At 43.7% G+C, this 72,089-nt stretch overlaps 1 protein-coding gene across 1 annotated transcript; it reads right to left on the bottom strand.

Annotated features, from left to right (window-relative positions):
* Positions 1-36,405: 36,405 nt before the first annotated feature.
* LOC122925717 (olfactory receptor 2G3-like) lies at positions 36,406-42,115 on the bottom strand. Its single transcript, XM_044277063.1, has 3 exons — positions 41,228-42,115; positions 38,450-38,456; positions 36,406-36,479 (listed from the first exon to the last, which is right to left on the bottom strand). Exons 1-3 carry the CDS (start codon positions 42,113-42,115, stop codon positions 36,406-36,408), a joined length of 969 nt encoding a protein of 322 aa, XP_044132998.1.
* Positions 42,116-72,089: the final 29,974 nt, after the last annotated feature.

The raw sequence follows: 72,089 nt of genomic DNA on the forward strand, positions 1-72,089 counted from the left end.
GGATATTACAAGGGGGTATTTTGTGCACTGTCTATTATAAGGAGAATTATTTCTACAGGGGGGGGGGGCATTATGGTGGGCTTTATTACTCCCCCATGGTATGACCCCCTAGTAGCAGCACCAGCCTCTCCCTGCTCTCCCTCTCTACTCTGCCCCTTCTCCAAATCCTTATTATAAAATCTTTCTCATTAGGATAAAACACAACATCAGCTCCGCCGAGCCCCCGGCCAAAGTGTGGAAGTGGCGTCCGAGACCCCCAAGGGCCAAGCCAAGTAACTGTAAGTGTTCATATGAAATATGTTTATGTTATACTCATATAGCATACACTGTGCCCCACAATATACAGTATACCTCTACACTGTGCCCCACAATATACAGTATACCTCTACACTGTGCCCCACAATATACAGTATACTGCTACACTGTGCCACACAATATACAGTATGCCTCTACACTGTGCCTCACAATATACAGTATACCGCTACACTGTGCTATACAATATACAGTATACCTCTACACTGTGCCTCACAATATACCTCTACACTGTGCCCCACAATATACAGTATACCTCTACACCGTGCCTCACAATATACCTCTACACTGTGCCCCACAATATACAGTATACCTCTACACTGTGCCCCACAATATACAGTATACCTCTACACTGTGCCACACAATATAAAGTGTACCTCTACACTGTGCCACACAATATAAAGTGTACCTCTACACTGTGCCCACAATATACAGTATCCCGCTACACTGTGCCACACAATATACAGTATACCTCTACACTGTGCCACACAATATACAGTATACCGCTACACTGTGCCCCACAATATACAGTATACCGCTACACTGTGCCAAAGGAGTGGGGTTTACACAGGAGGAGGGAGGTGCGAAGCGCGCTGAGGGGGGCCGTTACAAATATTTGCTGTGGGGCCCAGTTACTTCTAGTTACGCCCCTGAGGGGGTATAAGGGGTTACTGCCTTCCTTCTGAGTGCTGAGTGGGCTTTTCTTCCCCCAGTGCAGCACTGCCTTCGCTTTCTCAATGGGGGGATCTTCTCTGCCTTGGGGCAGGTCGGGTCCTTCTCTCTTCCTAGCGCAGCGTTGCCGGGTTATTTAAACCCAGCCGCGCTCGCTCCCGACCTCCCCACATGGGCTGGCGCGGTGATATGACGTCACTGCACCAGCCCGCGCATCCTGGCATTCGCATCTCAGGCTCACGCTTACAGGTGGGGGGGGGGAAATGCTTTGATCCTCCTATCTGTAATAATAGCACCAGAGCTATGTGAGATACAGGGGCGGGGGGAGCTTTTTTGTTCCCCTGTTGTGCAAAACGTCTACAGCCCTGCTGGAGATGTTTTAACAAAAGGCAGTGGATCTTTATTGATTCTCTGTCTTTTAATGTGGCGGCACCTGGACATAATTGTCCAGCCATCTAAATGGGGGGGGGGGGGGGCACCCGTGACTGGGGGGCTTTACTGACCACATTTTAGAATAATAAGTATATATATATATATATATATATATATATATGTAATAACAGGGGCATACATACATCAATATATACACTCACCTGAAGAATTATTAGGAACACCTGTTCTATTTCTCATTAATGCGATTATCTAGTCAACCAATCACATGGCAGCTGCTTCAATGCATGTAGGGTTGTGGTCCTGGTCAAGACAATCTCCTGAACTCCAAATTGAATGTCAGAATGGGAAAGAAAGGTGATTTAAGCAATTTTGAGCGTGGCATGGTTGTTGGTGCCAGACGGGCTGGTCTGAGTATTTCACAATCTGCTCAGTTACTGGGATTTTCACGCACAACCATTTCTAGGGTTTACAAAGAATGGTGTGAAAAGGGAAAAACATCCAGTATGCGGCAGTCCTGTGGGCAAAAATGCCTTGTTGATGCTAGAGGTCAGAGGAGAATGGGCCGACTGATTCAAGCTGATAGAAGAGCAACGTTGACTGAAATAACCACTCGTTACAACCAAGGTATGTAGCAAAGCATTTGTGAAGCCACAACACACACAACCTTGAGGTGGATGGACTACAACAGCAGAAGACCCCCCCCGGGTACCACTCATCTCCACTACAAATAGGAAAAAGAGGCTACAATTTGCACGAGCTCACCAAAATTGGACTGTTAAAGACTGGAAAAATGTTGCCTGGTCTGATGAGTCTCGATTTCTGTTGAGACATTCAAATGGTAGAGTCCGAATTTGGCGTAAACAGAATGAGAACGTGTATCCATCATGCCTTGTTACCACTGTGCAGGCTGGTGGTGGTGGTGTAATGGTGTGGGGGATGTTTTCTGGGCACACTTTAGGCCCCTTAGTGCCAATTGGCCAACGTTTAAATGCCACAGGCTACCTGAGCAGTTCTGAAGGCAAAAGGGGGTCCAACACCATATTAGTATGGTGTTCCTAATAATTCTTTAGGTGAGTGTATATACATCCAAATATACACACATATATATATAGATGTGTGCAATATAAGGGGCATACGCATAGCTTTCTTTCTCTCTCTCTCTCTGTATATATATATATATATATATATATATATACAGTACAGACCAAACGTTTGGACACACCTTCTCATTCAGAGAGTTTTCTTTATTTTCATGACTATGAAAATTGTAGATTCACACTGAAGGCATCAAAACTATGAATTAACACATAATATACATAACAAAAAAGTGTGAAACAATTGAAAATATGTCATATTCTAGGTTCTTCAAAGTAGCCACCTTTTGCTTTGATTACTGCTTTGCACACTCTTGGCATTCTCTTGATGAGCTTCAAGAGGTAGTCACCTGAAATGGTCTTCCAACAGTCTTGAAGGAGTTCCCAGAGATGCTTAGCACTTGTTGGCCCTTTTGCCTTCACTCTGCGGTCCAGCTCACCCCAAACCATCTCGATTGGGTTCAGGTCCGGTGACTGTGGAGGCCAGGTCATCTGACGCAGCACCCCTTCACTCTCCTTTATGGTCAAATAGCCCTTACAGAGCCTTGAGGTGTGTTTGGGGTCATTGTCCTGTTGAAAAATAAATCATGGTCCAACTAAACGCAAACCGGATGGAATAGCATGCCGCTGCAAGATGCTGTGGTAGCCATGCTGGTTCAGTATGCCTTCAATTTTGAATAAATCCCCAACAGTGTCACCAGCAAAGCACCCCCACACCATCACACCTCCTCCTCCATGCTTCACGGTGGGAACCAGGCATGTAGAGTCCATCCGTTCACCTTTTCTGCGTCGCACAAAGACACGGTGGTTGGAACCAAAGATCTCAAATTTGGACTCATCAGACCAAAGCACAGATTTCCACTGGTCTAATGTCCATTCCTTGTGTTCTTTAGCCCAAACAAGTCTCTTCTGCTTGTTGCCTGTCCTTAGCAGTGGTTTCCTAGCAGATATTCTACCATAAAGGCCTGATTCACACAGTCTCCTCTTAACAGTTGTTCTAGAGATGTGTCTGCTGCTAGAACTCTGTATGGCATTGACCTGGTCTTTAATCTGAACTGCTGTTACCCTGTGATTTCTGAGGCTGGTGACTCGGATGAATTTATCCTCAGCAGCAGAGGTGACTCTTGGTCTTCCTTTCCTGGGGCAGTCCGCATGTGAGCCAGTTTCTTTGTGGCGCTTGATGGTTTTTGTGACTTCACTTGGGGACACTTTCAAAGTTTTCCCAATTTTTCGGACTGACTGACCTTCATTTCTTAAAGTAATGATGGCCACTCGTTTTTCTTTACTTAGCTGCTTTTTTCTTGCCATAATACAAATTCTAACAGTCTATTCAGTAGGACTATCAGCTGTGTATCCACCTGACTTCTCCACTATGCAACTGATGGTCCCAACCCTATTTATAAGGCAAGAAATCCCACTTATTAAACCTGAAACGTCACACCTGTGAAGTGAAAACCATTTCAGGTGACTACCTCTTGAAGCTCATCAAGAGAATGCCAAGAGTGTGCAAAGCAGTAATTGAAGCAAAAGGTGGCTACTTTGAAGAACCTAGAATATGACATATTTTCAGTTGTTTCACACTTTTTTGTTATGTATATAATTCCACATGTGTTAATTCATAGTTTTGATGCCTTCAGTGTGAATCTACAATTTTCATAGTCATGAAAATAAAGAAAACTCTTTGAATGAGAAGGTGTGTCAAAAACTTTTGGTCTGTACTGTGTGTATATATATATATATATATAGACGAAAACGGACAGCAACTCCAGGTAGTACAAAAAATGTATAATTTATTGGGCCACAGTGGCACAGAGGCGACGTTTCGGCTCAAAATCCAGAGCCTTTCTCAAGCATCACAATACAAAGGTGAGTGCACATATAAATAGGTGTACACAATTATAGCATCACAATCAATTAGAATTCATAATTAATATCAAAAATAACAAATACATCAACAAATAGTGTTAAAAAATATAATGACATACAGAGATAAATCTGATAATATATAGTAGTGGATGTGATCCATAATAGATACATGGAAAAAATATAATTCATAGTGTAAACATAAGTGGCTCCAATGTATATCATCTGTTTCACATCTTCTTTAATGAACTATAATTAAAAACAAGGAGGTGCCAGAGAGATAAGGGTGACGTACCACAGAGTTCGCTTGTATCCACATCCTGATAATGGCCACACTTGGCGTCTAGCTGAATGAAGTGCGCAGGCGCCAGTATCCGTCCCTACAATATCGCGTCATGTTACGTCCTGCTACGGCGCGCCCGCATCACACCTTACGTCATCAACTGCACGTCACTAGCTCAACATCAGTGCGCATGCTCAAGGCGTTCTATGTCGCGCCATATTTGATTCTGGACGAGTTGCCCATAGTTCCTAAATCTATACTTGAGATGGCTAATGGGAGGCGAGAATAGGGAAACCATAACCTTCTGTCAGGGGATCATGGTAATCCCATGTAGGGCATGCATTATGGTCCCGACCGGTACCCCAGTATCGGTCGTGTACCAAGTGCCGCCTCTATCTCGTCATTCATAACCACTCATAAGGGTTCTCCTTGATGTTGCATATTCCTAAAGGAAACAGGTATATATAATATGTCGGAACATGATCCGACACCAACACGCAATCCAATCCAGATCAGCCCAACAATGTGGATATCATCGGACGTGGAATACAGCACACTTCTATGTGGAAAAACGACACCCAAAACTTCATGGCTCCTTTCTTTCTATGTTCATTGATCATCTGTAATATAATGACAATGACAATTAATAATATTCAATTGAGAAAGAACAAAGAAAGTTAAATCTCATAATAACCTTTGTATAGGATCACCACCTACAATCAGATGAAAGACATGTAACAAATAACACAAGATCTGCCAGGGGCAAACCACCTCTTCAAGTACATACCCCTAAATTAAAATCTACATTAAGACCATTTGGTCTTAAGGTATTTAACCTATGTATCCATAATAATTCTCTCCTTTTTAATAATAAATTCCTATTGCCCCCCCGTCTGGGCATGGGAATGTGATCAATAATCCAACATTTAAGTTGGTATTCCGTATGATCCATCTCAACAAAATGTTTAGGGATGGGTAAATCCCGACTTTTTTTTTTTTATAGTGGAGCGGTGATTGTTTAGTCTGGTTTTCAGATCAGTGGAAGTCTCACCTATATATAATAAATTGCAAGGGCAACTCAAAATGTAAATCACATAGTTGGAACTACAGGTGAGGTAAAAAGGAATAGGGTATTTCACATTGGTCACCGGGTGTATGAAGGTTTTTCCTTTGCAGATATATTTACAATTCACACAGCAGAGACATGGGAAACATCCCGTGCTTTGCTGTGTCAATGTTCTCTGTGTTAGACCAGGTCCTGCACCTATATCCGCATGTACCAATTGGTCACGTAAATTTTTAGATCTTTTGTAAGAAAACAATGGGGGGGATTTAAATTCAGGTATTTGACTGAGGCATCCCCCCAAGATGCCCCAGTGTTTGACAATAATACGGTTGATAATACTACTATGTTCTGTGTATTTTGTGATAAAAGGGATTCTATTGTGAGGACCCTTTCTTATCTTCCTCAGGTTTACACATGACTACTTTGGGTAAATATTATAAGGCTCAAAGAATCCCGAGAGGTATGAGATCCAATTTACGTCCTAACCTATTTTTTCATAATCAGAATTATTGCAAAAGATTTGAAGCACTCTCGAATAGATACTCCTTGGACTTTATTCTTTTAAACATTCAGTTCATTCAAGAGGAATTAACAACTACAGCTGTGGAGATTGGGGATATTGAGCGGACTTTACAGGCCTCTCTCACTGTGGAAGATTTCACGATATTTTCTGATAATGTGACGTCACACACAACTAAACTTAAAAGTGAATTGGAAGAAGGCAAACGCTCCAAATGGATCCGAGACTTGGAAGACTACAAAAGGGGATTCATCTATACATGGCAGTTTGACAATAATCAGTCCAACCAGAAAGATAGAAAGAAAAAGAGAAATGGACAACCATTGGTATCAGAGGATTCTACATCTTTTTTAGGATACAGAGGCAGTCACCAGCACAAAAAAGAAGCCGCACCAGACGCGGTGGTCGTAGACATCGACGAACCGCCAAAACTACGAAACAACAAAATCCGTGTACAAGGCAACAAAATACAGACACAGAAGAAGAAATGACTGTTATTAACTTGTCATCTAAAATACTTACTCCCATGCAAGTAAGTGTCCTGAATAAGGGTCTTACTTTTTGTCCGTCGACAAAATTGAATATGTTTGATTTAGATGTTGATCTGGCTGCTTTTTTTCGCAGGATCAAACTTAAAGCATGGTTTAGTGAGAGGATGCAGACCAACGCTGCCCAGCATAGTGAGCTTGCGCTGGGTAACTTTGATCTGCACCTCAAGAGTAATTTTACCCCTGTGATTGGCGAGTCTGCCGTTGATGCATACATAACAGCTGTAAAATCTGAAATACTACAATATAAACAATCATGTAATGTGAATGTGTTCAAGAACCCCAATCTCACTCGCTTGGAGATTGAGGCAATTGAACAATTGAGGGATGACCCCCTCCTCACAGTAAAACCTGCAGATAAGGGGGGTGGTATAGTCGTCTTAGATACCGCTAAATACATTGCGGAGATCAGACGACAACTGAGCGATACTGAAGTGTATCTAGCACTTCAATCTGATCCTAAGTTTGATATTGCCAGGATCATCCAAAAGTGTTTAAATAATGCTGTTATGGCTGGCATCATTGACAGTGATCTTGCTGACTTCTGCACTGTGAGTCATCCGGTAACACCGGTACTTTACGTACTGCCTAAAGTACACAAATCTTTGGTCGACCCTCCTGGTCGTCCAATAGTGTCAGGCTCAGATTCCATATTCAGCAACATTTCCATCTTTCTAGACAAACTTTTGAATAGCTATGCCTGTGGAGCAAAATCCTATATCCAGGATACCACAGATTTTCTGTGTAAACTGCGAGAGGTGGAATGTGAGGGATATGACAATCTGATATTGGCGTCGTTTGATGTGACATCGCTTTACACTTCAATTAATCATGACCTAGGGATTAGAGCAGTTAGACACATGTTGGAGAAGTCATCTCTCACTATAGAGGCATGTGAATTCGTGATTGATCTTTTGAATGTTATCCTGAGACAGAACTATTTTCTGTTTCAGGACACATTCTATAAACAAATCAGAGGCGTAGCGATGGGGTCCCATGTGGCCCCCACATACGCAAATATTTTTATGAGGTGTTTTGAGGAAGATGTCGTCCATGTGTCCCACCACAGCAACAAAATCTTGAGGTGGTGGAGATACATCGACGACATCTTCCTCATATGGACTGGTGACTGCCTGGAACTGTTGGAGTTTCAGGAGTATCTGAACAGTGTTAATAATGAACTACAATTTACCCTTGTGTACTCTAGTACTGAAATCCAATTTTTGGACACCACTGTTATGTTTGATGAAGGAGGTCTAGCAACTAGGTTATTCACCAAACCTACGGATAAGAATACCCTTTTACACTACCAGAGTAGCCATCCACGTAATATGGTGAAATTTCTTCCTTATTCGCAGTTCCTCAGGGCCAAGAGGATTACCTCTGACCCTGATGTACTGGAGAAAACATTGGATACTATGGTAGACAAATTTAAACATAGGGGTTATCCGACTGAACTATTAGTATCCCAGATAGACCGGGTCCATGACTTAAATAGAGATGACACCTTGGTGAGGAAGATAAGAAAGGGTCCTCACAATAGAATCCCTTTTATCACAAAATACACAGAACATAGTAGTATTATCAACCGTATTATTGTCAAACACTGGGGCATCTTGGGGGGATGCCTCAGTCAAATACCTGAATTTAAATCCCCCCCATTGTTTTCTTACAAAAGATCTAAAAATTTACGTGACCAATTGGTACATGCGGATATAGGTGCAGGACCTGGTCTAACACAGAGAACATTGACACAGCAGAGCACGGGATGTTTCCCATGTCTCTGCTGTGTGAATTGTAAATATATCTGCAAAGGAAAAACCTTCATACACCCGGTGACCAATGTGAAATACCCTATTCCTTTTTACCTCACCTGTAGTTCCAACTATGTGATTTACATTTTGAGTTGCCCTTGCAATTTATTATATATAGGTGAGACTTCCACTGATCTGAAAACCAGACTAAACAATCACCGCTCCACTATAAGAAAAAAACGTCGGGATTTACCCATCCCTAAACATTTTGTTGAGATGGATCATACGGAATACCAACTTAAATGTTGGATTATTGATCACATTCCCATGCCCAGACGGGGGGGCAATAGGAATTTATTATTAAAAAGGAGAGAATTATTATGGATACATAGGTTAAATACCTTAAGACCAAATGGTCTTAATGTAGATTTTAATTTAGGGGTATGTACTTGAAGAGGTGGTTTGCCCCTGGCAGATCTTGTGTTATTTGTTACATGTCTTTCATCTGATTGTAGGTGGTGATCCTATACAAAGGTTATTATGAGATTTAACTTTCTTTGTTCTTTCTCAATTGAATATTATTAATTGTCATTGTCATTATATTACAGATGATCAATGAACATAGAAAGAAAGGAGCCATGAAGTTTTGGGTGTCGTTTTTCCACATAGAAGTGTGCTGTATTCCACGTCCGATGATATCCACATTGTTGGGCTGATCTGGATTGGATTGCGTGTTGGTGTCGGATCATGTTCCGACATATTATATATACCTGTTTCCTTTAGGAATATGCAACATCAAGGAGAACCCTTATGAGTGGTTATGAATGACGAGATAGAGGCGGCACTTGGTACACGACCGATACTGGGGTACCGGTCGGGACCATAATGCATGCCCTACATGGGATTACCATGATCCCCTGACAGAGGGTTATGGTTTCCCTATTCTCGCCTCCCATTAGCCATCTCAAGTATAGATTTAGGAACTATGGGCAACTCGTCCACAATCAAATATGGCGCGACATAGAACGCCTTGAGCATGCGCACTGATGTTGAGCTAGTGACGTGCAGTTGATGACGTAAGGTGTGATGCGGGCGCGCCGTAGCAGGACGTAACATGACGCGATATTGTAGGGACGGATACTGGCGCCTGCGCACTTCATTCAGCTAGACGCCAAGTGTGGCCATTATCAGGATGTGGATACAAGCGAACTCTGTGGTACGTCACCCTTATCTCTCTGGCACCTCCTTGTGTTTAATTATAGTTCATTAAAGAAGATGTGAAACAGATGATATACATTGGAGCCACTTATGTTTACACTATGAATTATATTTTTTCCATGTATCTATTATGGATCACATCCACTACTATATATTATCAGATTTATCTCTGTATGTCATTATATTTTTTAACACTATTTGTTGATGTATTTGTTATTTTTGATATTAATTATGAATTCTAATTGATTGTGATGCTATAATTGTGTACACCTATTTATATGTGCACTCACCTTTGTATTGTGATGCTTGAGAAAGGCTCTGGATTTTGAGCCGAAACGTCGCCTCTGTGCCACTGTGGCCCAATAAATTATACATTTTTTGTACTACCTGGAGTTGCTGTCCGTTTTCGTCTAAATACAAGGGTAAGCAGTGAATTCCCTGGACCTAGCACCCTATCTTTTCTTTGGTACAGATTGGTGCTGCCATACATTTTTCTTTTATTTATATATATATATATATATATATATATATATATATATATACGCAGACCTGGGCCCATACTGGCCATACAGGGCCAATTTATATACACTGAACAAAAATATAAACACAACACTTTCGGTTTTGCTCCCGTTTTGCATGAGCTGAACTCAAAGATCTGAAACATTTTCTACATACACAAAAGACCCATTACTCTCACTGAGCGCTGTGTATGCAGAGCAGGAAGCGCTATGCGCAATATTAAATCCTAAATAATCCATCTCTACGGGTACATCCCCATGTCTAATGACCGGGGGCCCATGGGATTCTCGTAGAAGGATTTAGAGAACATTTGAATTTGGTGAGGAGTGGACGGAACATGTGCGCACAGCCCATGGAGGTAACATTAAGTATTTAAGTTTTGCGGGCATTGAGGTTGTTCCTCCTTTAGCGCAGAAAGGAGATAGGCACCGCCTTTTGCTTCAAAAAGAAGCAAGGTGGATAATCCGCTCAGACGCGATTGGTGCGCTGGGCCTAAATGAGAGGAATGACCTCAGTGCCTTCATCTAATAGCTTAGCATTGCTGTCAGATATTTTAGTCAGGTTGTAACTGTTTTTAATTGGTGTTTAAAGGTCACAGGTGCTTCTGTTAATTGCAGGTTGTGACGCTTAAAAAGGGCGCTGATACTGCACCGTATTGTCAGTAGCCGGAAGAAGCGATTTGTGCGTGAAACGGCCGTCGCTACTTTACTTTTCGGGAGATGTTAGTCCGCCCCAGCCTCATCTTTGTATGACAAGTTTGTCAAAGAATAAAGAAGTTTGAGTCATCCAGTGGTGAGTGCCGCCAGTTTTTTCTGTTTTCTATAATCAAGTTAGAAAGTAGTTAATATGTCCACGATTCTTATATTTTGTAATTAATGATTCATTAAATAAATTAGATGACTGCAAGAAAACATGCATTTATGATATGGTCTATGGTGTCACATATGCTTTGCTGACAACATACAGTACAGATATGGATCACACATGTTAATGCAGATAAACAACAACAAAAAGAAACAACATATTTGGAAAGGAGAAAATTGTTTTTTATAAATGTATTATTTATTACCTGTCTATTTTATATGCTAAGAAATAGAGATTTTACTGAACCTACAGCTTTAGGAGTTGGCAAGGTTTCATAGATAGCCAGACGGAAATCGATTGCCTTGAGTTTTTGACTAATATGGAGCTGATAGGAGATTCCACCACTGTACAGGAATACAATAGATTTAGTGGGGGTATCAAGTCAATGTATTTCCTCCCTATGCCTGCCAGTAGCAGCATTGATATATTTTACAAGAGGGTGTTGAGGGAGGTCAAAGCTTTGATCTATCCCACGGCACCCTGTAATATCAGTCCTGGTGAAAAGACTGCACTTCAGTAACTGCGTGAACATAATGATATTATTGTTAAACCGGGGGCAATGTGGTCCTTATGACTCACCTCAGCGACACCAACAACTTCCTCCATGCGCTGAAAGATTTCAGATGGCAGGAGTGATGGAGTCTGGCCTCGCTCGATGTAGAGAGTTTATACACTCGTATACCTCATGATATGGTGGTGGAGGCGGTCATGGATGTTGTGAGCAACACCAACAAAGGGGACATGTATTGCCAGTTTGTGAAGGAAGCATTGCACTTCGTACTTGCCAACAACACATTTAGGTTTGGTCAGCAATTGTTTAAGCAGTTGCAAGGTACAGCAATGGGGACCCGGTATCATGTACCTATTCAAATATTTTCCTCAGTAGGTTTGAGGACAGATTTATATTTGCGGTCAATAACCCCTTCCTAACATGTATTCAGCTTTTTGTACGCTATATGGATGACATTTTCGTGGTGTGGTCTGGAACGCAGACACGATGTGAGGAATTTGTCTCATTTTTGAATCACACCAATAATATGAACATGAAATTCACTTTGAACTTTGGGGGACAGTCCTTAGAATTCTTGGATGTTTTAGTCAGCATTCACAATGGTGAGATAATCACCAAAGGTTTTCGTAAACCCACTGCGACAAATTCCATTCTGCACCACGACAGTTTTCAGTGCCTTAGGGGCAATTTATTAGACTTAGAAGAATTAATAATACAGATGAGGGATTTCTGACACAGGCAGGAGATTTGAGGGAGAGATTGATTAGAAGAGGATACTTAGCCAGTGAGCTTGATAGAGCGATGCAAAGGGCGTACGTACATACACAGCAACACAGAGAATAGGTTCTTGTTCACATTCAAGCTCAGTCCAGTATCTGACTTGATTAGTCAGGTGATTTGTAACAACTGGGATATATTAGAAAATGAGCCAAGTCTGAAAGACGTAGTGATTAAAAGACCTTTGGTAGCGTTTAAAAGGTGTCACACTCTAAAAGATACATTAGTTAGGAGCCTATTCACAGAGAATAGACCACTAACTGGTTAACCAGCAGAAAACCGGTGGGAAACTATAGGTGCGGGGATTGTTCTTTCTGCAGCTATAACCACCAACAAAAATATCTCCTGTTTGGCGGGGTGAACCACAAAGTAACGCAATTCACCTGTAAGACAGCGTATGTGGTCTATATGGTTATGTGTCGATGTGGGGCTTTTTATGTAGGAAAAAATATAAGACCGATGTTTGAAAGATTCAGAGAACATTTGAATTCGGTGAGGACGGGAAAAGGGTGTCCCCGCCTCATCGAAAACATGTGCGCACAGCCCACGGAGGTAACATTAAATATTTAAGTTTTGCGGGCATTGATAATCCGCTCAGACGCGATTGGCGCACTGGGCCTAAATGAGAGGAATGACCTCGGTGCCTTCATCTAATAGCTTAGCATTGCTGTCAGATATTTTAGTCAGGTTGTAACGGTTTTTAATTGGTGCTGAAAGGTCACAGGTGCTTCGGTTAATTGCAGGTTGTGACGCTTAAAAAGGGCGCTGATACTGCACCCTATTGTCAGTAGCCGGTAAAAGCGCTTTGTACGCGAAACGGCCGTCGCTACTTTACTTTTCGGGAGATGTTAGTCCGCCCCAGCCCCATCTTTGTATGACAAGTTTGTCAAAGAATAAAGAAGTTTGAATCGTCCAGTGGTGAGTGGCGCCTGTTTTTTCTGTTTTCTACAATCAAGTAATGTTTTTCTACGGGCTGAGCACCACGTACACTGCATGATACAAGGGTCGTCAGATTGATTTGGGTTGGAATACGTACCGAGCGGTGCCGCCAGCGATCTCTTTTCTGTCTCTCTTTTTGCCATTTAACTACTTTCTGCCATTTTTGAGAGAATATTTACAGACACAAAAGCAGCATAGCATTATGGAGAAACCCTTTCTGGATTATTTGCGGGTTTTGATGTATATTGTACAGGCAGGAGGGTCAGGCTGTTTATGTACTGAGCACTGCCATTGTTTACATGCAGGGGGGCTTAGTTTTGTGGGTGCCACAGTCAGTTTTTTTTTAATGGGGTATTCTCTGGACCTGAGAACCGCACCAGGTGAACTTGGCCACCTCTTCATTAAGTCTTGCTCTCCTCACAAATTGGGATGGGAAATCAGGGGACCTTCAATTCTTTACATAGGTGTAACCCACATCTATCAGACATTCATGACATATCCACAGAAATGTTTGCATTGGGAATACCCCTTTAAGTAAGTTTGTTTAAAATTATTCAAAAATGTAAAGTATTCAACTATTCTTCAAGAAGACTAACAAAATCAAAAGCAATGTTACAAGACAGCATCATTATTGCAATGTACAATGCATGTAATTGGGTTTGGAATTACATAGGTTGTTCACAGGTTATGCACAATATACTTTTTCCTACCTGTGACTGTAGTAACCATTCAGATTAATAAAACAGATACATATTTTGTCAAATCATATTGTTGATATGTAAATGGACAATAAATGTATTACCCAAAACCTGTCTGTGTTTTCATGAGTTGGATCGGTATACCAGCTACTTCAGTATTAAAGCGTTGTCCAGTTCCTTTACCAGCCATACTGATCTGAAAACAAGCAGAACACGGCATCATAATGTATACCGCCTGGTAATCCCTGCAGACTTTATATGCTCATTTGTTTTAGTTAAGGGAATATGCATGAAACTTTAAATCACATGTGAAAACTTAATTGTAAATTTTATTTTTACAGCTATAATAACCTTAAAGCCTATCTCTTACTTCTTATAATACAATACATATAGCCCCATGTGACCTACATTTCAATTGACCCTTTTCTCACCCAGCACCATGTTTATCACGTCTGATATGGCAGGTAACAGATGTGCAGCGCAGAGGGGAGGGAAGGAGAGTACCCTCTCACTAGGAAGAGGGAGGAGTGGTGACCCCTAACTTACCTAGCACTGGCACCTGACTTACCTAGCACTGGCACCTGCCTGCCCTGATGACCCTAGACAGGCTGCTCACCTGTACGGCGATCATGTGTCTCTTTCCTGGCTTACCCTGAAATAAGCACTAGGTAGTGAATAGAGATGAGCGAATCGAAGTTGACAACGTGGAATTCGATCTGAATTTCAGGAAAAATTTGATTCACACCGAATCCGAATTTCCTCAATCTTTGTGGCAACTAATAGCAATTTTTCCTAAAATGGCTGCTGCACATGTGAGGACATGGACCAAGGAATTCTAGGATCACCCATAATGCCATGCATGCAGCCAATCAGCAGCCAGCCAGCCCTGTGATGTCACAGCCCTATAAATAGCCTCAGCCATCATAGATTCTGCCATTTTCTAGGGTAGTTAGTGCAAGGAGAGACGTCAGCAGGCGCTAGGGACAGTGCTAGGAAAAACTTGTGCTAAAAAAATTGTGCTAAAAAACTATTTGCAAGTGCAGGGAAAGATTATTCAAGGTGTAGGGAAAGGATAGGGAGGAATCATTCCACAACATTTATGTTGAACAGGGTTCAGTAGGGGAGGTTACAGCCTGGGTAATAGGAACAATTCTAGTACACCTTGCTGCACTGACTGGGGACCCAAATTGCCATTATACAGCTCTGTGATTCCAGCAAACTGTTCTTGTTATCGGGGTGCAAGTGCTGTTTGATACAGCCATTAACAGGGTTTATTACAAAGAAATATTTCTATGTCTTATTTTCCCTTGTGCGTTGCAGTTATATGTTCTAAAGCATTTTTGGCTTGTATTAGTGGAAAAAAGGGGCTCATTAGCCGTTGTGTGGTGAAGTGCGAACATTACAGCCCTTTTGTTGTGTATTATTAGCAAAAGAAAAATATATTTGCCATTCAGCGGTGCAGTTATATGTTCTAAAGCCCTTTTTGTCGTGTATTAGTGGCAAAAGAAAAATATATTTGCCGTTCAGCGGTGCAGCTATATGTTCTAAACCCTTTGTCGTGTATTAGTGGAAAAAGTAAAATATATTTGCGGTTCAGTGGTGCAGTTATATGTTCTAAAGACCTTTTTGTCATGTAATAGTGGCAAAATAAAAACATATTTGCTGTTTAGCGGTGCAGTTATATGTTCTAAAGCCCTTTTTGTCGTGTATTAGTGGCAAAACAAAAATATATATTGCTGTTCAGTGGTGCAGTTATGTTCTAAAGCCCTTTTTTGTTGTGTATTGGTGGCAAAAGTAAAATATATTTGCCGTTCAGCAGTGCAGCTATATGTTCTAAAGACCTTTATGTCGTGTAATATTGGCAAAATAAAATATATTTGCCGTTTAGTGGTGCAATTATATGTTCTAAAGCCCTTTTCTGTGTGTATTAGTGTGGGGGGGGGGCTTATTAGCCGTTGAGTGGTGAAGTGACAAGTGCCAGGCCCTACACAGTGGAGTGGCAGAGTCCTAAATGTGTCCGGCACATGCACAGCTGACAGCAGAGTAAGGGGGTATGGCAGCAGGAATCGCAGCGAGAGGTCTGTCATCTAGAGGTCATGTCAGGACCAGCAACCCAGCAGTTCTTGAATGGTTGACTTGTTCATCCACTTCGTTCCAAGTGACATCAGACACCCCCAGCCAAGAGTCAGTGGGTTCATCAGACACAAACCTTAGTTGGCATGGCCTGGGAGCAGGCCCTGTATCCTCTTTTGTCCTTAACCTGCCTCTGTACTTTTCTGTTTACTAAGCCAGAGAAGTATTGTATGCTGTGGGCTCAGCTCCACTATACAGTGAGGACGAGCTACTAGAAGAAAGTCAGCAGCTATTGGCAAGCCAAGATGTGGAGGAGACATCCGCCGCTTCCTCCACTAGGCGGGCAAGTAGTGATGAGGAGAGTGGCAAGGGAGCTGGTGTTGCAAGTGGTTAGACTCCTGATCCAGAGGTGGTTGAGGAGGCTATCAGTGACGTGTAGACAGTACTCAATGATGATGATGATGTAGCTGATCACACTTGGGAGCAGGGTGACGAAGGGGCTTCATCATCAGGAGAAGAGGGTGGCAGCTTGCCCATGAGGCAGCGGCAGAGCCAGAAAGTCGCTAGCATGGCCGGGAGTCAGAAGGGTGGCAGCAGTGCAAGGTCGGTAGCCAAATGTGCCCATGGTAGACCATTCGCTTTGCAGGAGCCTACCTGCCCAGGAAGTAGCGGTGCACGGGTTCACCAAGGCAGAGGCGGTAGCAGTTAGTCAGTTCGTAGTGTTGGGGGTAAAATCACCTACTCGGCGGTGTGGCAGTTTTTTGTTAAGCCGCCGGAGGAGGTGAACATGGCCATATGTAGAATCTGTGGGCAGAAGGTGAAGCGTGGCCAGAGTGACAATGTTGGCACCGCGGCCCTGCGTCAACACATGCAGCGTCACCATAAAGTCGACTGGGAGAACCGTGGCTTTGATGTGGTGGTCCAGCCTGCCGCAGCAACCGCTGCATCACCCAGTGTCATGCACCCAATTTCAGGCAGTCAAGGATCCACCACCTCAGCCGAAGGGAGCTGTCTATCCTTCCCATCATCTGCTGGTCCAGTTGCTCCTCCTCCTCCTACTCCTCATCAGTCATTCCGTCAACAATCGATCACCGAAGCGATTGCCAAGAGACAACAGTATGCGTGCACTCATCCAACGGTGCAGAGGCTGTCCAGGTTGCTGGTGCTGCAGTCCCTCCCTTTCCAAGTGGTGGACTCTGCACCTTTCAGAGAACTGATGGCTTGTGCTGAGCTGAGGTGGAGAGTCCCAAATCGTCATTTCTTTGCCAAAAAGGCAGTACAAGCCCTGCACACGTATGTAGAACAGAAGGTGGGCCAATCCCTGAGCCTGTCAGTGTCTGCAAAAGTGCATGGCAGCGCCGATGTGTGGAGCTGTAACTATGGTCAGGGACAATACATATCCTTTACAGCCCACTGGGTGAATGTGGTTTCTGCACAGCCACACCAGCAACTTAGCCAGGGGACGCCGCTTCCACCTCCACGTTGTCACGCCGTTGGTCATGCGACAAAGTCCGCCTCTGCCTCCTCATTCTCCACTGAGTACTCAGCCTCCACTGCAGGGACAATTTACAGTGTCCCTCCAGAATACCACATGTGCAGGGCACGGCAGATTCACACTGTTCTGCATCTAGTTTGCCTGGGTGAACAGAGTCACACAGGGGAGGAACTGCTCTGTGTCCTTCATCAAGAAATCGAATCCTGGCTTTCTCCGCGACAACTCAAAATTGGAACCATGGTAACCGACAACAGGAAAAATATGGTGTCGGCACTGCATCAAAGAGGGCTAAGCCATGTGCTCTGCATGGCACACATGTTCAATATGGTTGTCAAGCAGTTCCTGAAGTCCTCCACCCATCTGCAAGACATCCTAAAAATGGCCAGGAAACTTTGCATGCATGCACTTCAGCCACTCGTACACCATACAACATAGGCTGGAGCAGGACCTGAACCAGCAGGTGATCGCATACTTGAAGTGCACCTTGCCAGCCGTTATTGAAGATCCGCTGGACTACTAGGCAGCCAAACTGGATTTGTGGCCACAGCTAGCAGAGTTTGCACTGGTAAATCTGTCCTGCCCGTCCAGTAGTGTGGCCTCAGAGCGGGTGTTTAGTGCGGCGGAGGCCGTAGTTACCCCAAGAAGAACTCGCCTGTGCACCCAAAATGTGGAGAGACTGACCTTTGTCAAGAAGATGAATCAGACTAGATCATCCATGGTGCCACACCAGCACTTTGACAAAAGAGACCGGTTTCTTCTGGCTACCTGCCTCAGCTACTATTTTGATGCTGCCACCCGCCTGATGCCACACATCTGATGCCAAGTGCTCCTTCTTTCACCCACCATCTTCAGCTGGTACTCATATTGCCACTTACCTCCCCACTCTGTCACCTGGTTACTCTGTGGTCTCCTAATTCTGCTGCTACCTCCTCACTATGTGAGCTTGCCACTCTGTGGTCTCCTGATGCTGCTGCCACATCCCCACTCTGTCACTGGGTCACTCTGTGGTCTCCTGATGCTGCTGCCACCTCCACCCTATGTCACTGTCACACCTGTGACAGGTGTTAGAAGGTCTGAAAGACTGACTGCACATGAGTGATCTGACAGCCTCTTTTGGTTTAACTTTGTCTGCGTTTTGCTGGTATGTCCACACTTCCTGTTCAGGTGTGGATCATGTGACCTTTACCTCTCCCTATTTAATCTGACTTTACCCATCACTCCTTGCTCTGGATAGCTTCATTTGGTTTTGGAAGAGCTGGAGTGTGGTTCTTGTTGAAGTCCTGTTTATCCATCATCCTCAGAAGTTAAGTGTTCCGCTTACTGTGTTTTGTATTCCCCCCAAGTTGTTTACTAGGCTTGAGCGAGACGCTGGTTTCTTCACCAAAGAAGGAACGAATTGTCTCTGCCCTGTCATTACCTTTAGGGCATCCGAGGGTTACCAGGGTTTTTAAGGTTCCTGTGTATGGGGGGCATCTCTACCATCAAGAGGTGCCCATACATATAGGAGCTAGGGCCAGGACGGTTTTATAGGTGGTGACCCTTTTCCTTCCCTAGCGGTAAGGCCTAGTGTCTTTCCTCTTTATTCTTGTTGTCTTTTGGTGTTCTCCCCTACTACATTCGTAACATCCAGCGCCAATACCGCCATTTTTTGTTCTGATCTGTGCAGCTATGGATACTATGTCTGCAGAATCTGATTTTGGAGGTAGCAGACCTCCACGCAACGAGCTTGCATATTTAGAGTCCACAGGCTGCTGTTTCCGATGGTGCGTCCAAGGCCTGCCCTGAACCGAAGGTGGCTTTTCTGGACAGGTTTTCCGGGGGTAGTGACAATTTTATCTGGTTCAGGGAGTTATGTAAATTATACTTTAGGCTTCGTCCATACTCTTCTGGGGATGAGTGTCAACATGTGGGTATGATTATTTCTTTGCTTCAAGAGGACGCCCAATCTTGGGCTTTTTCTCTGCTGACCGAATCACCGTCCCTCCGGTCGGTAGATGAATTATTTAGATCCTTGGGTCTTATCTATGATGACCCGGATAGGATCTCTCAGGCCGAGGCCAAGTTACGGGGTTTGCGGCAGGGAGAACTTTCCGCGGAGACCTATTGCTCTGAATTTAGGAGATGGGCTACCGATACAGAGTGGAACGATCCTGCTCTCCGTAGCCAATTCTGTCAGGGTCTCTGAGTGACTGCAGGACGCGTTGGCTTTTCATGAAAATCCTGAGTTATTGGAAGCAGCTATGTCCCTTGCTGTGCGTCTTGATAGATGCCCGAGGGAGAGATCTAGAGGTCCTCACCTTTAGGACGTACTGTCCAACAAGGGTACTGCTTCCTTTGACACTTATGGTGGAGATACACTGGTGGTTGCGCCTTGTGATGAGCCTATGCAGTTAGAATATGTCTGTGAAGGTTCTCATTTGTCCAGGTCATGGTATATCTGTAAAGAATAAATCAAGGCAACTGGACTTACTGTAGATTTCTTGAAAACGTTTCCCTCGTTCTTCCAACGAGCTTTCTCAATTCTGAGTGACTGTACAAGAAATCTCTGGGAATAAATATGTAACTGAATCAACATCTGGTAATTATACCCAGCATGGGGTCAGAATAATTATACTCAGCATGGGGTCAAAGGTGTTGATTCCATTATCATAATTGGATAGGTGATAATGACCTCCCAGAAAAAGGTGTCAAGACTGCATTGTATGTGGCAGACAAAAGATGTCTAACCCCCTGCCTCTATTCAAGCTTGGCTTCTCCATTTATACGTAGATGGCCTCCTTCACACCATGTTTCTACCAATCGGCCTCCTTATCCAAAACACATACTTGACTGTCTTAAAAGGTGTGACCTGTTTCTTTTAGATGTAAGTACAGGGCTGAATCTTGACCAGAGGTTTTGGCTCTTCTATGCTGAGCCATACGCTGATGTAGTTGTTGTTTTGTTTCGCCAATATACAGTTCTGAGTATTCCTCATTGCACTGGACTGCATACACAATGTTGTCCATCTTGTGTTTAGGCATTGGGTATTTTGGGTGAACCAGTTGTTGCCTCAGTGTGTTGCTGGGTTTAAAGCAGACAGGGATGTGATGTTTTTAAAAAAAAATCCTTTTGAGTTTCTCAGACACCCCAGCTAGATATGGGATAACCATATTCTTGCGTCTGTCATGCTTCTCGCCCTCACTGGTAGTCTTGGTGCTCTTTCTTCTCCTTCCTTCTGTTTTGACAAAGGCCCAATCTGGATACCCACAAGTTTTAGGTGTCCCTCTGAGGTGTTTGAATTCCTTCGCCTGGGCCTCTGTGCTGGTGGGGATTTTCTCTGCCCGGTGGTGTAGAGTCTGGATGACTCCCAGTTTGTGCTCTAGAGGATGGTGGGAATCAAATAGCAGGTACTGGTCTATGTGTGTTGGTTTTCTATAGACCTCTATTCCCAGCTTCCTTCCCTCTTCCACTGTTATAAGACAGTCCAGAAACGCCAGTTTGTTCTGCATATTTTCCCGCGTGAAATTCATGTTATGATCCACTGAGTTGATGTAGTCGGTGAAAGCCTGTAACTCTGGTTTATGAATTTTAGGCCAAGTGTCATCCACATATCTGAACCAATGACTCGGTGTAATTCCCATGAAAGTGGTCAGAGCTTTCTTTTTTACTTCCTCCATGTACAAGTTTGCTACAATAGGTGAGACTGGCAATCCCATAGCACAGCCATGTTTTTCCTTGTAGAACTTGTCCGTATACTTGAGGTAGGTGGTACTCAGACAAAGGTCCAGTAAGGCACAAACTTGGCCTGGGCTAAGTTCTGTTCTGCAGCCTAAGGTGTTGTCTAGTAGCAACTGTTTCCTGACAGTTTCAATTGCCTCTGTAGTGGGTATGCAGGTGAAGAGGGATGTGACATCATAGATCATAGGAGACCAATGTTTCTTCTGTGCCCAATCCCAATTCTGGATTTTGGTGGTGAAATCCTGAGAGTTCTGTATGTGATGTTGTGTGTTTCCAACCAAGGGTACTAGGATTCTGGCTAAGTATTTTGCCACATTGTAGGTCACAGAGTTGATGCTGCTGACAATTGGCCTGAGAGGGGTCCCATCCTTAGGTATCTTAGGAAGTCCATAAATACATGGAGGGGCTTCCCCAGGGTAGAGGCGATGATACATGGCCCGATCAATGATTTTGTCCTTTTCTAGTTGTTGTAGTAGTTCTATAACCTTCTTCTTGTAGCCACTGGTTGGGTCTCGTCTTAGGGCCTCATATGCATTGTTATGTAGCTGGGGTGTCTGAGAAACTCAAAAGGATTTTTAATAAACATCACATCCCTTTCTGCTTTAAACCCAGCAACACACTGAGGCAACAACTGGTTCACCCAAAAGACCCAACGCCTAAACACAAGATGGACAACATTGTGTACGCAATCCAGTGCAATGAGGAATGCTCAGAACTGTATATCGACGAAACAAAACAACACCAAGCCAAAACCTCTGGTCAAGATTCAGGGGGGTTAGACATCTATTGTCTGCCACATACAATGCTTGACACCTTTTTCTGGAAAGGTCATTATCACCTACTGACTCCAATTAGGATAATGGAATCAATACCTTTGACCCCATGCTGGGTATAATGACCTCTGACCCCATGCTGGGTATAATTACCAGATGTTGATTCAGTTACATATTTATTCCCAGAGATTTCTTGTACAGTCACTCAGAATTGAGAAATACCACCTATCATTATCCCCTTTAATTCCCAGACACATATGTTCAGGAAAATAGAAGGTAGACTTTGGGACGTACTGAGGGAAGACAAATAGATTGGGGATTGATACTAGAAGCGCCGACTTTTGTATACAGGAAAGCAGCTAACATTGGAAATATAATTGCACCAACAAAAAAATGTGCAGCAATAATTAATAATAAATCACTAAAGAACCCATTGACAGGTTTTTACCCTTGCAAAAAATGTGCTGGATGCAGGCAAACACAAAACAAAAAAAGGACAGATATAGAAAGTAAAAATGGCACATATAAATTCCATATAAAGGATCACATATCCTGCAATACAAAAGGGGTTATCTATGCCATAGAATGTCCATGCCAGAAGATCTACATAGGGCGCACTAAAAGGTTATTGAAAAAGAGGTAGATTTGAAGGTTCATCCTTTTATGGGGTCGAAATAGTAAAGGTGGACATACGTGGAGGAGACCATATTAAATATATGTCAAAGAAAGAGACTCAGTGGATCTTTAACATGGATTCAATGGAACCAAGGGGGTTAAATAGAGAAATTGAGTTGTTTGGATTTGACTAAATATATTACAGCAGCTTAAGGGTTAAACATACAAGGATCGCAGCTGATAAAAGACAGACAAAGATGGCACCCAGAAGAATACCTGACGAAGAGCACCGCAGTGCTAGAAACGCGTTGGATGAACTCCCCTTCTTGGTGTCTGAGAGGAACCGTAGCTCTGGTGACGTCACCTGCTCCACATTGTGAGCAAGAGCGAGATTCAAAAAGTAAAGGCTGCGCCACCGGCCGGGGCGAGCTTTTGAATAAGACTGTTAAAAGAACTTTGTCTGCCTTCAGTGGAGACCGTTGGAGCCCCTTGAATAAGAGAGAAATAAGGAAATCAACAAAACCTGAACCAAACCCTCAGCGGATTTAGCAATCATGGCGAGGAGGATCTGCAAAGAAAATAAGGTAAAAGAGCCCATTAGGCTTGACCCCTAAACAGTACCCCCATATCATAACACATAGTAGATAAATTAGAGGTGCGCGGCATCGCCATATTCTATTTTGAAGTTGTTTTCTGAATTGAGAAAGCTTGTTGGAAGAACGAGTGAAACATTTTCAAGAAATCTAAAGTAAGTCCAGTTGCCTTGATTTATTCTTTACAGATATACAGTTAGAAGAAGCTACTCCTGGAACTACTGGCAAAAGCTTGGGTCATGTGAAAGGAGTCTGCTTTTGTTATGGCAAGAAGGGACATTTTGTGAATATTTGTCCGTACTTGCAGCATCAAGGTGTAAACAAAAAGAAAAATATGTTTAATCCCCAAATTACTTGGTGGTGTGGGTGGGGAGCAAGAAACCCTACTTTTGTCTTTTACTGGTAGTACCCGTTTTCTCCTGTCTGCCGAGGTGACGCTAGAGTCCAAAACTGTGAAAATCGAAGCATTTATTGAAAGTGGGACAGGAGTTAACTTGATTGATGGACAGTTTGTTCGCATTCACAGGTTGACTACTAATGCATTAGAGAAAAGTATTTCTGTCTTTGCAATTGACTCAGCACCTCTCACCCAAAAATAGCAGTCGCAGGTAGTGAATGACATTCATTTAAGAGTGGGTGATTTTCATCAGGAATCTATCTCCTGTTATGTGTTGGAGGGTCTGCACAACTGTCTTAATGCATAGTTATCTATGGTTACTACTAAAACTGTTCCCTCGTTCATTTCTGAATTTTCTGATGTGTTCTCTGAGAGTGGTAATCAGGAGTTGCCTCCGCACCGGGAGTATGACTGTCCCGCCAATCTTATTCCTGGAGCTAAATTGCCCAAATCTCGGTTGTATAGTCTTTTGGAACCCGAAAGAAAGGTCATGAGAGAGTATATCACCGAGAGCTTGGCAAAGGGACATATTAGACCATCTAGGTCCCCAGTGGCTGCTGGATTTTTCCTTGTAAAGAAAAAGGATGGTACCCTGAGGCCATGTCTAGACTTCCGTGAGCTCAATCGTATTACCATCCGTGATCCTTACCCCCTTCCTTTGATTCCGAATTTGCTTAGTCAGATTGTCGGTGCCAAGGTGTTTTCTAAATGGGATCTGAGGGGCGCATATAATTTGGTAAGGATCAAGGAGGGGGATGAGTAGAAGACTGCATTTAATACCCCTGAGGGTCATTTTGAAAACCTGGTGCCCTTTGGGTTAACCAATGCTCCTGCGGTTTTTCTACACTTTGTCAATGACATCTTTAATCCTCTGGTGGGGAGGTTTGTAGTTGTATACACTGATGACATACTAATTTATTCGCCTAATATGGAGACTTATCAGGATCATATGAGAATGGTGTTACAGATCCTAAGAGAGAATAAGTTGTATGCTAAGATGGAAAAGTGTGTATTTGCTGTACAGGAAGTGCAATTTCTGGGTTACCTGCTCTCATCCTCAGGTTTTTGTATGGATCCCGAGAAGCTTTGTGCTGTGTTGGACTGGGATCGACTCCAAAATCTGAAGGTGCTTATGTGTTTTTTATGGTTTACCAACTACTACCATAAATTTATCTTGAACTATTTAATGGTGGTTAAACCTTCAACAGACATGACTAGGAAGGGTGCTGATATTTATATCTGGTCTGATGCGGCATTACAGGCCTTTTCTGCTGTGACAGAATCTTTCGCTTCAGCCCCTATTCTGGTGCAACCGGATGTGTCTCAGCCATTTATTGTTGAGGTTGACGTGTTCGAGGTAGGGGTAGATGCAATCTTGTCACAGGGTCCTTCACCCAGTAAATGGCGCCCATGTGCATTTTTCTCTAAAAAAACCTCTCGATTGCTGAAAGGAATTCTGATGTGGGGAATAGGGAATTGCTGGCCATTAAGTTGGCGTTCGAGGAATGGCGGCATTGGTTAGAAGTAGTAATTCATCCTATTGCGGTAATTATGATCACAAGAATCTGGCCTACCTGGAGTCGCTATGCGACTGAACCAAAGGCAGGCCCAATGGTCATTGTTTTTCACCGGATTTAACGTCATCGCCATTTACCGCCCTGGGGTTAAGAACGTCAAGGCGGATGCTTTGTCGCGTAGCTTTCCTGGGAGGGGGGTGAGTCTAATGACCCTAGTCTCATTTTATCCGAAGGGGTAGTCATATTCGCTCTTTATCCTGATCTCGAGGCCAAGGTGTTGGAGGCACAGGAGGATGCTCCCGACTCTTGTCCTTCAGGAAATTGTTTGTTCCCTCCGAATTATGTCATAAGCTGTTCGAGGAACATTACTGTACGGTGCTTGCTGGGCACCTGGGAGCAAATCGACTGTCAATCTCATCTCTCGCAGATTCTGCTGGCCAGGGTTGCGTAAGTGTGTTGAGGACTATGTGTCAGCCTGCGGTACCTGTGCACCTGTGCTTCTGGATCTCTGCTTCCATTACCCATCGCATCCAGACCTTGGACCCATTCGTCCATGGATTTTATCACAGATTTACCGACTTCTTCAGGAAAAAAACGTGATTCTGGTGGTTGTTGATCGTTTTAGTAAAATGGCACACTTTATTGCATTACCTAGTTTACCCAATGCTAGAACTCTTGCACAGGTGTTTGTTGACAATATTGTGAAACTACATGGCATTCCCTCTGATGTGGTGTCCAATAGAGGGACTCAGTTTGTTTCCAGATTCTGGAAAGCGTTCTGTACTCATCTGGGTGTACAATTGTCCTTCTCTTCGGCTTTTTATCCTCAGTCGAACGGACAGACGGAGCGCACTAATCAGAATCTGGAGACTTACTTGAGACGTTTTGTTTCAGAGAATAAGGAAGAGGGGTCTTCATTTTTGTCGTTAGCTGAGTTTGCGATAAATAACTTTCTTCTTCTTTGTCTTCTATTTGGTGGAAAATCCAAAATAACCTGAAAAAGATGGGCAACAGGTATAAGCGTGTGGCTGACAGGAGACGTATGAGTGGTCCGGACCTGAGAGTGGGTTATTCTGTGTGGTTGTCTACAAGAAACATTAAACTTAAGGTACCTTCTTGGAAGTTGGGCCCAAGATTAATTGGTCTATATAGGATCACCTTGTAGCCTTCCGTCTTGAACTTCCTCAGGCTTTGAAAATCCATAACGTATTTAATAAATCGTTGTTAAAGAAATGTGTCGAACTTGTTGAGCCGTCCTCCTTACCTCCCACTCCTGTCATGGTGGACGGCAATTTAGAATTTCAGATCAGTAGGATTGTAGACTCAGTCCCTAGTTCTCCGGAGATCCCTCCAGTATCTCGTTCATTGGAGAGGGTACAGACCAGAGGAGAGGATGTGGGCTCCAGCGTCTGGTGAGAGCATTCCACAGAACTTATCCTGATAAGGTCGGTCCTGGTTGCCCGGAGGTCACCCATAGAAGGGGGGGTACTGTCACACCTGTGACAGGTGCTAGAAGGTCTAAAAGTCGACTGCACATGAGTGATCTGACAGCCTCTTTTCACTTTTTCTGTGTGTTGCTGGTATGTCCACACCTCCTGTTCAGGTATGGATCATGTGACCTTTACCTCTCTCTATTTAGTCTGACTTTACCCATCACTCCTTGCTCTGGATAGCTTCATTTGGTTTTGGAAGAGTTGGAGTGTGGTTCTTGTTGAAGTCCTGTTCATCCATCACCATCAGAAGTTAAGTGTTCCGATTGTTGTGTTTTTTATCCCCCCCGGTCGTTTACTAGGCCTCAGCGAGACGCTGGTTCCTTCACAAGAGAAGGACCGGGTTGTCTCTGCCCTGTCATTGCCTTTAGAGCATCCAATGGTTACCAGGGTTTTCCAGGTTCCTGTGTATGGGCATCTCTACCATTGAGAGGTGCCCATACAGATTGGCGTTAGGGCCAGGAGCAGGGTTTTAAAGGTGGTAACCCTTTTCCTTCCCTAGTGGTGAGGTATAGTGTCTTTTCTCTTCCTTCTTGTTGTCTTTTGGTGTTCTCCCCTACTACATCCGTGACAGTCACCTTGCCACTCTGTAGTCTCCTGATGCTGCTGTCCAGTGGTGTATCTTGGTTTTGTGCTGCCCTAGGCGAGACTAAACGCGGGCACCCCCCTAATATAAATTTGACCCACCCCTTCCTTGTTAAAAACAATGTGCAGCTAGAGTTAGTACAGTATTAATCCCTCCCTAATTCTCCCCCCTCTAACCACCCAACGGGTCCCAACCCCCTTACCCCAAAAAACAACTAAGTAATAGATTTCTTGTGAATTACTGTAATTTAAGTACTTACAGTTTTTGAAGACAGCAGGCTCAGGGATCAGTGCATTGGTGGCCGGGGCCTGGCCTCAGTGTTCACGGTGACAGTGTGCAGGATCCGCTCTGCACTTGGAGGAGATAAGGCTCACCCTAGCGTTGCCGGCCCGTGACTCCACCTCCGTGTGACGTCACAACGGCAATGTGAGGACGCAAAAGGCAGGTGAGGTCAGGAGGAAGTCAGGAGGGGGAGGAAGTAAGTTTTTCAACTCCTTCACTATGCGGCGCCGGCAATGCCGCTCGCATAATGAAGGATCGGACAAGGGGCAAAAAATATATTTAGCATATTGTGTAACTATCACTAAGCAAACAAGGCATTTTGCCGCCCCCTTTTTCAAGTGCCGCCCTAGGCAAATGCCTTGTTTGCCTTGTGATAGATACACCCCTGGTGTTAGGTAGTGTCATTGCTGTGCTCTGTACTTTCCACACTACATTAGGTAGATAGTTATATAGCTTATATATATATTATACAGATAGTGGGAGATAGTCAGTGTAGGTTATATCCTGATATAGTGTAGCTGGTAGGTTCCAGTGCAGGGTGTTAGGTAGTGTCATTGCTGTGCTCTGTACTTTACACATTACATTAGATAGATAGTTATATAGCTTATATATATAATACAGATAGATAGTGGGAGATAGTCAGTGTAGGTTACATCCTGATATAGTGTAGCTGGTAGGTTCCAGTACAGGGTGTTAGGTAGTGTCATTGCTGCAATGCCGCTCGCATAATGAAGGATCGGACAAGGGGCAAAAAATATATTTAGCATATTGTGTAACTATCACTAAGCAAACAAGGCATTTTGCCGCCCCCTTTTTCAAGTGCCGCCCTAGGCAAATGCCTTGTTTGCCTTGTGATAGATACACCCCTGCTGCTGTCACCTCCACACTATGTTACCTTGCCACCCTGTGGTCTCCTGATGCTGCTGCTGCCACCTCCACACTGTCATTGTGCCACTCTGTGGCCTCCTCTTGATTCTGCTGCTGCTGCCACCTCCACACTCTGTCACTGTGCCACTTTGTGGCCTCCTGATGCTGCCAACACCTCCACACTCTGTCATTGTGCCATTCTGGGGCCTCCTGATGCTGCCACCATCTCCACACTCTGTCATTGTGCCACTCTGTGGCCTCCTAATGCTGCCGCCACCTCCACACTGTCATTGTGCCACTCTGTGGCCTCCTCCTGATGCTGCTGCCACCTCATCACTATGTCATAGGGCCACTATGTGGACTTATCATGCTGTTCCCACTCTCCCCACTTCATGACTTGGCCTCTATTTTGCCTTTTGGCCTGGCTGACATCATCATTTATTTGACCATTCTTCTAATCTGTCCGAAGGAAGGAAAAATGAGACGCACAACGGATCCTGTCTGTGTTGCAGCTGTAAAGCTTATATGGTCCCATCAGAATTGGCTTGTGATTTGGTAGCCAAAAGCAGGAGTGGGTACAAAACACAGAAGACATGCAAATATTCCATTCACGTGTCATCTCTGTTTTGGATCCACTCCTGTTTTTTTGGGCATTAGCAATACTGATGGATTACTGACCAAATGCTGACCGAGTGAAGGCGGATGCTCCACAGGCAGGATCCTTTTTTTGGGAGTTATTGTTCTGACGGATCAGAGGAAGGGCAAAAAAATTAGTGACGTCAACGCAAACTTACTGCTGACACTTTCTCCACTCTGTTGGGGGGCTCTACTTGTATAAGCGTTTAATAAAACAGGTTCTGTAGACATCTATGTGCAGTCAGCTGATGACGGTGTAAAAGGAGTGAGCTTCTCCTTGATGCTAACATTGACCTGTAAGGCTGAGTTTATACTTGAGTTATTTGGTCAGTTTTGGCCCTGTGACTGCCCCAAAAAGTGAAGTGTGCAGTGATTCTAAGAGCGACGCCTTTCATCTGCATGTCACTATAAAGTCTCTGCAGTCAGGAAATAACCATTTTTTTGCGCGATTTGCCTCAAATATTTTCGGCTCAAACCACATTTTTTTTTTTAATTGCCCGCTAACTGGCCAATCTAATTTTTTTAAAATTTGCTCATCTCTAGTAGTGAATACTGCTGTGGGAGCACTAGTCCTCACCACTGACACCTAAGACACCTAGGGTAACAACAGGGAAAGGACAAACAACACAAACACCATAAACAATCCTCGAAGTGAGACAACAAACAGGAGACAACAACATGAGACATCCGGAGATCTGACAGCACCAGTTCCAACATCTCCACAGCAACTCCAACTCCACCACAGGTCAGAACACAAGATCTGGGAAGAAGGTTTATATCTGGCAACAAGGGAAGCAGAAAGGGAGAATATATAGTAGCTGGGAGTGGCTGCCAGAGAACAGCTGAAACAAAAAGCTACACATTCCTAAATGGCACAAAAAGGATCCCAAACCTAAGCAGGAAAACCTGGACGGGAATCCATTCCCACCACTAGGTCATGGAGCGATCTCTTGAAACCGAGTAAGTAGCCACGACCTTCTGACCCCAGGTACAACAGGGTCAGCGTTAGGTCATGACACCCTCGTGACAATGTTCTAAACTTTACATTGTGATTTGTATCATAGATGGTCCCTTCTCTGCACAGAATAAAGTGTTCATACACATTAGATTAGTTGCTAGAATTTGGCAACAACATGGCTGGACTATCTCCTGGGAGTGCCCTGTTAGTAGTAGTGCCCTCAATATTCTGCCCAATAATAATAATAATGCCTCCACAGTACTGCCAGTAATAATAATGCCCCATAGTGCTCTCAGTAGTAATAGGGCCCACTAAAGCCCCCCAGTAGTAATAAGCCCCCTGTGACACCGTGAGGGGGTTTTGTCTGGGAAGGCAGGTATTTTCCTCCCAACATGTGCGGCTGGGCTGGTTTTTATCCAGGTGAGGTCAAATACCGGATCGGAGTTTAAGTGCCAGTCTGGGTTTTGGCAGCACCTGGATGTCCTTAAATAGTCAGCTGGACTCAGCAGCTGAGTCTCTGTGTTGGGATCTGAGGTTTTGTGCTGGACTGCAGTGTACAGGGGAACAGGCCCTCCAAAGCCTGCTGTGGACTACTGGAGGCAGAACTGCCAACAAGGTGACTTGTGCAATATGAACTTTCCATTGTGTGTGAATTAACACCAAAGACTGCAAAGTGACATGTTGTTCTGTGCAAATTGAACTTTCTATTTGAGTGTGAATTAACACCAAAGACTGCAAAGTGACGTGTTTTGTGCAACTGCCGCAAGTGTGAATAAACACTGAAGTATGAGTTAAGAACTTGTATTTTGCCTCTGTACTGCCTCCGCTTACCCTATCTACCAAAGCGAAACCCCACACCCCCTAAAGTGCACTCAGTAGTAGGACGACCCTCTTAAAGTGCCTGCAGTAGTTATAATGTTCTTGCATTGCTTCAGTACTTATGTACCCCTGTAGTACTCCTATTAGTTAAAGTGTCACCCTCTAGTGTCCCCAGTGGTTATACTGCCACCTTGTATTGCCTGAAAGGTGACTGCAGAAAAAAAACAACACCGTCTCCAGTTTCCTCTGCAGATCAGAGGCCTCTTCTGCCTGCGACCAGTGTTGCCTGCATCCTTGTGCAGGTGTTTGTTATGGCACCATCACTTTCCAAAAGACTGTGCTGCCTCATAGGCTTTAGGCAGGGACGGCATTGGTTCCCGTGCCTGGTGACAATATTCAACTGTATCAATGTTCTGAGGACTGTGATACAGTTGAATCTGTGGCAGGCACCACTTTTGTGGCCCTGGGCAAGACATCTGGTCCTCAAGCTCTGATGTTTTGGCCTTGGGTGGTCCACTCCAGCACTGGCTCCTTGCCAGATGGGCAGTCTGGACATGGGTGACAATCAAATTAATATGGAAGCATACACAGATCTACCAGAGCCCCACAGCCAAACTTTGTATGCTCCTTACCCAGTGAGATTTCTACTGAATTTAAGATTTTTTTTATTAAAAGGAAAAATGAATGCTTCGTGTCACCCATTTTACCCAACTTGTGTGTTAAAAAAGTAGAACAGGTGCTTTATTAACCGCTTGCCGCCACGCTAACGCCGAAAGGCGTCATCGCGGCGGCTCTCCCAGGTCACACTAACGCCAATAGGCGTCATCTCGCGAGACGCGAGATTTCCTGTGAACGCGCGCACACAGGCGCGCGCGCTCACACGAACGGAAGGTAAGCGAGTGGATCTCCAGCCTGCCAGCGGCGATCGTTCGCTGGCAGGCTGGAGATCCGAATTTTTTAACCCCTAACAGGTATATTAGACGCTGTTTTCATAACAGCGTCTAATATACCTCCTACCTGGTCCTCTGGTGGTCCCTTTTGTTAGGATCGACCACCAGAGGACTCAGGTAGGTCAGTACAGTCGCACCAAACACCACACTACACTACACCCCCCCCCCGTCACTTATTAACCCCTTATAAACCCCTGATCACCCATGATCACCCCATATAAACTCCCTGATCACCCCCCTGTCATTGATCACCGCCCTGTCATTGATCACCCCCCTGTCAGGCTCCGTTCAGACGTCCGTATGATTTTTACGGATACATGGATCGGATCCGCAAAAAGCATACGGACGTCTGAATGGAGCCTTACAGGGGGGTGATCAATGACAGGCGGGTGATCACCCATATACACTCCCTGATCACCCCCTGTCATTGATCACCCCCCTGTCATTGATCACTTCCCTGTAAGGCTCCATTCAGACGTCCGCATGATTTTTACGGATCCATGGATACATGGATCGGATCCGCAAAACACATGCGGACGTCTGAATGGAGCCTTACAGGGGGTGATCAATGACAGGCGGGTGATCACCCATATACACTCCCTGATCACCCCCTGTCATTGATAACCCCCCTGTAAGGCTCCATTCAGACGTCCGCATGCGTTTTGTGGATCCGATCCATGGATCCGTAAAAAATCATGCGGATGTCTGAATGGAGCCTTACAGGGGGGGTGATCAGTGACAGGGGGGTAATCACCCTGATTACCCTGATCACCCCCTGTCATTGATAACCCCCCTGTAAGGCTCCATTCAGACGTCCGCATGCGTTTTGTGGATCCGATCCATGTATCCATGGATCCGTAAAAAATCATGCGGATGTCTGAATGGAGCCTTACAGGGGGGGTGATCAGTGACAGGGGGGTGATCACCCTGATTACCCTGATCACCCCCTGTCATTGATAACCCCCCTGTAAGGCTCCATTCAGACGTCCGCATGCGTTTTGTGGATCCGATCCATGTATCCATGATCCGTAAAAAATCATGCGGATGTCTGAATGGAGCCTTACAGGGGGGGTGATCAGTGACAGGGGGGTGAATACCCTGATCACCCCCTGTCATTGACAACCCCCCTGTAAGGCTCCATTCAGACGTCCGCATGCGTTTTGTGGATCCGATACATGTATCCATGGATCCGTAAAAAATCATGCGGATGTCTGAATGGAGCCTTACAGGGGGGGTGATCAGTGACAGGGGGGTGATCACCCTGATTACCCTGATCACCCCCTGTCATTGATAACCCCCCTGTAAGGCTCCATTCAGACGTCCGCATGCGTTTTGTGGATCCGATCCATGTATCCATGATCCGTAAAAAATCATGCGGATGTCTGAATGGAGCCTTACAGGGGGGGTGATCAGTGACAGGGGGGTGATTACCCTGATCACCCCCTGTCATTGATAACCCCCCTGTAAGGCTCCATTCAGACGTCCGCATGCGTTTTGTGGATCCGATACATGTATCCATGGATCCGTAAAAAATCATGCGGATGTCTGAATGGAGCCTTACAGGGGGGGTGATCAGTGACAGGGGGGTGATCACCCTGATTACCCTGATCACCCCCTGTCATTGATAACCCCCCTGTAAGGCTCCATTCAGACGTCCGCATGCGTTTTGTGGATCCGATACATGTATCCATGGATCCGTAAAAAATCATGCGGATGTCTGAATGGAGCCTTACAGGGGGGGTGATCAGTGACAGGGGGGTGATCACCCTGATTACCCTGATCACCCCCTGTCATTGATAACCCCCCTGTAAGGCTCCATTCAGACGTCCGCATGCGTTTTGTGGATCCGATACATGTATCCATGGATCCGTAAAAAATCATGCGGATGTCTGAATGGAGCCTTACAGGGGGGGTGATCAGTGACAGGGGGGTGATCACCCTGATTACCCTGATCACCCCCTGTCATTGATAACCCCCCTGTAAGGCTCCATTCAGACGTCCGCATGCGTTCTGTGGATCCGATACATGTATCCATGGATCCGTAAAAAATCATGCGGATGTCTGAATGGAGCCTTACAGGGGGGGTGATCAATGACAGGTAAGGCTCCATTCAGACATTTTTTTTGGCACAAGTTAGCGGAAATTTTTTGTTTGTTTTTGTTTTTGTTTTTTCTTACTAAGTCTCATATTCCACTAACTTGTGTCAAAAAATAAAATCTCACATGGACGCACCATACCCCTCACGGAATCCAAATGCGTAAACATTTTTAGACATTTATATTCCAGACTTCTTCTCACGCTTTAGGGCCCCTAAAAAGCCAGGGCAGTATAAATACCCCACATGTGACCCCATTTCGGAAAGAAGACACCCCAAGGTATTCCGTGAGGGGCATATTGAGTCCATGAAAGATTGAAATTTTTGTCCTAAGTTAGCGGAAAGTGAGACTTTGTGAGAAAAAAAAAAAAAAAATCAATATCCGCTAACTTATGCAAAAAATAAATAAATTTGAGGAACTCGCCATGCCCCTCATTGAATACCTTGGGGTGTCTTCTTTCCAAAGTGGGGTCACATGTGGGGTATTTATACTGCCCTGGCTTTTTAGGGGCCCGAAAGTGTGAGAAGAAGTCTGGGATCCAAATGTCTAAAAATGCCCTCCTAAAAGGAATTTGGGCCCCTTTGCGCATCTAGGCTGCAAAAAAGTGTCACACATGTGGTATCGCCGTACTCAGGAGAAGTTGGGGAATGTGTTTTGGGGTGTCATTTTACATATACCCATGCTGGGTGAGAAAAATATCTTGGTCAAATGCCAACTTTGTATAAAAAAATGGGAAAAGTTGTCTTTTGCCAAGATATTTCTCTCACCCAGCATGGGTATATGTAAAATGACACCCCAAAACACATTGCCCAACTTCTCCTGAGTACGGCGATACCAGATGTGTGACACTTTTTTGCAGCCAAGGTGGGCAAAGGGGCACATATTCCAAAGTGCACCTTTCGGATTTCACCGGCCATTTTTTACACATTTTGATTGCAAGGTACTTCTTACACATTTGGGCCCCTAAATTGCCAGGGCAGTATAACTACGCCACAAGTGACCCCATTTTGGAAAGAAGACACCCCAAGGTATTCCGTGAGGGGCACGGCGAGTTCCTAGAATTTTTTATTTTTTGTCACAAGTTAGCGGAAAATGATGATTTTTCTTTTTTTTTCTTTTTTCCTTACAAAGTCTCATATTCCACTAACTTGCGACAAAAATTAAAAAATAAAAACTTCTAGGAACTCGCCATGCCCCTCACGGAATACCTTGGGGTGTCTTCTTTTCAAAATGGGGTCACTTGTGGCGTAGTTATACTGCCCTGGCAATTTAGGGGCCCATATGTGTGAGAAGTACCTTGCAATCAAAATGTGTAAAAAATGGCCTGCAAAATCTGAAAGGTGCACTTTGGAATATGTGCCCCTTTGCCCACCTTGGCATCAAAAAAGTGTGACACATCTGGTATCGCTGTACTCAAGAGAAGTTGGGGAATGTGTTTTGGGGTGTCATTTTACATATACCCATGCTGGGTGAGAGAAATATCTTGGCAAAAGACAACTTTTCCCATTTTTTTATACAAAGTTGGCATTTGACCAAGATATTTTTCTCACCCAGCATGGGTATATGTAAAATGACACCCCAAAACACATTCCCCAACTTCTCCTGAGTACGGCGATACCAGATGTGTCACACTTTTTTGCTGCCAAGGTGGGCAAAGGGGCGCATATTCCAAAGTGCACCTTTCGGATTTCACCGGTCATTTCTTACACATTTTGATTGCAAAGTTCTTCTCACACATTTGGGCCCCTAAATTGCCAGGGCAGTATAACTACCCCACAAGTGACCCCATTTTGGAAAGAAGACACCCCAAGGTATTCCGTGAGGGGCATGGCAAGTTTTTAGAATTTTTTATTTTTTGTCGCAAGTTAGTGGAATATGAGACTTTGTACGAAAAAATAAAAAAAATAAAATCATCATCATTTTCCGCTAACTTGTGACAAAAAATAAAAAGTTCTATGAACTCACTATGCCCATCAGCGAATACCTTAGGGTGTCTACTTTCCGAAATGGGGTCATTTGTGGAGGGTTTCTACTGTTTGGGCATTGTAGAACCTCAGGAAACATGACAGGTGCTCAGAAAGTCAGAGCTGTTTCAAAAAGCGGAAATTCACATTTTTGTACCATAGTTTGTAAATGCTATAAATTTTACCCAAACCATTTTTTTTTTGCCCAAACATTTTTTTTTTATCAAAGACATGTAGAACAATAAATTTGGCGAAAAATGTATATATGGATGTCGTTTTTTTTGCAAAATTTTACAGCTGAAAGTGAAAAATGTCATTTTTTTGCAAAAAAATCGTTAAATTTCGATTAATAACAAAAAAAGTAAAAATGTCAGCGGCAATGAAATACCACCAAATGAAAGCTCTATTAGTGAGAAGAAAAGGAGGTAAAATTCATTTGGGTGGTAAGTTGCATGACCGAGCAATAAACCGCTAAAGTTGTGGAGTGCCGATTTGTAAAAAAGGGCCTGGTCACTAGGGGGGTATAAACCTGTGGTCCTTAAGTGGTTAATAAACCATCTGTTCTATAAATAATACATTGAGTGAAGTGCTTTCCTTACATATCACAGAACTGACTGCCTCTAGGAGGTGTATATGAATTTATACAGTAACCATTGATTGTTATAGCAGCTGTAAAAATCAATTTGCACTGAGATGCCCCTAGTGACAGCTACAGGAATATAAGGTGGATTTATGTAGACAAAAGAAAAAAGCTGGCCATATACATTATAATTTTGTCTGCTGAGCCCACCGACAACGGTGGGTTCGCCTGAAACACTAATTTGTGTGGGGGGCTTCCGCTCCCCTGACAGAACTGTCTGGCAGTGGCTTTCTCCACTCTCCCCATAGGATTGAGCCAAACGTGTATATGTATGGAGAAGCTGGGAAAGGAAACAGGAGAGATAGTTGGCAGCCGAAAGATTGCTGACAATTATTGTATATGTATGGGCAATTTAAAGGGGTTGGCCGGGATTTGACTATTGATGACCTATACTCAGGATAGGTGATCAATATTAAATCGGTGGGGGTATGACACCCGGCACCCCCCGATCAACTGTATGAGGAGATGGTGCTCGCAGTGCGCACGTGCTGTCTCCCTTCTCTCTTCCTGTTCACTGCTGCTGTCTATGGAAAAGCAGAGGTGAACCAGAAGAGAGATGGGAAATGGCATGTGGGCATTGTGCGCACCGTCTCCTCATACAGCTAATCGGCAGAGGTCCCAGGCATTGGACCCCCGCTGATATGATATTGATGACCTATCTTGAGGATAGCTGATCAATAGTAAAATCCTGGACTACCCCTTTAAGGATTTCAGTGCCAGAATCCCTCTCCCCAGGTCCTATAGCAGTCACGTGATATGCTTTCCATGGCACGCACACCACTGATGGAGGCTTCTTAGGGTGGGTTCACATCAGCATTATGTATTCCGTTATGGCTTTCCGTTATAACATGGTTATAATGGAAAAAAACGGAATCCATAAGACGGAAGTAAAAAAGGAAGCCTTTAAGAGGCATTCTGTTTTAATCCTTCATAATACAAGTCTATGAGCAGCATAACGGATCCATTATGCAGGAGTCCAGTCCTGTATAACGGAAACCAGGACGGATCTGTTATGCTCACCATAGACTTGTATTATGACGGAATGCAAAACGGAAGCCTTTAAAAGCCATTCCATTTTGCTTTCCATCATAATAGAGGTCTTTGAGAATCATAACGGATCCATCTGGTTCCCTTTATGCAGAACGGACAAAAAAGGCCTGTCGACAGGACTTTGTTTTCCGTCTTGCATAACGGGAACCAGATGGATCTGTTATGATTCCCATAGACTTCTATTATGACAGATCAAAACGGAATGCCTCTTACAGGCTTCTGTTTTGACTTCCGTCTTATGGATTCCGTTATTTTTTGTTATAACTATGTTATAACAGAAAGCCATAATGGAATACATAATGCTGATCTGAACCCACCCTTACGTGTACCCTGATGGTCAACTGTCTGGTTAATGGGGGTGTCAAATCAAAAGGATTGACCATAGAATTAAGCATGTAATACTTTACCACCAACCATGAACCAACTGAGACTTTCCCTTTACTGGCCTAAATAGTACTATTTTGTGGCCATGGTATGGAAGTATTATTTGGCATTATATAGCTAACATTCAGGAATAAAATTATTTTAGTAATCTCAATCCCAGGTACAATGTTTCTTTGAGGTATGGGAAAGCTTTATTCAGATATTGCCAAACAGAATACAGAAGAAGATACAACATTTCTGCCTATCCATATTGTATTTAGAAAGAGAACTTGTCAGGTAATTCTGTATGCCCAAATGTGTCCTTCTTGGATCCACATGTATCCCCCATTGTTTGAGAGTATGGGTTCTTGACAAGTGTCATTCCTTCCTGGAGCTTGTGGAGGGGCCTGCTGACACTTCATCTTGGACAGCAGGTGGTACAGCTTCTCTGTAGCCCTTATTACTATTATTTATGCTATTCTTTTTGTTTTATTACAGTTATTTCTACGGTTAGTGCACTATACAATTGCAGTCAACCTTTTAACTATGATAGAGGATGCTTGACAATGGGGAAGATTTATTAAGACTGCACATCTCGTCATAGATTAAGAATATCCTCCGGCAGTCCATGCACCTAGAAGGAGAGAGTTCCGTCATTTACACCAAAGAGCCAGCAATACATGATAATAAATCTGACAGAGCCAATGACCCTGCTTGCACCACTACCCTTTTTGGAAAGTGGCAAGGGTAGCGGTAAAAAGCCACTTGTGCACTAGAGGTTTGCAGCTTTTTATCTCCAGTTTTCTGACATATAGGGATGATAAATCTCCCCCTATATGTTTGCTTTGAGTAGTGAAAATTCCCTGTCTTCACAAAACACATAATGTTGTTTTAAAAGCTGGTTTGTTTGAAAAATTCTTTAAAAATTTATATTTTCAAGTTAAAAAAAAAACACATTGTATCTGTCTTCTGTAAAGAAACTGTACAATTGCAATTTTTACCAGTCAAGTTATTCCTTGCTTTTACACGCACTGCTAGTTACAGGGGTTGACTTCCCATGACAAGCCTTCCTCATTTTTCAGCTCCAGGTCTGGCTTCAGAAACCTCAGAGACAATAGCAGATGAGGGACCTGGCTTTACAATCACCTGCAGAGATCTAGTACTGCTTGCTAACCATTTATGGTAAATGAATGCCTACTTATGTAATACATGGATGGGCACAGTTCTTCTGATCTTTGATCTCATCTTCTCTGGCTCACAAAGATGTGTCCTGGGACTCCTCTCTCTAAGTTCTTTATGTCCTAATAGGTCATATGGAAATGGTTTGTCACCCTGAGAGAACCCCTTAAAGCCTCCTGAAGATGATACAAACATGTAGACCTTCTGTGTCTCCGTAACCACAAATTTATATGATTAAGTCAAATATGCAGCACTCAAATAGGTCCCAAAAATGTGGCTTTCTTCTGCTTAGGTGCCTGATTATTTTTATCTAAGTTGTTAGAACACAACTAGCAGATGACTGCATAGACCAATACCACTGCTTCTGCCCCACTACAGATATTTTTTCAGTTTCCATAAGATCACTTACAGTAAATATATATTCGCTTATAATTATCCCTCTATAGGCTGCATGTATGTATGTCCATCAAATTAGTGTTTACCTAATAGGTAGGTGAATCTCATTTGGCCCTGATTTATCATAACCAGCATTTGCTAAACTGCTCTTGATAGGGCCTATGCAGCTAGAGGAGGCATGTCATTTATGACGAGGCACAATTTTTTATATAAATGATAAATGTGCCCTGTCCACACCATGCCCTTGCCATGCTCCCTTTTTGGAAACCTGTGAGTTATACATAAAAATGCCAGGTACAACTAAAAATGTTGAAATAACATTTTTTTATGCCAAAAAAGGCATATGGGAATCGATAAATTTTCCATCACATTATACACTGCTCATGGTCAGGAGTTATGACCACCCTTTAATCCTTCAGTAATGGCCGTGCTTGCACACTATGGGAAAAAATGCCATACCCTGTGGTGGCCTGGGACAGTAGGAGTGCACACAGGCATGTATACATGGCAGCTCCCATCCTGGCATCTGTGCTGCAGAAGTGGACATAACCTCTGGAAATAAGCAGTGCATAATGTCATAAAAATGAAGCCAGCAAAGAATGCAATATGGACAATCACAATACATTAGTAAGTGTCTTGTAGTAACTTTATCTACATGATAAATGTCATTTGCTGAAGTGACACAACCCGATTAAGCATTTACAATTTACACATGTTATTGAGTTCACTGTGAGGGTGATGACTACTGACCAGTAGACATTTATTTTCTATCTTCAAATAATCCAGTATGAATTAAAAATGATGATTATTGGCCAATAATAATAAGTAGTCTTAACTGACAAGGTATTTGTTGCATACTATATCTATATATCCCTATCCAATGTAGTGGCCTCTTTGTCAAGATAATCTGAATACGGATATTAACAGGTAAAGACAGCGACAAGATGTTTTCTCATCTCTGAACAATGGACCTGGTGAAGAAAGTGGAATGACACTTGCAGTTTTCGTGGCAGAATCTCTAAGACGGCAACAAAAGAAGGTGCAACGTAGGACTTGAAAAAGTTGGCACAAAAGTTATCTTTAAAGTGGTCGGCCACTTTCTGGCTACTTGTGATCAGTGTTTATGATGACTAAATGACACTAATATAGCTTTTGTTTATATTCTGTGCCATTCGCTATATTTCATGAGATATACCCCCTTGTTTGGCAAATCTTCTGTGCTGTCCACATAGAGGTCCTGTCCACAAGATGGCTGCTGATGGAGGGTCAGTTTCCTCTATTCTTACGCACTGGACCTGCACTATAGTAGCAACAGTGCAAGTGCAGATGGCAGGTGCAGTGTATTTGAAAGGAGGAGACATCATATGGAGGTGATTTGCCTGATCACATGACTCTCCATCAGCAGCCATTTTAACCTCTATATGGACAGCCCAAAAGACTTGGTCATACCTTATGAAATATAGAAAATGGCACAGAATATCATACTGCAAACACATTAATGAACTAACCAGAAAGTGGACAACTCTTTTAAATAAGTTGTGTCTAGCATGGTGTAAAACCGAGCACAATTTTGCGCAACTGTATGACAAATTTGGTGCATGTACCATGTGCCAACTTGTGGTGCACGAGTCAACAAATTCTAAGCGCACTCACATCAGTAGAGACATTGAAATATTAATGTCCATATCCTTTATCTAACACAATTGTTTTTCTTGTCAAGTCCATAAATGCTCCTATCACATCTTTGTTCCTCAAAGTGTATATCAAAGGATTCAGCATTGGGGTTATAACACTGTAGAACAAAGTGGCCATTTTGTCTTGGTTTGCTACATGGGTTGATCCTGGTCTCATATACATAAATATGATGGTGCCATAAAACAGGGATACAACTATAATATGTGACGCACAAGTGGAGAAGGCCTTCTTTCGCCCCACAGATGTGCTTATCTTCAGTATGCTGGATACGATATTTCCATATGTAATGAGGATAAGGAAAAATGGACCCATCACCACCAACATAGCAAAGAAGAAAATGACGGTCTTATTAACAGATGTATCTGCACAGGCCAACTCCAGTACTGAAGGAACCTCACAGAAGAAATGATTTATTACATTGGGACCACAAAAGGGCAATTGCAATGCAAGTACAGTGTGTACAAAAGAGTTTATTATACCTCCAACCCAGGAACCAGCTGCTATCTTAATGCACAAGGCAGGATGCATAATATTAGTGTAATGTAAGGGTTTACATATAGCCACATACCGGTCATAGGCCATTGACAACAAGAGGTAGCACTCCGTACCTCCTAGAGAGAGATGAATGAACATCTGACTGGCACAACCATTAAAGGATATGCTTTTTCTCACTGACAAGAAATTAATGAGCATTTTTGGGACAATACTTGACGTATACCAGATGTCCAGAAATGACAGATTACTCAAGAAGAAATACATAGGGGTGTCAAGCTGGGAGCTTATTCTGCTGAGAATAATGATGATTATGTTACCAATTAGTGATATAATGTAACAAGATAAAAATACAACAAATAACACTATCTGAATGTTCCTCTGGCTGGTCAGCCCTAGAAGAATAAATTCTTCAACAGTCCTGTACTTGGATATGTTCATTCCAGCGCTAGAATTGTGTAGAGTCATTCTCTTCTACTTTTCAATATCACATCAGCTTCCTATAGAGAAAAATAGCAGCTAATTGTATGAGCAAACAACAGCCATGCATTATGATGCAGTTCATCGAGCTATTAAAGGTCAAACTTTTTTTTTTTTTACAAAAGGTTAAAAAAAGAATAAAAAAAATAAAAAATAAAATACTTACCTCACTGATTCCCTGACACACTTTCCAGGTCCCCGCCAGTCTCCCCTTCTGGTGGCCCACCTCAGTCAGTGATTGGTAGTGTTGAGAAGGAACAGGAAGGAGAGGCCAGTGGGGCACCCAGAAATCATCTGAACGGTAAGGGCGGAGAAGCAGTAGGGTGAGTGTTTCATTGTTTAACACCCATCTGAGCTGGATTTAAAAATGTTTCACTGGCTGAACAATCCCTTTAAGCTTAATCGGTTCACAATAAAGTTCTACAACTTTCAAAATCTTCAAAATCTCAGGTTGTAAGCAAAAATGTTATGCTTACATTTATGGGCCTTACATGTACACACCTACAGTATTTTTCCATTCACGTAGCTGGAGTTTATGTCAATGATTGGTAACATTAGTTTGGTGGCCACAAAAAGCAAGACATTTTTTCGGCTTTTCTGTTTAGCTCACAGAGGATTACCTAGACTAATACATTGGAACAACAAATGTGGGTACACAAAGGTAGATCTACATGTGTTTTCTCTTTCTGAATGGTTCCTGTCACAGCAAGCATTTATAATAAGAATGGAGAACCAATTTAATAGTTGGTTGTGATATTTGCATTTAAATTACATAAAAACTTAGGCAACTCCTGTAAATAAATAAAAAAACAAATTAATTGATACATGTGTGTCGTTGAGTGCTGGGCTATCTTCTTGGCTGCAGTGGTAACCTTCCATTCACAGGTCATCGCTTGTCTTAGCCGTGCATGGGACCTCTCTGCAGAGGCCAGTGATTGGCTGCAGCAGTGACCAGTGTGCACAAAGGTGTGCAGGAAGAAGCAGTGGAGAAAACAGGTGAGTATAAATGAATTTGCTATTTTAGGTAATTTACAGCCAGTTGCCCAAACTGGGACAACGTCTTTAACTTTCTGTGGTATACAGAAGCGTCAATTTTGACGTAAATTTTTTTACCTTAGTCCTAACCAGCAGCACAAGTGGGGATTTGCCCCTGTGAAGCTGGTCAGGACAGGCGGAATTTTTATTGAACAAAAATCTCTGCCAAGTATCATTAATTAATTCATTGATGCCCCCCCCCCTATATAACCCGCCCCCTGCCTGGACGGGGTTGCTTTTTTAACAAGTAATTCACACAACCAAAAGGGTGGGAAATTTGTGCGCTGCTGTTAGGACTAAGGGAAAACAAATTTACGTCAAAATTGACGCTTCCCTTTCGTCCTAACCCGCAGCACAAGTAAGTGGGGAAGTAGCAAGGACTTTACACAAATCTGGGAGGGCAAAATATTATGTGAACATATACACCAACAAATAATTTCTCTCAGTCTAAGGGAGTGCAGGACTTAGAACGGTGTGTCCAAAGGCAGCACCTTCAGCTCACCTTGAATCTATACGGTAGTGAGAGATAAAGGTGTTCTGGGAACTCCAAGAGGCGGCAGCGCAAATCTAGTCTAAAGGAATTAACTTCCTTTCAGCATACGATGTGGATACTGCCCTGGTCGAATGGGCAGATACAAATGACGGCGGTGACAGATTTTGTGATAAAAAGGTCAAATGGATAGTGTCCTTGATCCACCTACTCAAGGTAGGCTTGGAGGCTTTAAGCCATCTGTTTTTCCCTGAGTAGGCTAGAAGGAGATTCTCAGATCTTCTGAAGTCCAGTGTTCTATGTAGATATATTTTTAGAACCCTTGGAATGTCCAGGGTAAGTAACCTTTCCTCCACTGGAGATGATGGAGCAGGGGAAAACTTCGGTAATGTTATTGTCTGGTTAAGATTTGCGAATGAAGGAACCTTCGGCAGAAAGGTTGGCAGCAACCTCAACAGGACCCTGTCCTGGAGGAAAATTAGGTATGGCTCTGCCGCTCCTAGAGCTTGAAGTTCCCCAATTCTTTTAGCCGAGGTAATGGCTAATAGAAAGGTGACTTTGAGAGATAGGAATCTCAAGTCTACCTCGTCTAATGGCTCTAATGGGGGGAACACACAACCCCTTTAGCACTATTCCTAGATCCCACTCAGGGATCGGTCTCAGGATGCTAGATTTAAGTCTCTGAGCTCCTTTAAGGAACTTCCTGATTAGGGGGTCTTGAGAAATTGGCCTATCAATACATGCCGACAAAGCAGAGACGTGAGCTCTGAGAGTAGATGGGCTTAGACCCTTGTCTAGACCATCTTGAAGAAACTGTAGTATTGCTGAGAGAGGAGGATCTGAGGGAACTACCTCTCTCTCAGTACACCATAGGATGAAAATTTTGTATATCCTGGAGTATTTCTTGTTTGTGGACTCCGCCCGGGAGAGTGAGATTGTTCTCAAGACCTCCGCAGATAACCCTCTAGCGTCTAGAAGAGACCTGTCAATCTCCAGGCTGTCAGACTGAGCCTCCTCAGATCTAACAGGGACCTGTGTCCTGATACACTAGGTCCTGTATTAGGGGAAGTCTCCAATATGTGCCCTGACTCATCTGCATGAGCTGGGTGAACCAAGACCTCTTTGGCCAGAATGGTATGATGGCTATCACTGAGGTCTGGTCTTGCTTGATCTTCATCAATACCCTTGGTATCATGGAAATTGGAGAGAACACATAAGCCAGCCTGAACCTCCAAGTTATGGACAGAGCGTCTATGGCTACCGGGTTGTCCTCTTTATAAAGGGAGCAGAACCTGTTCACTTTGGCGTTCAAACGAGTTGCCATCAGATCGATCTCTGGAGTACCCCAACGCTGGACAATCCTGGAAAAGATGTTCTCGTTCAATGACCATTTCCCTGGAACGGATAGGCCCCGACTTAGGCGATCTGCCACTACATTGAGGTCTCCTCTGATATGAACCGCCATTAGGTGGGATAGGTTTGTCTCTGCCCAAGCGAGAATTAGTCCCACATCCCTCAGGAGAGTCTGGGATCTCGTTCCTCCCTGTCTGTTTAGATAAGCCACTACTGTTGTGTTGTCTGTCCGGACTCTCACCGCTTGACTGCGAATGAGAGGAGCAAAATTATTGAGGGCTAGTCTGACCACTCTCAACTTCCTCAAATTGGAAGAGAGAAGTCTCTCCTGAGGACTCCAGGTACCTTGTACTGGATAGTCCTCCAGATGTGCTCCCCAACCTAGAAGGGAGGCATCTGTGGTCAACGTGATCCAACGCGGTTGGATCAAGGACCTCCCATCTGTTAGGTTCCTCCACCACCTGAGTGAAGAATGGGCTTTTACAGACAGGGAGTGCATTTAATCCAAGTCCTTTGGCTTGCAATTCCATACGGTTAACACTTCTTCCTGAAGTGGGCGTAGATGCCATAGGGCCCATGGAACTGCCTCTGCAGACGCTGACATGTGGCCTAACATCCTCATGAGAACCCTGATAGACACCCATCTGAGTGGAAGTAGAAACTCTGCTGCTTTTATTACTCTGTCTTTCCTCTGAGGTGAGAGGGACAGGATCATCTGCTGTGAGTCGATCGCAAACCCTAGGAATGTTCTCGTGGTGGATGGGATCAACTGTGACTTGTCCCCGTTTATAAGCCAACCTAGAGTCTGCAGAGTGTGGAGAGCTTGCTGGAGGTGAGTCTGCAAGTCGACTGTGGAGGCGGCTTTTAGCAGCCAGTCGTCTAAATAGGGGACGACTTCTAACCCTAGAAGCCTTAAATGCGCTACAACAGGAGCCGCCACCTTTGTAAAGGTGTGCGGGGCAGAGGAGATGCCGAAGGGCAACACCGCAAATTGGTAGTGCTTCACTACACCGCCTATGGTCCCCACAACTCTGAGGTATTTTTTGTGCGCTGGATAGATGGGAAGATGAAGGTAAGCATCCTTCAGATCTATCGTCACCATCATATCTCCTGGGTTCATGATGTTTAGAACTGAACGAATGGTTTCCATCCGGAAATGCTTCTTTCTGATAAAATTGTTTAAATAGCGTAGGTCGACGATCATACGCCAATCCTCTGATGGCTTTGGGACCAGAAATATGGGAGAATAGACTCCCCAACCTTGCTCGCGCGGAGGAAGTTTCTCCAGTGCCCCCTTTTGTACGTACTGCCATACTGATTCTTCCAGGATTAACTGCCTGGTGGGAGTCAAAACCCTTGTCAGGATAAACCTCTCCTGAGGTAGGGAAATAAAGTCGATCTTGTACCCTGATGTTATGACTTCTAACACCCATGGGTCTGGAATTTTTTTATTCCAAAAAACTCGAAATAAACTTAAAGGACCTCCAACTGGAGGAATGAACTAAGGGTTTGGGGCTGGAACAGTGAGTGGGGACGGGGGGCCATCGGGCTGCTAATAGTCATGGTTCAGCCCTGTGGTTTCCACGACCGCGGCCTCTACCTTCCTTCAGGATACTTCTGGGTCCTATCTCCCCTCTGGGACCTTGCTGGTCTACCTCTTTCTCAACCCCAAAAGGACTGTTGAGGAAGGGACTTCCCTTTTTTATCAGCGAGGTCCTCCATTAAGCGATCCAGCTCAGAACCGAATAGTCAGCCCGGCTCATAGGGAAGGGAGCAGAGGTTGAATTTTGACGTGTTGTCTGCTGCCCTGGCTTTCAGCCACAAGCGGCGTCTACTGGCCGAAGAAAGTGCCAAAGATTTAGCAGCTAACTTTAGCTGCTGCTGGAATGCATCAGCCAAAAAAACTATCCCTAACAAAAGGGTCTTGAACTGGTCCAGTATATCATCTCTGGCAACCCCAGAATCCAACTCAGACTGAATTCTAAGAGTGCGGGTGCGGATGAAATTCGAGACTTCACTGCTGGCGACAGCCACAGAGGCAGAGGCAGCAGCCGCAGTGTAGTTGCGTCTAAGTGAACATTCAGCTCGTCTGTCTAGGGGGTCCTTTAAATTACTTCCATCATCAGAGGGAACTAGAGTTCTCCTAGAAAGCTTAGATATTGCCATATCTACTTTAGGAGGTGGAAATCAACTCTGGGAGTCTTCCTCCTGTAGGGGAAACATTAATTTAAATCTTTTGGTCAGGACAGGACCCTTTTCCGGGTGTTTCCATTCCAAGGCCATCATTTTTTTCAAAGCATCGTCCACTTTGAAGGCCCTTGGCCCCCTAGAGGTGGATTGTGGAGCTTCCCCATGCTCAACATCCTGGTCCCTTGACCTGATGGAGCAAAGTAGCCTCTGAGTTTTTTCGGCCGGGAAGAAAAATGGCGCGTCCTCATCATCAGAGGAAGAATTATCTTCTAAGGAGACGACTTCTTCTAACATGGGGACTGGCCCCGGAGAGGCCTCTCTAGGTCTCTTATTCGAAACCACGCCTTTTATCTGTGCGACTGAGGTGTCCATGAATTCTTTCATCCAGGAGAACATCACCATTGTAGGTTCTGGATTCACAGGTCTGGGTCGACAACCTGGACAGCGGTGTAACTCATATCCATCAGGCAAGGGGGTGCTACAATTAGAACAAGCCAAATGTCTCTGCTTGTGCGTAGACTTCCCTAGAAATAGTAATAATAATACAGTTAATATAGGTGTATTTTACCTCACCTTAGAAAAAATTTACCTCCACCTTACCAAGAGAAGGCATAGAGGGATCTGGATTGGTCGACATGCTGGAGACACAGAAGACACCACTCGAACCACAGGTCAGTTGCATACAAACAGCACCTAGCACCTGGAGGTTTAAATAGGGTGGTAGGCCATGCCCCCGCCTGTTCCCTTCCCCCGCCCCAGTCCTTGGAGGTACTAAGCTGTTTGATTTTAATCAAACTAAGGGTACCCATAGTGTAATACCCTGTGCCGCTGAGGGAAAGAGCCCTAGTGGAGTCAGCCTTCTTGCTTTATTATTCCTTGGAGCGCACGAACGGCGTCCTAAACCGGAAGTGATCCATGACGCACTTCCGATATTACGAAAATGGCAGAGGGAGGCTAACCTGCGGCGCTGACGAAAGCGCAGGGTAAGGCTATGAGCAACGGAGAGGGAAGGAAAAAAAGGGGGGAAGGGGAGAAAAAAGGGATCTCTACAGCGGACGCTCCTCATATCCTGGCCGGATCCATCGTCTGCAGCAGCGGACCTGTAAAACAAACAAAAATGCAAACACACATTAACATACTCAACCCTACCAGGGGAGAAAACTCCTGAAGGAGTTTAGCCTGACCATTCCAGTCCACAGGACAGAAAAAAAGCAACCCCGTCCAGGCAGGGGGCGGGTTATATAGGGGGGGGGGGGGGGGGGCATCAATTAATTTATTAATGATACTTGGCAGAGATTTTTGTTCAATAAAAATTCTGCCTGTCCTGACCAGCTTCACAGGGGCAAATCCCCACTTGTGCTGCTGGTTAGGACGAAAGGGAACTTATTGTATATTGAGCCCACCATGATAAAAAAAAAAAATATATATTTTCAAGTCTAAGGCTGCTTTCAGTATTTCAAATTTAGTTGTGGCTTTCAGGATTAATGGTGTCCTCAATGCTGAGAAATACAGGCAGATACTTATCCATCATGCAATTCCATCAGGGAGGCATCTAACTGGCTCCAACTTTATTCTGCAGCAGGACATCAAGCGCAGACCTACAGTCATGTCATTAAAGGGGTTATCCCATCTTAGACAATGGGGGCATATCGCTAGGATATGCCCCTATTGTCTGATAGGTGCCCGCACCTACAAGGAGAACGGAGCAGAGAAAGTGGAAGAGGGCGCACTGCGCATGCACAGCCGTCCTCCGTTCATTTCTATGGAGCCGCCTATTTCCGTTGGCCCCATAGAAATGAATGGGAGCGTTGGCCGCGCATGCGCGGTGCGCTCCCATTCACTTCAATGGGAGAGGCGGGGAGCTGTGCCTGGTGGTGGACGGACCCTGGGAAACCCGGGGTCCTCCAGCCACAACTCTCCCCGGCTCCGTTCTTGTTGTAGATGCGGGTCCCAGAGGTGGGACCCGCACCTATCAGACAATGGGGGCATATCCTAGCGATATGCCCCCATTGTCTAAGAAGGGATAACCCCTTTAAGAACTATCTTCACTGTAAAGAAGAGCAAGGAGTCTGGAAGTGATGTTATGGCCTCCACAGATCCCTGATCTAAACCTCATTGACTCTGTCTAGGATTACATGAAGAGGCAGAAGGATTTTAGCATGCCTACATCCACAGGAGATCTGTGATAGTGGAGCAACCTTCCTGCAGAATTCCTTCGAAAACTGTGTGTAAATGTACCATTCTTACTCTGCAGTATTTTCTTACACCTGCTGAAAACTATTGCACAGTATTGCACTTACTTTACAAAGTTTGTTCACTTCCCATCAATCCTCAATACTCCTTGTTTCCAAGTAAATGTGGTATCCACAGAGATGGCACATCTTATCACTGTGCCAGGGGAAACACGGTTATAGGCCAGAAATAATATAAGTGTATCATATTGTACATTGTGTTCCAATGTAGACCTATCTTTAGAATCCAGAAAATTCCTTTCATTAAGCCTGTTCTACAAGGTAAGGTAGACAAAATACCTTAAACATTGGTATAAAACTATCCAGAACTTTAGGAAGCATTTACTTGCATATTCTACTGCAAAGAACTATTTGGTTTAGGTGGGCAATTACTTTAAAAGGGGCTCAGTTCAGCATATGCCGCCAAAACAACCACAATTAGATGTATGGAAATATTTTCAATTACAGAAATTTCTGTAAGGAAACTGCCACGTGTAACCATGTCCATATTTTTCTTAATAACTCTATTAATAAAATGTAAAAAAATAAAATAAAAATGTGTCTAATATAACAGTTTGCTTAAAGGAGTATTCCAGTATTTTATTATGAATGGTGTATCCTCAGGATCCTTCAGGCCATTTATATCTGACAGGGATCCGACACTCCACACCCGAGAAGATCAGCTGTTCTACATTAGCTCTGGTGCTGGAAGTTGGCACTGTAACTGCACAGCTTTGTCTATTGTATAGTGGATGGAGATTTTTATTGCATCACTGCTCCCAGTAAAATGCATGTAAAGTAACAAGCTCCACCACTATAGTACAGCTGATCACCAGGAGTGTTGGACCTTCCTATATAAAATACTGATGGCCTATCTTAAGGACATACATTTCTAGAATACCCCCTTCAAGACTATTCAATATGATAAACAAGGGTGCAGCTAAAGGCTCATTGGCCCTGGTGCAAGAGTTCAGCTTAGTCCCCGCTTCCCTCAGTGCTTTGTGATCAGGGGCAGGGGAGCTTCCTGAGCCAAAAATTGAAATAGCACTGCCCCCCCACCCATGCCAAATTCTCGACCTAACCCCTTCCCTGCAGCCAGAGGGGTAACTTGACCAGCATGCACTTTCTATAATATATTTCTATTCTTATGCACCACAAGGGTCTTTGGGGTCCCTCAGGCTCCTGGGCCTGGTAGTGACTGCCATCTCTGCACCCCCACATATGCTGTGAAGATACGAGATGTGCAGCACCTGAAACTACGGATACTGGAAGCCCGTGCTAGCATTTCTCCTGCGGTGTTGCTGTCAGTGTGTGAAGAGCGGGAGAAGAGGGTTGCATTGACAATCCAACACAATGGGCAGCACATTGAACACATTTTATAAGTGGTCAGAAACTTGTGGTAAATAACTCATGAAAGAATAAAGTTACGTTAAAACCAAGCACCATTGTTTTTCTTGTGAAATTCCCAATAAGTTTGACGTGTCACATGACCCTCTTCCTATTGAAAAAACAAAAGTTGGATTCAAAATAGCCGACTTCAAAATGGCCGACATGGTCAACACCCATCTTGAAAAGTTTCCCCCCTCACATATACTAATGTGCCACAAACAGGAAGTTAATATCACCAACCATTCCCATTTTATTAAGGTGTATCCATATAAATGGCCCACTCTGTACTTTCTTAATTGCAGTCAATTGCAAACATAGGCAATTACAGTGCCTGGAATTAACATGGATTGTTTGAGGATTTCCATCATGTAATTTACAGAACATGCCCACAACTTTGTAGATTCTTTTTTATTGTGAAGCAAACAACAAATAGGACAAAATAACATAAAAAGTCAATTTGCATAACTATTCACCCCCCTAAAGTCAATATTTTGTAGAGCCACCTTTTGTGGTAATCACAGCTCCAAGTCGCTTTGGATAAGTCTCTATGAGCTTGCCACATCTTACCACTGGGATTTTGCTTTACAATAAAAAATAAAATAAAAAAAATAACATCTTCAAAGTTGTGGGTATGTTCTGTAAATTAAATAATGCAAATCCTCAATCAATCCATGTTAATTCCAGGTTGTGAGGCACCAAAATAAGAAAAAAAGTCAATGGGGGTGAATACTTTTGCAAGGCACTGTGTGTGTATATATATATATATATATATATATATATATATATATATATATATATATATTATATTTATAAAGTTCCCTGCACTGATAGTTACCTGTAATGATGATTTTTTTTTTAAGTATTAGTTGTACGTGGCATTGTTGCAAAATAAAGAGAATTCATCAGACTTGGATTTCTTTTTCTCTCCTTACAATCTTGCCAGTAATATAAGTGCACACCATTATTAAATGTGCTAATGCATCTGCAGGTGGATTTCCCATTCAGGTCCTTAGAGGTCGTGTTCAGCCTCAATTTATAGCACAACTTCAGGTTCTGTAATGAGCACTTTATGAGCTGTAACTAAACTTTTTATAGTTTACATAAGGGATTATGTCCCAAAACGCCACTAGAAAAGTGAAAAATTGTAAGAGAAACTTAGAAACATTACTGTCTGTAAATGAGTTCAAGTGTTTTCCATATTGAAGATCCTGAGTGGTAGATGTCAAGACAAGTGTTGAGCGAAGTGAAGAATTCAAAGCTGAATTCGGTCTGAAGTTTAGGAAAACTTTCATTCGCAACTAATCCAAATTTCCTTGCGCTTCGTGGTAACAAATAATTGTTTTTCTAAAATGGCAGCTGCACATATTAAAAAGTGAAAGAAAGAAGCTCAGGAACACAAGGCTTCTGTGATAGGGGGAGAGCTACAGGGCAAAGGACATGTCCCCAGAGTTGCAGCAGAAAGGACATGCCCATGAGCTGCTATCTTGCAGAGCAGTTGGAGCAATGAATAGGGAGATCTCTGGATCCATGTAAGATACAGGGCTGGTTCATGTCTGTATGTCAACATGTCTGATTTTCATTTTTTTATATTAATAATGGGATAACCATTTAAATATTATAGACTAGCCGCTTTAAGGGAGCACAGAGCAAGTTAGATAATCCCTATAACTAGAGAGCTAATAGCCTGAAAATGGGGAAGATCTAAAACATCAAATTGCCTAGACTGGTACAATTGTATCCACTTCTCAGCTGAAAGCTATACAGGACTTCCATGAATGTAAACTATAGTATCCTCATTCATTCACGGCAAATATCCCGTGGAAGAACTAAAACACAAAATTGTATATTAGTAAAGTCCATGTTAGGGCACCTCATCAAAGATTCAATAAAAAAAAATATGTATATATATTTTTTTAACCAAAACCGGACTGGCCCATTTTAGTCAATAGGGTGCATCATGCAAAATACATTAATGTCATTTAAATGGAACAAAACAATAGAAATTGAAGTGCTGGTGTGAACCCATCCTTAGTTGTAGAATTTTTCATTTATATAGTGATTAAGCATTATTTATAATAAAAAACAAAAACATAAATTACCACATTGTGATCGATAATTAAAAGTTTTATAAAGAATTTATAAAGGTTATCCCAAAATCCAAAAATAGGTTTTGCTGAGAGAGTACTCTTGCTGCTGACGCTGGTCAACAAGTGATCACGTATAGTGTTGGGCGAGCATGTTCGGCCGAACACTTTTTTACTTGAACATCGAGATGCTCGGCACATCCCGGTGTTTGGCTGAACACAGGGTGTGCTTGAGCGCGATGCTCGAGTATCCTCCCCGCACGTTTGTTGTCTGCTATGCAGCCAATAAACGTGCGCGGAGGTACTGGCACTCACTGTAATGCCGTAGCCATGTTGGCTACTGGCATTACAGTGATTGGCTGGCCGGAACGCGTCATCGGGTGCTATACAGCATCCGATGACACGTGGTTCGGCTCAGTCTTAGTCAGGGAGAGCTGCAGCAGAAGAGACAGATAGTGTAGAGACAGGGAATTGGTTTGTTTGTTAAGCAGGTTTTACTGGTGAAAGGTGTTAGAGACCCAAAAGTCCTTTTAAGGACTATTGTTTTATCTGTCTGCCATATATATTGTTAGCGCAACCTGCGCTAAATTGCGTGCAATTGTTTGGCCGCTGCTGACAGTGACACAACCTATGCTACATCTATTGGTTTACATTTGCGCTGTGAAATTCAGCGCATTTGTTTGGCCGCTGGTGACAGCGACATTACCTGCACTAAATCTCCAGTATAACGCTAACGCATCCAAAATATCAGTGACATTCAGTGTAATTTTTCGGCCGCTGGTGACAGCGACATTACCTGCGCTACATCTCCTCTATACCATTTGCGCATCCTAAATATCAGTGACATTCAGTCTAATTTTTTTGGTTGCCGGTGGCAGCGGCATTACCTGTGCTACATCTCCTGTATAACGTTTGAACATCCTAAATATCAGTGACATTCAGTCTAATTTATTTGCGCATACACTTACAAAACCTGCGCTACTGTACGTGTGACATACTTGCAAGCATATATACCATTTAATATGCTGAAGGCGAGCAGTAAGAGTCTGGTCAACAGAATCCTCACCCTGATCCTCCTTCCTGCCACCATGAAGAGTCTTGGCAAACAAGTGATCCCACACTCGGATATTCCGAGGAGCTCTTTTTATTGCCATTCCTTGATTTGGCCCTCTCACCAAGCGCGCTTGAAGAGGGACATGAGGAGATCTTGTGCACTGATTTCCAAACTCTTGAGCATCCACAGTCAGAAAAAGATGACAGTGGGGAACGGCAATTAGTGTTTCACGAGGTGGATGATGATGATGAGACACAGTTGCCAATAAGTCAACAGCCATTAGTGTCTCAAGAGGTTGATGAAGAGGATGAGACGCAGTTGTCAATAAGTGAGGTTCTTGTTAGGTCAACAAGTCAGGAGGATGACCAGAGTGAGGAAGTGGAAGAGGAGGTGGTGGACAATGAAATCACTGACCCAACCTGGGAAGGTGGCAAGCCGAGCGAGGATAGCAGTACAGAGGGGGAGGGATCCATAGCACAGCAACAGGCTGGAAGAGGCAGTGGGGTGGCAAAAGGGAGAAGGCGGGCCACACCAAAAAGGCCCACAACTGTTCCCCGGAGCACCCCCTTGCAGCAATCCCCCTTGCTAAGGGGTAGGTGTTCCGCAGTCTGGTGCTTTTTTGAGGAAAGTATGGTCAATAAAATAATTGTCATTTGCAACCTGTGCCGTACCAAAATGAGCAGGGGTGTGAACACTAGCAACCTCACCACCACCAGCATGATTCGCCACATGGAATCAAAGCAACCTAATTGGTGGGCCGAATGCCTGGGTCCACAATCAGTGTCTGCGGTTCACACCACTGCCTCCTCTTCCCCTGTGTTATGTGATGGCCAATCCCCTGTCCAAGACGCAGGCCAGGATGCCTCCCGCCCTGCACCTGGACCTTCACAAGCACCATCATCTACTACATCAACTTCTGTGTCCCAGCGCAGCGTACAGAGGTCCATACCTCAGGCCTTTGAACGAAAGGGCAATTACCCAGCCATTTACCCACAGGCCATAGCACTAAATGCGCACATTTCCAAATTGCTGGCCCTGGAAATGTTGCCATTTAGGCTTGTGGACACAGAGGCTTTCCGCAATCTGATGCCTCTGGCCATCCCTCGTTATTCAGTCCCCAGCTGGCACTATTTTTCCCGGTGTGCAGTCCTTGCCTTACAGCATGTGTCCCGTAACATCACCCGTGCCCTGACCAACGCAGTTATTAGGAAGGTCTACTTAACGACTGACACATGGACAAGTGCTTGTAGCCAGGGACGCTACATTTCCCTGATGGCACACTGGGTGAACATTGTGAAGGCCAGGAGCGAGTCATACCCTGGGATGGCACAGGTGCTACCGACGCCACGGATTGTGTGCCCTACTTCTATCAGGATTTCCGCCACCACCTACATTAGTGGCTGCAACCCCCTCTTCTCCTCCTCCACCTTCTTCTCCACTTCCACCTCTGAATTCTCATCTTGCAGCACCAGTCGGCCATCAGTCAGTAGCTGGAAGCAGTGTAGCACTGCAGTGGGGAAGCGGCAACAGGCCGCCCTGAAACTTATTTGATTAGGTGACAAACAGCACACCGCCGCAGAGTTCTGACAGGGTATAACTCCATGTTACACATGTTGGCCAGGCTTTGTGAGCAGCAGAGAGCAGTAGTGGAATACCAGCTGCAATATAATCGTCACCTTTCCAGTCAGCTTCTGCTCTTCATAAGCGACGAGTGGGCATGGATGTCTGACCTCTGTGAGGTTTTACGCAACTTTGAGGAATCAACACAGATGGTGAGCGGCGATGCTGCTATTATTAGAGTAACCATCCCACTTCTGTGTCTACTGAAACGCTCGCTGCTCACAATGAAGGCGGATGCTTTGCATGTGGAAGAGTTGGAAATGGGGTAAGACAGTACACAGGGTGATAGCCAGACCACCCTCCGTTCGTCTTCTCAGCGTGAATTGGATGATGATGAGGAGGAGCAGGAGACTGTTGCTTCCGCTACAGAGGGTAGTACCTATAGCAGGTTTATTCCATCTGTTCAGCGTGGATAGGCTGAAGAGGATGAGGAGTTTGAGAGTCATCCTCCTGATGAGGACAGCAAAGTCTTGTCTGTTGGGACTCTGGAACACATGGCTGACTTTATGTTATGCTGCCTTTCCCATGACCCTCGCGTTATACGCATTTTCGCCAACACCGATTACTGGTTGTTCACCCTTCTCGACCCCCGCTACAAAGAGAACTTTTCATCTCTCATTACTGTGGTGGAGAGGACTAGCAAAATAGTGCAATACCAAAAGGTCCTTGTGAAAAAATTGCTCCAAAATTTTCCAGCTGACAACACTGGTGGCAGAGAACATAGTTCCTTGGGCAAGGGCCTGCTATTGATCTGACCATCTAAAACATTAGGGGTGATGGTATACTGCTGATCTGACCATCTGAAAAAATAGGGGCGAGGGTCTGCTGCTGATCTGACCATCTAAAACATTAGGGGTGAGAGTCTGCTGCTGACCTGACCATCTAAAACCCTCTAAAACATCAGCAGCAGACCCTCACCACTAATGTTTTAAAGGGTCACCATCAGGCCCTTGCCCATAATGTTTTAGATGGTCAGCTCAGCAGCTGACCCTCACCCCTAATGTTTTAGAAGGGCAGATCAGCAGCAGACCCTCACCCCTAATGTTTTAAAAGGTCAGATCAGCAGCAGACCCTCACCCCAATGTTTGGATGGTCATTTCAGCAGCAGACCCTCACCCCTAACTTTTTAGATGACCAGATCAGCAGCAGGCCCTCGCCCCTAATGCTTTAGATGGTCAGCTCAGCAGCAGACCCTCACCCCTAATGTTTTAGAAGGTGAGATCAGCAGTAGACCTTCACTCCTAATGTTTTAGAAGGTCAGATCAGCAGCATGCCCTCGCCCCTAATGTTTTAGAAAGTCAGCTCAGCAGCAGACCCTCACCCCTAATGTTTTAAAAGGTCAGCTCAGCAGCAGACCCTCACCCCTAATTTTTTAGATGGTCAGATCAGCAGAAGACCCTCGCTCCTAATGTTTTAGATGGTCAGCTGAGCAGTAGACCCTCCCCCCTAATGTTTTAGAAGGTGAGATCAGCAGCAGACCCTCGCCCCTAATGTTTTAGATGGTCAGATCAGCAGCAGACCCTGACCCCTAATGTTTTAGATGGTCAGATCAGCAGTATACCATAACACCTAATGTTTTAGATGGTCAGATCAGCAGCAGGCCCTCACCCCTAATGGTTTAGAGAGTTTCCAGCAGGCCCTTGCTCCTAATGTTTTTGAGGGTCACTAGCAGGCCATCAATCTTAATTTTTTAAGGGTGTGTATGATGCCCTCCTTTGCCAATTCTCTTTTTATTGAAAAGTAGTAATATGCAGACTACAACAGATTACAATGATGTACAATTAGGTTACAGCTTTTTCTTGACAAATGAGGTAACATAGAGCATCGCAGAAAAATGCTGAGTACAGAGGTGCGGTACACACATAAAAATTCCAGTTACAATAACAATCAATTGTGGTAAGCCAAACATAGGATTGCAGTAGATATTTGTATGACAACAATAAAATATGATAACTCAAGAGTGAAGGGAAGAAGGGAGAGGGAAGGATAAGGGATAACAGTAGGAAAGGGGAGGAGATAGGTTCTGGGGTATCAGATTGCGATCCCAATGAGCCCTCAGTGAGCGGGCTATCAGCTCTTTCAGTGTCCTCTGTTCCCTCATCAGGGTCCGGCGGCGCCATTTTGGTTCGCTCTATTGCCGGAGCTGCCGCTTTCTTGTTAAAGTATTTCTCCATGTCGAAGGACCCCCGATCTTATTTGTGGGGCTCAGGCTTGTCTTTAGGCAGGTAGTTGCCTACTTTCCCCATGTTTCTGCGGTTAGGGTGCGAGATAAACCACTTTGCAGGGTAGTGGAGAGGAGAGCTCTCTCACATGCGGCCGGTCAGGATGGCGGTCAGGCTCCGCCCCCGTATGATGCCCTCCTTTATGTGTAATAAAGGCTGTATTGGAGTGCCGGTTCCTTGTAACAGCCCTTCCTTGTAACAGCCCTGTTCCTTTGGCAGCCCTTTCACTTAGTGCATAGGCTTTATGAGTGTAGGAGTCCCACTACCTAAACAATTGTAACACAATGTTAATAAGGCCCTCCTTTATGTCATATACAGGTTGTATCGGAGTGCCTCTTCCTTTTAATTTCTGGCAGCACTTTCACTTTATATACAAGTAAATATACAGGAAAGAATGTTTCCTAACAATTTTTCCTCTAAAATGATTTTATCTTCGGTTTTGTGCGTATTATTGTCAGTCTGTAAAAGTGGCATACTACTCGGACAACATCGTTCCCAGCAGCGACCTGGTAGCCAAGATGCATCCAGACATCCTCCCCATGCTGTTTCTGAACCATTTCAGTGGTATTTCCATCAATTTCTGACCTTTCACTACGAACCAGACACCCTCCTCTCTTCAGAGCAGGGGGTGCCTGGTTAAATACTCGGGTTCTCCCATTGACTTCCAGTGTGCTCGAGTGCTCTGCCGAGCACCTGAGCACCCCAAAGTGTTCTATTCGAGCAGCCAAGCACTTTGGTGCTCGATCAACACTAATCACGTACTAAGGAGTGAATGTTGTCTCATTCCTGGAGCAGTGGTACCAGTAGGACAGTAAGGGGAAGCTGCCTACAACCTGCCCTGGTCCAGCAAGGTTCTGCACTCTGCATGGGCTGTAGCTTGACACAAGCAGATAAGTAGGCAGGCAGCAGAGTTTTGAATCAAAGAAATAGACCCTAGTAGCAAGTGATTATTTTCTCCTGGACATTTATTTGCCCACTATTACATCAGAGTCTGGCCCACTGGAGGATCCTCTGGTATTCTGATGGGCAAGTCTGACCCTGATTGGGAGGAACAGTGAGAAAAGGGAAGCAGCAGGATATACCTATAGAGTATAATCTATCAAATATCTATCTATCTATCTATCTATCTATCTATCTATCATCTATCTATCTATCTATCTATCTATCTATCTATCTACAGTTGAAACCAGAAGTTTACATACAGAATAACAGAAAAAAGTGGTCTTAAAAAGCTGAAAATGCTCAAAACCCCATATGCTGTTGCACATTTCTAACCGGGGGAGCAAATCCTGCACATGTGGTCCGTTGCTAACAGCAATCCCCAGCAAAAATGCATACAATGGAGTATGCCTGTAGCGGACCACATGTAACACAAAGACATCCTACACAGGATAGCCAAATGTGTGGATGTGATTTGCTATATAAAACAGAAATTAGCAAAAAAATGGTGCACTACACTGGTAAATGCAATTGACAATATATGGCTAAACCCTCACACTGATATTAAAATGAGACTTTCGCCAATACATTCGTATATCAAGAACATACCAGAGCCAGCGCACCCCGTCAAGGCATCTCAAAGTGGCACGGGACCTAACGCTAACATACCTGTGCCGAATCGGCAATTACAGGGGCATAAGGTCCGACACACAGCGAACAACTCCCATATACCTCCAACATGAAAATAAACATACAATGGGAGGAGGGAGGAGGCTGTGAGTCACACCTATCACTGACTCATGTGACGCAGGCCGCACAGGTGCACCTGAATGTTACCCATAGATCAAAGAACCTCCCATTGTATGTGTGATTTCACGCTGGAGGTAACTGGGAGTTGTTCGCTGTGTTTCGGACCTTATGCACCTGTAATTGCCCATACGGTACAGGTAGGTTAGCGTTAGGTCCCATGCCACTTTGAGATACCTTGACAGGGTGCTCGGGCTCCGGTATGTTCTTGATATAAGAATATATTGTAGAAAGTCTAATTTTAATATCAGTGTGAGGGTTAAGCCATATATTGTCAATTGCATTTGCCAGTGTAGTGCACCATTTTTTGTCAATTTCAGAAGTTTACATACACTATATAAAAAGACACATATGCATGTTTTTCTCAATATCTGCCATGAAATCAGAATAAACCTTTCCTGTTTTTGGTCAATTAGGATTACCATAATTATTATTATTTGCCAAATGCCATAATAATGAGAGAGATAATGTTTAAGGCATTTTTATTACTTTCTGCAATGTGAAAAGTTTACATACACTAAGATTAATATGCCTTTAAACAATTCTGGACTGCACGTATGATGATGTCTTGTGTTTGGAAGCTTCTGTTAGGTTTATTGGCAACATCTGAGTTAATTATAGACACATCTGTGGATGTATTTAAATGCACACCTGAAACACACTGCTTTTTTGTGTAGCATAATGGGAAAGTCTGAAGAAATCAGCCAATATAACAGGAAGATAATTGTGGATTTGCAATTATACACAAGTACAAACAAGATGGGAATGTCCAGCCATCATACCACATAGGAAGGAGATGGGTTCTGTGTCCCAGAGATAAACGTGCTTTGGTCCGACATGTGCATATCAACCCAAGAACAAAAGCAAAAGACCTTGTGAAGATGATGGCGGAAGCTTGTAAGATTGTGTCAATATCCACAGGGAAATGAGTTCTGTATCAACATGTGTTGAAAGGGCCACTCTGCCAGGAGGAAGCCATTACTCCAAATGAAACATAAAAAAGCAAGATTAATGTTTGCAAATGCAAACAGGAACAAAGACCTACATTTTTGGAGACATGTCTTGTGGTCTGACAAAACTAAAATTGAACTTTTTGGCCATAATGACCATCGTTACGTTTGGGGGAAAAAGGGAGAAGCTTGGAAGCCTAAGAACACCATCCCAACTGTGAAACATGGGGATGGTAGCATCATGTTGTGGGGTTGTTTTGCTGCAGAAGGGACTGGTGCACTTCACAAAATAGATTGCATCATGAGGAAAGAAGATTATGTGGAAATACAGGAAGTTAAAACTTGGGCGAAAATGGGTCTTCCAAAAGGACAATGACCCGAAGCATACTGCCAAACTGGTTAAAAGTGGCTAAAGGATAACTAAGTCAATGTTTCGGAGTGGCCATCACAAAGCCCTGATCTCAATCCTATTAAAAATGTATGGGCAAAGCAGAAAAGGCAGGTGCGACCAAGGCGACCAACAAACATGGCTCCGTTACGCCAGTTTTGTGAGGAGGAATGGGCTCAAATTCCGACCAACTAATGTGAGAAGCTTGTGAAAGGATATCCAAAATGTTTGACCCAAGTCATACAGTTTAAGGGCAATGGTACCAAATATTAATGAAATGTATGTAAACTTTTTACTTAGCAGAAAGTAATAAAAATGTTTTAAAACATTCTCATTCTCTCTCTCTCTCATTATTCTGGCATTTGGCAAATAATAATAATTATGGTAATCCTAATTGACCAAAAACAGGAAAGGTTTATTCTGATTTCATGTCAGATATTGAGAAAAACATGCATATGTGTCTTTTTATATAGTGTAAGTAAACTTCTGGTTTCAACTCTATCTATCTATCTATCCATCATGTAGAATTTCCCTCTAGTTGTTGCAGTCATTGTTTTTCCATTATTTCAAGAAAAAAAAAAATTATAGCAACAACGACAACCACTTGTAAAAAACTTTTCTCCCAAGGGCTCAGATCGCAGTCTGGGAGTCAACTGATTAAGATGTTATAATGTCCTCTATAGTGGATTATTATTATTTTGACAAAAGCCAAACTGAACTAGTGCATTTTGAGTCTTGTTTTAAATGTGTCCAAAGTTATCCCTGATTGATCCAGGCAATGAGTCCTAGAGAGTGGGGGATGCAGAAGGTTCTGGCTCCAAATGTTTTATGAGTCTTGGGTGCAGACAATTTATTCATGCCTGCTAATATGTGTGGATGGCCAGGAGCGTGAAACGTCAGTAACATTCAAAGAATACGGTGACAGCTTGCAGACTGATTTTTAACTTCTTAACTTCTTACTCACCTTTTAAATGTTCCACTAGTCCTGAACGAGTGCAAACAACTTTTCAGCTATCCTCTATTTTACAGGCAGCCAGTGCACTATGCAAATGAATTTATTTTTATGTCAAGTGCTGTCAACACTATATTATCCTTGTTCCATGGGCTGTTAGGACTGAGGCAGTATAAAATATGTATTTCTTTTTAGTTTATGTACAGACCCCAGGCCAGACCAAAATATCACCCTTTGTCCCACAAGCTGCCCCATTCCTCCAGAGCCCTATTCTGCTGTGCAAAGACCTTTTCCATGAGACTATGATGTCAACCAAGTTCTTAGCACTTTTTCTAATTGCATTTTTGACCCGATTATTGCACTGAATAACCCTTAGTTTTTTTCTGCAATTCACATAGACCCAGATATATAAATTAGTTCTGCGCAAATCAAGGCAAATTTTCTGTACTTTTGCCATTATTTTGTTCAAAACACAGCAGAACTTCAAAATGCAGAAATATACCTTGGTCCCGCTGTCCTCAGAAGCGACGCAGGTGTCGGGGAGCGAGGTACGTACAATCTCTGTGAGGGGCCCGGGCATATGGAGGGGGCATTATAGCTCTTGGATAACTCCTATTTTTATTATATATAATTTTTTTATGTTTTACAAAACTTTACTAACACAGTTTTTTACTTATTTAGCCCCCTTGGGGACTTGAACCTGCAATTGTTTGGCACAGAAATACTTCTGTACTGCAGCATATGGTGATTTTATCAACACCCTATTATATCCTGCCTTTGGCAGTGTGTAATACGTATGGTAGACCTTCAATAGGTTCCATGGCTGCCATAACAACTGATTAGTAACCTGTGATTATGGACTATTGGGAGTAAGAGGAAGCTTCCTCCCACTGTCTAGCTGTTCAGACACCAAGTGCACTATATTGACCATGGCAGTTAAGCTGCAGATATTCTGTGCCAGCTACAGTTCATGCCATAGCCTTCACAGAATTATGACATACATGTAAGTAAAATGTCAGGAAGGGGTTCAAGATTAAATTTTTAAATAGCAATTCTCAAGTATTGACTAATTAGGAAGAACAATAAGAGCTCATGCACATGAACATATTTTCTTTCCATGTTTGTTCAGTATTTTGCAGACCGTGTGCAGAACCATTCATTTTAATGGGTCCTCAAAAAAAGTGGAAGTTACTCCATGTGCATTCCGTTTCCGTATGTCCGTTCTGCAAAAAAATAGAACATATCCTATTATTGTCCGCATCACGGACAAGAATAGTAATGTTTAATCACCTCAGCTCTCCTAGCTTAAACACCCTTAATGACCAGACCACTTTTTACAATTCTGCACTACACTACTTTCACGGTTTATTGCTCGGTCATACAACTTACCACCCAAATGAATTTTACCTCCTTTTCTTCTCACTAATAGAGCTTTCATTTAGTGGTATTTCATTGCTGCTGACATTTTTACTTTTTTTGTTATTAATCGAAATTTACCGAAATTTTTGCCAAAAAATGAAATTTTTCACTTTCAGTTGTTATTTTTTTTATAAAACTACATTTCTATATAAATTTTTCTCTACATTTATTGTTCTACATGTCTTTGATAAAAAAAAAAATGCAATAAGTGTATATTTATTGGTTTGGGTAAAAGCTATAGCGTTTACAAACTATGGTACAAAAATGTGAATTTCCGCATTTTGAAGCAGCTCTGACTTTCTGAGCACCTGTCATGTTTCCTGAGGTTCTAATAGCCCAGACAGTAGGAAAACCCCAAAAATGATCCCATTTCGGAAAGTAGACACCCTAAGGTATTCGCTGATGGGCATAGTGAGTTCATAGAACTTTTTATTTTTTGTCACAAGTTAGCGGAAAATGATGATATTTTTTTTGTTTTTTTACAAAGTCTCATATTCCACTAACTTGTGACAAAAAATAAAAACTTCCATGAACTCACTATGCCCATCACGAAATACCTTGTGGTGTCTACTTTCCAAAATGGGGTCACTTGTGGGGTAGTTATACTGCCCTGACATTTTAGGGGCCCTAATGTGTGAGAAGTAGTTTGAAATCCAAATGTGTTAAAAATGCCCTGTGAAATCCTAAAGGTGCTCTTTAGAATGTGGGCCCCTTTGCCCACCTAGGCTGCAAAAAAGTGTCACACATGTGGTATCTCCGTACTCAGAAGAAGTAGGGCAATGTGTTTTGGGGTGTCTTTTTACATATACCCATGCTGGGTGAGAGAAATATCTCTCTAAATGTCAACTTTTCCAATTTTTTTATACAAAGTTGTCATTTGACAGAGATATTTATCTCACCCAGCATGGGTATATGTAAAAAGACACCCCAAAACACATTGCCCAACTTCTCCTGAGTACGGCGATACCACATGTGTGACACTTTTTTGCAGCCTAGATGCCCAAAGGGGCCCAAATTTCTTTTAGGAGGGCTTTTTTGACATTTGGATTCCAGACTTCTTCTCAAGCTTTAGGGCCCCTAAAATGCCAGGGCAGTATAAAAGAAAAGACACCCCAAGGTATTCCATGAGGGGCATGGTGAGTTCATAGAAGATTTTTTTTTTTTTGCACAAGTTAGCGGAAATTGATTTTTTTTTTTTTCTCACAAAGTCTCCTTTTCCGCTAACTTGGGATAAAAATTTTAATCTTTCATGGACTCAATATGCCCCTCAGCGAATACCTTGGGGTGTCTTCTTTCCAAAATGGGGTCATTTGTGGGGTGTTTGTACTGCCCTGGCATTTGAGGGTCTCCACAATCATACATGTATGGCCAGCATTAGGAGTTTCTGCTATTCTCCTTATATTGAGCATACGGGTAATGATATATTTTTTTTCCGTTCAACCTCTGGGCTGCAAGAAAAAATGAACGGCACAGATTTCTTCATTCGCAGCGATCAATGTGGATGAAAAAATCTCTGCCAAAAAAAAAAAAGGAGGGGAAAGGCATCTGCCAGGACATAGGAGCTTCGCCCAACATCCAAACCCACTCAGCTCGTATGCCCTGGCAAACCCGATTTCTCCATTCACAACAGACGATGTGGATGAATAAATCATTGCCGGGATATTTTATTTATTTTTTTATATACAAAGTGTTTGCCAAAGCATATGAACACCGCCCCTCAGCTCATAAGCCTCAGCAAACGTATCTTTTTTACTGCAGAAGAGAAATCTCAGCTTGCAGCGCCTCATACACCGACTTTTACGTAATCTGACAGCAGCGCAATGCTTCTGTCAGAATGCACATCAGTGCTGCAGCTGGTTCATCGGTTGGTCCACCTACAAGGTAAAAAAAAAAAACAGGCCGCAACGCAATAAATTTATTAACATTAACTTTATAGAACATTTGAACAGAAAATTTACTTTTAAAAACTTTTTTGAACTTTTTAAACATTAACTTTTTGGCTTTTTACCTTTTATAGGACAAACCTCTCCTTCCCCATGGGACAATGTGCAAAGCGCAAGTCGCCCAGAGATGTGGCGAAGTACATTATGCACTTTGTCCCAGGTGAAAGGAGAGGTTTGCAGCAGCTGTGAGTGAAAGGGCCCTAACAGCCCTGTGTGCCTGTCCTGTGTAACACAATCCCTATGCTAAGTGTATCTGTGTGTGGTACTTCCGGAAACACTCCCCTAGGCATAGGGCAGGGTGTTCAGGGCAGTCAGGACAGAAATAGTGGGTGTCACGCCTTATTCCTCTCCTGCTACAGACACAACATTTTTTTCGGGGTGGCGGTTGGTTTGAGGTACCAGCAACGACACTGGGGAAATGTCTCTCGTGTAGACAGCTCAATACACTGGTGGATGGGGGGCACGGAACCTCCTGGATACAGGAGGTTCTCGATGATCTCTTCCTGAAATTTGAGGAAGGATCTTGTTCTCCCAGCCTTACTGTAGAGAACAAAACTATTGTACAGTGCCAATTGAATTAAATATACAGACACCTTCTTATACCAGCGTCTGGTCCTGCGGGAAAGTAAATAAGGAGCCAACATCTGGTCATTGAAGTCCACCCCTCCCATGAGCGAATTAAAGTTGTGTACACAAAGAGGCTTTTAAATGACTCTGGTTGCTCGTTCAATTTCGATTGTCGTGTCTGCGTGAATGGAGGAGAGCATGTAAACGTCACGCTTGTCTCTCCATTTCACCGCGAGCAGTTCTTCGTTACACAAGGCAGCCCTCTCCCCCCTTGCAAGACGGGTGGTAACGAGCCATTGAGGGAAGCCTCGGCGACTAGGCCGCGCGGTGCCACAGCAGTGGTTCTAAAAACAAATGCCTGAAGAGGGGCACACTTGTGTAAAAATTGTCCACATAAAGATGGTACCCCTTGCCAAATAAGGGTGACACCAAGTCCCAGACTGGCAACCGACCGGCTCCAGGGTCTGATCTTTACCCTCATAGACTCTAAATTTGTGTGTATAGCCTGTAGCCCTTTCACAGAGCTTATACAATTTGACCCCATACCGGGCGCACTTGCTTGGGATTTATTGTTTGCACGTGCCACCGTACCAGCTTCCACTGCCCTTCTGGTGCTTGCCACTTCACCATGTTGTACGGCAGTGCTAGTACTAGGTCCAGGATGGGCTGCGCTGCTGGTGTATGTTTCACCACGGAATCCAACAGCGCCAGCCCCACTCTGCTGCCCTTGAAGCGGATCCTGCGCAACTGTGGTCTAGCAACACGGGGCCGGGTACGCCTGGTGGTATCAGGGATCTCAACCTCCTCGTCCGAACTTTGGGTCAGACTGCCACTGCTTTCTACAGGTTTATATTCTGACCAGCTAGATTCGTCAGATGAGGGTTCCCATTCCTCATCCGACTGGGTCAGAAGCCTGTAGGCCTCTTCAGAAGAATACCCCTTACTTGCCATTTGGTCAACTAAATTTAGGCGGTATTCTCTGACACTACCCAAGAAAAAAAGCAAGCCTGTCTTACAAATGGGAGGCTAGCGAAGTACCGGAAGCCGCTGCTATTGATAAAAAATATCAAAACTGATTTTTTTATCGCCGCAGCGCTTGTGGAGTGATTGTGCAGTGATCAAAAAAATATATTTTTTTTGGCACTGCGGCGGGGTGGAGGGCAAACTAAGGTGACACTAATACTATTATAGATCTGACTGTGATCAGTTCTGATCACTTACAGATACTATAAAAGTACCAATGCTGATTAGCGATATGCTAATCAGCGAATCAGTGACTGCGGTGCGGTGGGCTGGGCGCTAACCGACGCTAACTGCCTAACAAAGGGGCCTAAACTATCCTAAACCTAACCGTCAATACTAGTGAAAAAAAAAAAATGACAGTTTACACTGGTCACTTTTTTCCCTTTCACTAGGTGATTGACAGGGGCAATCAAGGAGTGATCAAGTGGTTAATTGGGGTGATGGGGGGTGATCTGGGGGCTAAGTGTACTGTTTGCTGTACTCACTGTGATTCCTGCTCCTCTGCTGGGACCAACCGACGAAAAGGACCAGCAGAGGAGCACAGAAGCCATTTAACACCTTATATTTATAGATTTTAGATTTTTTGAAAATCTCCAGCCTGCCAGCGATGATCATTGGCTGGCAGGCTGGTGACGAAATGCTCCTTTAACTTTTGCCAGCCCACAATGCGCATGCGCGGGCCGGCTCTGCCCGAAATCTTGCGTCTCACGAGATGACGCGCCGGCGCCTCCAGGAGGAATAACAGGGCCGCCACCAGGACGCAATCCAGCGTACGGCGGTCCTGAGGTGGTTAAATAGGGGCCAGCTGTTCTGTTCCACAAAATATGGAATGCACACGGATGTAGTTGGGTTCAGAATCCATGAGCTGGGAGACATTTTGCTATTTTTATGAATTATTATGCTCTATATACTGGGTGCTTCTATGTGTGAATTTAGTGAATGTGTATGCACATAAGGGCACATTTAGTAAGACCGGCGTGTAAGGCTACTTTCACACTCGCCATTTGGCTTTCGGTTTGTGAGATCCGTTCAGGGCTCTCACAAGCGGTTCAAAACGGATCAGTTTTGCCCTAGCGCATTCTGAATGGAAAAGGATCCGTTCAGAATGCATCAGTTTGCCTCCGATCAGTCTCCATTCCTCTCTGGAAGCGGACACCAAAACGCTGCCTGCAGCATTTTGCTGCCCACTTGACAAAACTGAGCCAAACGGATCCGTCCTGGCACACAATATAAGGGTCCATTCACACGTCCGTAATTTGGGTCCGCATTCGTTCCGAATTTTGCGGACCCATTCACTTTCAATGGGGCTGAAACAGATGCGAATCCACATCCAGGCATTTTCTATCATAGTGTCAGTGATGTGTGGTCCACAAATTGCGGATCACACATTGCAGGTGTCCGTGTTTTGCGGATCCGCAAAACACTTATGGATCTATGAATGGACCCTAAGTCAATGGGGACAGATCTGTTTTCTCTGACATAATGACGAATGCATGAGGTTGTATTATTGTGACGGATCAGTTTTTGCTGACGGATCCGCCCAAAACGCGAGTGTGAAAGTAGCCTTAGACGCCATTCTTAATAAAGCCCCATAGCTGGCAGAGGATCTGCTGAAGTTATGAAGAGGCGCCGGCCTCTCCAGAACCTTGGCGCATCCAGTGCCATTTCTAAATGTAAGACATCTCCCTTGCTGTCTTACAATTAGATCATTTTCTACGCCCAAAACAGACGTAGAAGATGGTGAATGAGATGGGGCTGCCGGCCCATCCCCTTCCCTGCTCGCGTCATGCTCACTATTTTAGACCTGGCGTGAGTGGGGAAAAGTTGCAGATAGCATCACAACTAACCTTTGCGCTTCCATCAGTGCCTTAAATACGGCTAATTTAGGCGTATTTCAGTATAATAAATGACCCCCATTGTGTATATGTCTATACATGCTCTTTATATACTGTATGTATGTAGTGAATATGCATGTCTGTGCATATGTGCCTGATGTGTATATACTGTAAGTAGTCAATGTGCAATCAATATGTAATCAATATGCTTATATTGTACATACTTATAAATACATGTGTAGCCTGCGGTCATTTGTCGCCCAAGTCTTATTTCCAGTGGGGCCCTGATTAAACAGATAACAAATAACTTCTAGGATTTTCATGTTCCAGCTCCTGCCATGCTCTACGGTCAAAATAGCAACAAAAGAACAAGTAAAGCAAAAGAACAGACTAAAACACATAAAATACTAAAAGAGGGAGACCATGTACCCTCGCCCCACACCTTCCTACAGTAATATGAGAAACCAAATCCGACCTATTGTATTAGGAACAGGCTACAGAACATATCACATAAAAGTTAGTTGTATTAGTATACACAGAACTTTACTTTTTCTCTTTTCAGTTGTATGATATTCTTAGTGTTATTCCCAGACTATTCTACTGTAAGAAGTTATGCTAATAATGCTCAGAGGGGCTCTTATAATTACTTATGTCATATTAAATGTACCAGACCCTCAGGATACAAACCGTTCAGCTGGGATTTAATCTACCGACAAGTGCTGTACTTTTTTGATACACTTTCTTTACAGTAAATCCACATTTTACACACAGTAATATGTAATTACACAATCAGAACGATAGAATTGTACTAATAGACTGTCCATATACATTGATAGTGACCGCCTATAAACCTCCTATAAAGCTTTAAACAACTGTAACATGATCTCTACTGCCTAAAGTGGTTCATATACGGTAAATAATTGACACTCAATAGGAAATTATGAAAAGAGAATTGTGACATACAATCTGACACCGAAAGGAGTTGTTTGGGATAATTGGACGGCCCCTACAATTACTTTAAAAGGATCCCATCCCTTTCTCCAGCGTCTCCGTACAGCATTAAAATGTATTGCCTCCGTGGAGGCAAAATTCCTTTTAGTTAGGTACCAAACCCGACTTTGGATTGCTAATTTTAAATGTTTTCAAAGATGCAGAAATGAATACTGAATTCATTCACCAAAGTGTTGCACGACTTCGAGTAAAAACTAATTTTGACCACACGGAGGCAATACATTTTAATTCTGTACAGAGACAGGGCTATCTATCCTATAATCTATATCTATTTCCTATAATGTGCAAGCCTAACCACTGCTGGTGGTGGATTGCAAGGTGGTCATAACCATGGAAACGAGCCATGTATAATGTGATGGCAAAATGTATCCAGCGAGCAAAGGAAGCAATATGGACAATCACAATACATTAGTAAGTGCCTTGTATTAACTGTCTCTACATGATAAATGTTATTTGCTGAAGTGAGACAACCCCTTTAATACAAGGCTCTTACTAATGTATTGTGATTGTCCATATTGCCTTCTCTGCTGGCCTGATTCATTTTTCCATCACATTATACACTGCTCATTTCAATGGTTACAACTAGAGATGAGCGAATTTCTCAAAAATTCGATTCGGCTGGTTCGCAGAATTTTCTGAAAAGATTCGCTTTGATCCGAATTTATTTGCGACTAATCATGTTAAAAAAACTGCTATTTCCAGGCTGCAGAGAGCCTTTATAAGGGTGTAGAACACTGTGCCTTGCAGTAACACGCATAGGGAGTCTGCTGTGGTAGTGAAATAATACTGTAAGTCGCTATGACATGCGTCACTCTTAGGCCGAATGCACACGGCCTAGTTCCGTGGCCGAGAGCGGTCCGTGGTATGCCGGGCTGGATTCCTGTTCAGAGCAGGAGCACACGACGTCACTCGTATAGTGTATTACTGTAGTGCAGCGGCAGCATGAAGCGCACAACGTCATAGCAACCAATGACGCTGTGCACTCCTGCTCTGAACAGGAATCCAGCCCGAGAGACAAACGCTATTGGAGTAACTAATTGCAACTGCTTGAGAGCTGCAATATACCTTCTTCCACAAAATACTGATTGAAGGGTGCTATTGCTATATACCTTCTTCCACCAAATACTGATTGAGGGCTGCGATACACCTGCTTCCACAAAATACTGATTGAGGGGTGCCATATACCTGTTTCTGCAAAATTCTGAGTGAGAGGTGCTATATACCTGTTTCCGCCAAATACTGATTGAGGGGTGCCATATACCTTCTTCTGCAAAATCCTGATTGAGGGATGCTATATACCTGTTTCCACCAAATACTAATTGAGGGGTGCTATATACCTGTTTCCGCCAAATACTGATTGAGGGGTGCTATATACCTTCTTCCACTAAATACTGATTGAGGGGTGCTATAGCTAAATACCTTCTTCCCCCAAATACTGATTGAGGGCTGCGATACACCTGCTTCCACAAAATACTGATTGAGGGGTGCCATATACCTGTTTCCGTCAAATACTGATTGTGACTTGCTATATACCTGTTTCCGCCAAATACTGATTGAGGGGTGCTATATACCTGTTTCCGCCAAATACTAGTTAAGGGGTGCCATATACCTTCTTCCACCAAATACTGATTGAGGGCTGCGATACCCATTTGCTGCGCTGAATGTCCTTTCTGACAGGACACTCGACGAGGGGCAAGCCAAGAGTTCCATGGCAAATTGTGCCAGCTCTGGCCACAGGTCAAGCCTGCACACCCAGTAGTTAAGGGGTTCCTCGCTTCTCAGAGCATCCACATCGGCCGTTAACCCGATGTAGTCGGAAACCTGTCGGTCTAGGCGTTCCCTGAGGCTGGATCTAGAGGGCGGCTGTCAATGTGTCGGCTGAAAGAGTGATCTCATATCCGAAGTGACCAACACATCTTCAAACCGCCCTCTTTTTGCAGGCGGGGTAGGATTGGTACCCGCACCTGTTTCGCTGTGAGTGGAAATTCTTCTGCCACTGCCCGCAACAGCAGAATGCAGAATCTCTCACAGCAAGGCCTGGAAATGCTGCATTCTGACAGCCCTCTGTGATGCTAGTAACATGTCCGCCATTTTGTGTTTGTACCGGGGTCTAAGTACGTTGCCACCCAGTACAGGTCCTTGATCTTTATGATTTTTATATGGGGTCCCTCTTCAAACACTGGAGGATGAAGGCCCCCATTTACACTAAATTGGAAGTGGTGGAGCATCCTAGGTCCTGCTCAGCGCCCAGGAGAATGTCGTCCTTGGTCTCCTCCAGCTACGGACAACACCAGGGAACCGCGAAAAGTTTAAAGCTTTCTATTCTTGCTCCTCCTCCTCCCCCCAGCCACCATCCTCCTCTGACTCCTCTTCAAACTCCTGCTGACTTGATTCAGATGGAGTAGCCCCCCTGGGAATTCATTCAGCATTGCG

This window comes from Bufo gargarizans, chromosome 2, assembly GCF_014858855.1.
Source record: "Bufo gargarizans isolate SCDJY-AF-19 chromosome 2, ASM1485885v1, whole genome shotgun sequence".
NCBI lineage: Eukaryota > Metazoa > Chordata > Amphibia > Anura > Bufonidae > Bufo > Bufo gargarizans.

Excerpts from the sequence above, each read along its gene's own strand:
- LOC122925717 (XM_044277063.1), bottom strand. The coding sequence starts at position 42,115 with ATGAACATATCCAAGTACAGGACTGTTGAAGAATTTATTCTTCTAGGG.